This window comes from Salmo salar, chromosome ssa01, assembly GCF_905237065.1.
Source record: "Salmo salar chromosome ssa01, Ssal_v3.1, whole genome shotgun sequence".
NCBI lineage: Eukaryota > Metazoa > Chordata > Actinopteri > Salmoniformes > Salmonidae > Salmo > Salmo salar.
The window spans coordinates 81,098,434-81,170,522 of record NC_059442.1 but is presented as its reverse complement, the minus strand read 5'-3'; the positions used below and the strand labels follow the sequence as shown (position 1 = coordinate 81,170,522).

Genomic DNA, 72,089 nt, shown 5'->3' with positions numbered 1-72,089 from the left:
AGAAAAAAAAATGTATGTGGCTATGCTGTGCACAATGGAAAGAATCACCACCTTTGGGACTAGGTTAACTCAAGGTTACTCACAGGCAGGGAGGTGATATTGTTGCAGGACAGGTCCAGGACTGTGATTTTTGGGAAGGCAGCCTGAAAACACACACATAAGTGTATGACAACGTGACTATTCCATACTAGTTGCGCCTTGTGGGAGGAGCTAAAGAGGACAGGCTCATTGTAATGGCTGGAATGGAATAGATGGAATGGTATCAAACACATGGAAACCACATGTTTGACTCCATTCGATATATTCCAGCCATCATAATGAGCCTGTCCTCCTGTAGCTCATTCCACAAGCCTCCACTGTTGCATACAATATATGGCTTTATAAAGGTAATGTGTGTGTCGTTGTGGGCCTACTAGTTCTTTAACAGGAACTTCAGTGAGGTTACAGAGACTTAGATCCATCTCGTTTCCATCGATTTTGTCCTTCAGATTCAACACCTTGTTTTTACTCATCCTGAGTTTTGGCTGGGGGAGAATACACATGATTTTGTAAACAGAAACTTTCATAGCTAATAGAATTGCTTACTGACATGGTGATTATGGTTTGCTAGCTGCTGTGGCCCATCTAGCCAACAAGCTATTTAACGTAAACTACGTTGTTGCAATGTTATTATTTTACTGTCGTTGTAATCACTTCTTAGCTAAACTGACTAACATTAGTTAGCTACAAATGTACTTTATTGTGTTGGTCGCTACAGTGACAGCGCAGCAAAGTAACCTTTTCTTGGTAACGTTAGTCAAAGTACTCACCTGTTTCACTGAGATATCACAACCGTTTTCAAGCGTCTCGGACCTTCTATTCCTACTAATAAATACTACACGAATCTGTACTTTAAAGACAGTTGGCAAAATATTCGTACAGTGCGATTAAATCGCTGACAAATATCATTTGTGTAGCGTTAGTTGTTACAATGAAAATCCACGTCATTGATTGAATCGCAGTCCAGTTGGCGGTGGGGCAATGACGCGACATTTCAGAGCAGTATCGCCACCTACAGCTTTGGAGGAGCAACTGGCAAGTCTCTCACACGAACACACACAGGAAGTTTATTTTATTTGATTGTTGTTCAGCATGGTCTACAATACAATTATTTAGTTGAAAAATGACATGAAAAGCACACCGTTTATTATAACCAGGAACAAAGTTGGGTAACATAAGTACTCTTTCTATAGTGTTTGAAAGGGAGATACCTCGTCCGTGCGTTGTACAGCTGAATGCCTTCAACTGAAATGTATCTTCTGCATTTAACCCAACCCCTCGAATCAGAGAGGTGCAGGGGGCTGCCTTAATCGACATCCACATCTTTGGCCTCCAGGGAACAGTGGGTTAACTGCCTTGCACAGGCGCAGAACGACAGATTTTTACCTTGTCAGCTAGGGGATTTGATCTAGCAACCTTTCGGTTACTGGCCCAACGCTCTAACCACTAGGCAGGTACACTTTGATATTTTCTTAATTTGTATTTATTTAGCCAGGATAGTCCACTCAGTAACAATTGCCACTGTTTTCCAGGGAGTCCTGGGTTCCAAAGAATCAATTAAAACACACCATACACAGAAGCATATACAGCACAGGAGGTTGGTGCACCTTAATTGGGGAGGACGGGCTTGTGGTAATGGCTGGAGTGGGAATTAGTGGAATGATATGAAATACATACCATTTGCCATTCCATTTAATCCATTACAGCCATTATTATGAGCCGTCCTCCCCTCAACAGCCTCCACTGATCTAGATATGTGTATAGCTCTTTTGAAGGCGGACATGCTGGCTAGTTGTCATGTGGATAAGTACAGCTTGTTCCAGAGAAATGTTTCAAAGAACTGCAGACTGCCATAGTAGGTGGGGGTCCTGCAGACTGCCACTAGTAGTGCTAGTAGGTGGGGGTCCTATTGGTCATAGACTTTGGCTGCTGCTCTGGTGTGCCCCCTGGAGGATGGGTGGAGACTCCCACCTGAACAGATCTGACGTATTCAGGCAGTTTGTGCTGTGTCGCCTTGAAAACAGTCACTAGGCTGTTGTAATGGTCCCTGTCCGTCAGTGGTTGAATTACAGATTTTTGCAGAAGAACCTCTGTTAATATGTGCTCCTTCCTTGAATGCCCGGTCTTGATACGAGCAGCCCTGTTGATGATACGCTGTATCTGGTTAAAACCTGTCTTATTGCATTGATGTAGGCAGGGACGCCATACTGTGGCACAGTCACGGGAGGTTGGTGGCACCTTAATTGTGGAGAACGGGCTCGTGGTAATGACTGGACCAAAGTAGGTGCGATGGTAACAAATACAACAAACACATGGTTTCCAGGTGTTGATGCCATTCATTTGCTCCGTTCTGGACATTATTGTGAGCTGTTCTCCCCTCAGCAGCCTCCTGTGAGCACAGTAGTCCAGGTGAGTTGTTATCATGCTGTGGTAGATTGTCAGGAGGATGTCCTTGGAGATGAGCAATACACACACTGATAATACATGCAGTTATTGACATCCTAAATTAGCTGTAGGGTCACCTATCTCTAACCCCAGGTAAGAAAAGTTTGGAAGGTGATCCAGAACAAAAACAGCTCCTGTCAGCTATATAGCACAGTTCGGTTATCTACATCTATGTGATGCATTATGGGATTATTATGGGATCCCGAATGGCGCAGTGGTCTATGGCACTGCATTTCAGTGCAAGAGGAATTACTGCAGTCCCTGGTTCAAATCCAGGCTGCCTCACACCTGGCCGTGATTGGGAGGCCCATAGGGTGGCGCACAATTGGCCCGGCGTTGTCCAGGGTAGGCCGTCGTTGTCAATAAGAATTTGTTCTTAACTGACTTGCCTTGTTAAAATAAGTTAGGAGGAATAATGAAGAGTTATGAATGACCTTAACATGATCTATAGAAGTAGTAGACTCTCATCATATAGTCAGAGGCATAGGGTATGTGTGTTACTAAGTTAATCGAGGAGAGGAAAAGTGGAAACAAAACTGTGCTTGTATGAAATGAGGCTCTCCTTGTCCACAGAGGCGGTCTTACCGTTACGCAACCTAGGGAATTGCCTGCATCTTCATCAGGGGGTCTCATGAACTTGGCATAATTTTGTTAATTTTTGTTGTCTTGCCTTCCCCCTCTGCTCGAGGTCCTCCTCCGCTCATGAGTAACCTCTGATGTACGCCATTAGCGGTTGTGACAAATGGAATGGTTTCTGTTTTCTTCCTCCGAATTTATCTCTAGCTTTTGAACGATTGATGCTATTAGTTATTATGACCCCATTCCTGAAAGCTAAGACTCTCAGGAACACATACATGTCTTCTATTTCCCTCACATGGCCACAAGACACATTAGAATGGATTGTGACAAAACCGCAATTGAAAACAATGCAGATATGTTTTTATACACACACAATTATTACCTAATGACCTAAATGTTTAGCCAAACTTTTCAATACCTTTATGATGCATTTCACTCAGTTTTGACGCAAATACAAAAGAAATCCACCTTTCCCATATTCAAGTCATTTTACATATTTTCTTATTTGCCTTATGAACATATACACTGGGTTGCAGTTTGTATCTGTGCTAGAATGGTTAAAAAGGCCATAAAATGAGTATTGGCCCAGAATTTCAATATCAGTGCCTCCCTAACTTGCATCCCTAAAAAACCAGATAGAAAGAATGTAGAAATGATAATGGACCTATATATTTCAGCAATAAGGCACAAGGGGGGTGTGGTATATGACCAATAAACCACGGCTAAGGGTTGTTCTTAGGCACGACGTCCCCACAGTGACTGTACGTACATATCCCAACCAGAAGCCATGGATAACAGGCAACATCTGCATTGAGCTAAAGACTAGAGCTGCCGCTTTCAAGGAGCAGGACTAATCCAGTGACTCGAGCCTACCAGACGAGCTAAATGCCTTTTATGCTCGCTTCGAGGCAAGCAACACTGAAGCATGCACAAGAGCACCAGCTGTTCTGGATGACTGTGTGATAACGCTCTCAGTAGCCGATGTGAGCAAGACCTTTAAACAGGTCAACATTCAGAAAGCCGCGGGGCCTGATGGATTACCAGGACGTGTACTCAGAGCATGCGTGGACCAACTGGCAAGTGTCTTCACTGACATTTTCAACCTCTCCCTGACTGAGTCTGTAATATCTACATGTTTCAAGCAGACCACCGTAATCCCTGTGCCCACGGAAGCGAAGGTAACCTGCCTAAATGATTTCCGCCCCGTAGCACTCACGTTGGTAGCCATGAAGTGCTTTGAAAGGCTGGTCATGGCTCACATCAACAGCATCCTCCCGGATAACCTAGACCCACTCCAATTCGCATACCGCCCCAACAGATCCACAGATGACACAATCTTAAACGCCCTCCACACTGCCCTTTCCCACCTGAACAAAAGGAACACCTATGTGAGAATGCTGTTCATTGGCTACAACTCAGCGTTCAACACCATAGTGCCCACGAAGCTCATCACAAAGCTAAGGACCCTGAGACTAAATACCTCCCTCTGCAACTGGATCCTGAACTACCTGACGGACCGCCCCCAGCTGGTAAGGGTAGGCAACAACACGTCTGCCACGCTGATCCTCAACACTGGGGCCCCTCAGGGGTGTGTACTTAGTCCCCTCCTGTACTCCCTGTTCACCCACGACTGCAAGGCCAAACACGACTCCAACACCATCATTAAGTTTGCTGACGACACAACAGTGATCACTGACAACGATGAGACAGCCTATAGGGAGGAGGTCAGAGAACTGGCAGTGTGGTGGCAGGACAACAACCTCTCCCTCAATGTGAGCAAGACAAAGGAGCTGATCGTGGACTACAGGAAAAGGTGGGCCGAACAGGCCCCCATTAACATCAGCGGGGCTGTAGTGGAGAGAGTTTCAAGTTTCTTGGTGTCCACATCACCAACAAACGATCATGGTCCAAACACACCAAGACAGTCGTGAAGAGGGCACGACAAAACCTTTTTCCCCTCAGGAGACTGAAAAGATTTGGCATGGGTCCCCAGATCCTCAAAAATGTCTACAACTGCACCATCGAGAGCATCCTGAACGATTCCATCACCGCCTGGTATGGCAACTGCTCGGCATCTGACCGTAAGGCCCTACAGAGGGTAGTGTGTACGGCCCAGTACATCACTAGGGCCAAGCTTCCTGCCATCCAGGACCTATATAATAGGCGGTGTCAGAGGAAAGCCCATAAAATTGTCAGAGACTCCAGTCTCCCAAGTCATAAGACTGTTTTCTCTGCTACCACATGGCAAGCGGTACCGGAGCGCCAAGTCTAGGACCAAAAGGCTCCTTAACAGCTTCTACCCCCAAGCCATAAGACTGCTGAACAATTAATCAAATGGCCACCGGACTATTACATTGCCCCCCCCATTTGTTTTGTACACTGCTGCTACTCGCTGTTTATTATCTACGCATAGTCACTTCACCCCTACCTACATATATAAATTACCTAAACTAACCTGTACCCCCGCACACTGACTCAGTACTGGTTCCCCCTGTATATAGCTTTGTTATTGTAATGTTATTGTGTTACTTTTTATTATTATTTTTGTATTATTATTTATTTTTTATATAGGTTATATTTTCTTAACTCTTCTTGAACTGCATTGTTGGTTAAGGGCTTGTAAGTAAGCATTTCACGGTAAGGTCTACACTTGTTGTATTCGGCGCATGTGACAAATAAAGTTTGATTTGATGTCAAAGTGTGTCAAATAAGTTGAAAGCACCATTTGTGGGTGTACCTAACCTTGACAACAGAGAAAGAGCTGGGAATGGATCAACGGTCCACCAATCAGGGCCTTGATGGGCTTGGCAACATTAACAAAGGGTGATGTGTTCAGGTTGGAATGTTCTTGCAATGTCACATGAAAGGTGTCTAGAACATAAATATCTTTATTCTGAGGACATGGCAACCATGTTCTGTTATGTTTGGTGTGACGTTGATGGAATATTCTCCTTACTCTCAGAACACTGGACACATGAATGTTCTTGCAATGTCCCATTAAACATGTCTAGAATATTAATATTGAATGTTCTCCTAACTCCAATGACAAAACATGCTAAATGGGTTCTCAGGAGGTTTTTGCTAACATACATAGAATGTTCTCCTAACTAACAGAAAATTGGACACTCAAACATCAGGGGAACATTACAAAAACATTATCTCTCCCTAGAATTGTTAGTTGGGCCAAAACTAAAATCTTGCTTATGTTTAAGTAGTCTGTCCACGAGAGATTAGATTTCTACTAATACGACTCGGTGCTTCCAATGGCAATGTCCGCGATAGGAATAATGTCAGGAGCCGCTAGTGGATTTGACAGTTCCAACGCAGTTACACCTCCGACACCACCCTAACAAAATACATTATATACTATGAAGTTGTTGGTTTTTGCTGAACTGACTGAATCTAGGCCTTACAGTAATGAAACAACTGCCCCTGGCAAAAGTCCCCTCTAAACCATCTGAACAAGATGTGTTTGTGTTCAGTCACCAACCGGTCAACGAGACTGTGTGTATGTGTCGGTGTGTGTGTATGTGTCGGTGTGTGTGTATGTGTCGGTGTCGGTGTCTGTGCGTGTCTTTGTTGAGGGGATATTAATGTAGTAAATAATCGCTCTAATATTTAATGAATGCACACACACACACACACACACACACACACACACACACAACACTGATTTCATCCACAGAGGGTAGAATGTGATTACACAGGAGGCTTGATCATTTAAAAGCATGTTAACAACCTGCTACAGAATTACCATCTCATTAAGACCCACTCAGCAGGGCTATCAGCACACACACACACACACTCAGCAGGGCTATCAACGCGCGCACACACACACACGCACACGCACACAAAGACATTGACGTACTGTGGGAAGAAAGATGACATTTAGCATTAATTTGAAGGTGTACGTTTTCCATGAAACAGATAGTACCTCTGGTTCCACTAAAGAGTTTTGTGTGAAAGTGTATTAGAACCATGTGGAGAAATGACCGGTCAACATTCTGTCGCCACCATATAAGTCTCCATTCTGGAATGTAAGCATGGCTTTTCTGTTCTGTTCTAGAACCCTGGCCAAGCTCATTCACAATCTCAATGCATAAGACATTGCTCCCTTCACAAATCAATTGAGGGCACTATATAGGGAATAGGGTTACATTTTGGAAGCATCCCATGTTTTCTCTGGTCTACAAAAGTGAACCACGGTCCATATACCGTAGATGAGAGGGATACAGGTAGGGGTGTATGAGCTGACAGTGTGTAAACACTAGCTAACTGAGAGCTGTTGCCAGCCTGTAGTTGGGGATAAGGAAGAGGGCATCTATAGTGTGTCTTATTGACAATTTATGCATCTCAAATGGCACCCTATTCCCCATATGGCTTACTACCTTTACTTAAAGGGGAATTGGGCTCTGGTCAAATGCAGTGCACAATATGTGGAATTGGGCTCGGGTCAAAGTAATGCACTATATAGGGAATAGGGTGTCATTTGGAGAATTTGGGAAGGTCTCAACTGCATACTCCTCGCATACTCTCTCCTCATTTCCTTCTCAAACCCATTGGATGAGAAAGCCAGAGGTCCCTCCACTCTGACCTCCAATGGGTTTTGAGAAGAAGACAAGGCGAGAAGAGAGAAGATGCAAGGAGTATACAATTGTCCCATAAGGACAATACAGAAAGGTCAGAGCTGTGTACCACTGTGGGTACTCTACAGGGGTGTTGAGACTGACCTAGACTTTAATGTTTTACTCTACAATCGCCTCATGCACCACAAAGTCTGTTGCCTAGGTAACAGCTAGAAGTGCATTCAGTGTTGCACTTCAAAACCATTATTCATTTCACATACAGTACCAGTCAAAAGTTTGGACACTCCTACTCATTCAAGTGTTTTTCATTATTTTTACTATTTTCTACATTGTAGAATAATAGTGAAGACATCAAAACTATGAAATAACACATATGGAATCATGTAGTAACCAAAAAAGTGTTAAACAAATCAAATATCATATTTTATATTTGAGATTCTTCAAAGTAGCCACCCTTTGCCTTGATGAGAGCTTTGCACACTCTTGGCATTCTCTCAACCAGCTTCATGAGGTAGTCAACTGGAATGCATTTCAATTAACAGGTGTGCCTTGTTAAAAGTTAATTTGTGGAATTTATTCCAATCTTAATGCGTTTGAGCCAATCAGTTGTGTTGTGACAAGGTAGGGGTGGTATACAGAAGATAGCACTATTTGGTAAAAGACCAAGTCCATATTATGGCAGGAACAGCTCAAATAAGCAAAGAGAAATGACAGTACATAACTTTAAGACATGAAGGTCAGTCAATGCGGAACATTTCAAGAACTTTGAACGTTTCTTCAAGTGCAGTCGCAAAAACCATCAATCGCTATGATGAAACTGGCTTTCATGAGGACCGCCACAGGAAAGAAAGCCCCAGAGTTACCTCTGCTGCAGAGGATATGTTCATTAGAGCTACCAGCCTCAGAAATAGCAGCCCCAATAAAAGCTTCAGAGTTTAACAGACACATCTCAACATCAACTGTTCAGAGGAGACTGCATGAATCAGGTCTTCATGGTTAAATTGCTGCAAAGAAACTTGCTTGGGCCAAGAAACACGAGCAATGGACAATCTGTTGTTTTGGTCTTATGAGTCCAAATTTGAGATTTTTGGTTCCAACCGCCGTGTCTTTGTGAGACACAGAGTAGGTGAACAGATGTTCCCACCGTGAAGCATGGAGGACGAGGTGTGTGGGTGCTTTGCTGGTGACACTGTCTGTGATTTATTTAGAATTCAAGGCACACTTAACCAGCATGGCTACCACAGCATTCAGCAGCGATACGCCATCCCATCCTTTTTGTGCTTAGTGGGATTCCTCATTTGTTTTTCAACAGGACAATGACCCAACACACCTCCAGGCTGTGTAAGGGCTATTTGACCAAGAAGGAGAGTGATGGAGTGCTGCATCAGATGACCTGGCCTCCACAATCACCCGACCTCAACCCAATTGAGATCAAATCAAATTGTATTTGTCACGTGCCAAATACAACAGATGTAGTAGACCTTACAGTGAAATGCTTACTTACAAGCCCTTAACCAACAATGCTGTTTTAAGAAAATACCTAAAACAAGAAATAAAACAAACAAATAATTACATAACAGTAAGATAACAATAGGGAGGCTATATACAGGAGGTACTGGTACAGATGGTTTGGGATGAGTGTTCAACATATGTGGGAACTCCTTCAAGACTGTTGGAAAAGCATTCCAGGTGAAGCTGGGTGAGAGAATGCCAAGAGTGTGCAAAGCTGTCATCAAGGCAAAGGGTGGCTACTTTGAAGAATCTAAAATCTAAAATATATTTTGATTTGTTTAACATTTTTTTTTACGACCTGATTCCATATGTATTATTTCATAGTTGTGATATCTTTACTATTATTCTAAAATGTAGAAAATAGTAAAAATAAAGAAACATCCTTGTCTAGGTCTAAGTGACAACTTTTGACTGGTACTGTATAATCATCCACATAATAAACAACACATTTTTGTTTAAACAAATAAAACACAGAACATGTGACAAAATCACCAGGAGAGCTTTACACTAAAAACAACATAAATTAAACAAAATAAAGGTTTTCACAAAATGATGAGAAAAAGGTTCAGGTTTGTCTATCAAACAGCACATGTGTTTTTGTAGGGTGGTGTATGTGTTGGGAAAGGTGTGCAAGGGGTACATGGGGTAGTTCAAAGTTCAGAGGTCATTCTTCTATAGTTAATAATCCCAAAACAAATCATTACATTACATTCCCCTCTGAGTTACACATACTCCATCGGCATCGTACATTCTCCCCTCTGTCTTCTTTACAGTTCAGTATCTACCACCACTTTGGAGCAAATCAAGTCCTCCATTTTGGATCAAATCCTCCATTCACCACCACATACAGCACGTCCAGTTTCTTAGCTAACAAGGATAATCCCATTCAGACCAGGTAGTTGTGGGAGGACAGAACACTGCTGAGTACAGTAGGGCTGCTTGGAGACATCAGAGCGCTGCATGCAAAACCACGGCCAGAGATTTCAGGTTCATGGACTGGAGTACACTGACCCCTGACTGGTTGGTTGTTAGAGGCAAGGGGAGGCATCTCAAAATATGAACTAATGACACAAAACACAAGAAAGACATTATGACACATTGAGGGGTGGAGTGGTTTAACTCTAGCAGTCTCCTTCTTGGACTGTGGATTGGTTAAATCTTCTTCTTCAAGACTTCCCTGTTAGAATTAGCAACTGAGATAAACACTCCTCCTCTTCAGTCCAGAAAGAAGAGAAGTGTAGGATGGTTGAGTGAGGACACTGCCTCAGGGTGGATGAGGGACATGGGAGTTGGTTAATCAGGTGAGGAGATACAGTAAGGAAGGTCTACTGCGCAATCATGAGGTTCCCTAAAATGAATAAAATATCAGTATGTGCTGTTATAGCACTGAGGTCGAAATTGGACACGCGTGTGTGTGTGGTCAGCGGCGTGGTGTGGGACTCTGACTGTCCATAGTCTCCGCCTCCTGCTCCTCCAGGTTGATATTACTGGTGGAGGCATGGTGGGAGAAGGGCTCCAACACTGGCCTATAGCCTCCCAGATACATCAGACCTGAGAGAGAGAGAGACAGAGAGACAGAGAGAGAGACACAGAGAGACAGAGACAGACAGAGAAAGAGCGAGAAAGAAAAGGGGAAAAGAGAGAGAAAAATAAAGGATGTAAGATAAAAACAACATGCAAGGCCCTTGTGTTGAGGACTGTGCTCGCTGGTCTATCTCCACCTAGTGGGCGATAATGGTAGTCTAAATTCTGTGGCTGGCCAGTCTAACATGCTGACCAGACCGCTTGCGCGTGTGCGTCCGCGTACGCCATCGCGTGCATGTTAATTTTGTCCACCCATACCAGACGTGATCAAGACACGCAGGTTGAAATATCAAAACGAACTCTGAACTATATTAATTTGGGGACATGTCAAAAAAGCCTTAAACATTTATGTCAATTTAGCTAACTAGCTTGCTGTTGCTAGCTAATTTGTCCTGTGATAGAAAACATTGGGTTGTTATTTTACCTGTAAAGCACAAGGTCCACTATTCCGTGATTTCATCCACAGATAAAAGGGTAAACCAAGTTTGTTTCTAGTAATCTCTACTCCTTAGGTTTCTTCTTTTTCTTTGGACTTTATATGGCGGTTGGCAACCAACTTTAAGGTGCATTACTACAACCAAATTGAATGGAGTGTGGACCTCAGTTCATCTTTCAATCACCCACGTGGGTATATGCTCCTAAAAACCAATGAGGAGATAGGAGAGGCCGGACTTGCAGCGCATCAAGCGTCACAAATAGAACCATGATCTATTTTAGCGCCTGGCTAAGCAGACGCTAGTTGATGTGCGCGAGCAGTGTGGATGCAATGATTGAATAACATGTACAGTGGCAAGAAAAAGTGTGTGTACCCTTTGGAAATACCTGGATTTCTTTAGAAATTGGTCATGAAGATCAGATCACATTTTAGAGGTCACAACAATAGACAAACACAGTCTGCTTAAACTAATAACACAAACAATTATACGTTTTCATGTCTTTATTGAACACACCGTGTAAACATTCACAGTGCAGGGTGGAAAAAGTATGTGAACCCTTGGATTTAATAATAATAAGACTCCTTTGGCAGCAATAACATCAACCAAACGTTTTCTGTAGTTGCGGATCAGACCTGCACAACGGTCAGGACGAATTTTGTACCATTCCTCTTTACAAAACTGTTTCAGTTCAGCAATATTCTTGGGATGTCTGGTGTGAACTCCTCTCTTGAGGTCATGCCACAGCATATCAATCGGGTTGAGTTCAGGACTCGTATTTTCTTCTGTTGAAGCCATTCTGTTGTTGATTTACTTCTGTGTTTTGGGTCGTTGTCCTGTTACATCACACAACATCTGTTGAGCTTCAATTGGCGGTCAGATAGCCTAACATTTTCCTGCAAAATGTCTTGATAAATTGGGAATACATTTTTCCATCGACAATAGCAAGCTGTCCAGGCCCTGAGGCAGCAAAGCAGCCCCAAACCCTGACGCTCCCTCCACCATACTTTACAGTAGGGATGAGGTTTTGATGTTGGTGTGCTGTGCCTTTTTCCCTCCACACATAGTGTTGTGTGTTCCTTTCAAACAACTCAACTGCAGTTTAATCTGTCCACAGAATATTTTGCCAGTAGCGCTGGAACATCAGGTGCACTTTTGCAAACTTCAGACGTGCAACAATGTTTTTTGGATAGCAGTGGCTTCTTCCGTGGTGTCCTCCTATGAACACCATTCTTGTTTAGTGTTTTACGTATCATAGACTCGTCAACAGAGATGTTAGCGTGTTAGCGTTACCGTGGACTGATGAACATCAAGGCTTTTAGAGATACTTTTGTAACCCTTTCCAGCTTTTTGCAAGTCAACAGTTCTTAATCTTAGGTCTTCTGAGATATCTTTTGTTCGAGGCATGGTTCACATCAGACAATGCTTCTTGTGAATAGCAAACTCAAATGTTGTGAGTGTTTTTAATAGGGCAGGGTAGCTCTAACCAACATCTCCAATCTCATCTCATTGATTGGACTCCAGGTTAGCTGACTCCTGACTCCAATTAGCTTTTGTTGAAGTCATTAGCCTAGGGTTCACATAGTGTTTCCAACCTACACAGTGAATGTTTAAATGATGTATTCAATATAGACAAGAAAAATTCAATAATTTCTGTGTTATTAGTTAAGCACACTATGTTTGTCTATTGTTGTGACTTAGATGAAGATCAGATCAAATTTGATGATCAATTTATGCAGAAATCCAGGTAATTCCAAAGGGTTCACATACTTTTCTTGCCACTGTATGTGCACATTTATTTTGCAACGCACGTGACGTGATTGGTGTGGTCATCATGTAACTGGTCATAGAGATGGGGGGTTAAAGTGAAGCCTGCTGGGCTGGATGCACATTCAATAAGGGGACAATCCCAACTTCAGAAATGTGCACAAAACACTTTTACTAGACGTGTTTCTCAAGTTGGATTTGTCCCTGAAAAACAGGAGAGCTGCGGTAGCTACATGCAGGGTTTTGTACCAGCCCAACACTGACTGCACCTGATTGAACTAATCAAGGTCTTCTTGAGGATTAGTCAAAATGAGTGATTGAGTGCTGGGCTGAAACTAATATAAACTCTGCACACCATTTGGCTCTCCAGGACCAAGGTGATAGGTCACTGCTCTACATCATGCAGCTACTAGTGGTTAATAACAGGTAGTGCAGTCTACAGGGAGTCAAATAAAATAAAATATAATTTTATTGGTCACATACACATGGTTAGCAGATGTTAATGCAAGTGTAGCGAAATGCGTGTGCTTCTAGTTCCGACAGTGCAGTAAAATCTAACAAGTAATCTAACAAATTCACAACGACTACCTTATACACACAATGTAAGGGGATGGAATAACAATATGTACATATAAATATATGGATGCACTATGGCTGTGCAGCATAGGCAAGATGCAGTAGATGGTATAGAATACAGTATATACATATGAGATGAGTAATGTAGGATATGTAAACATTATTAAAGTGGCATTATTTAAAGTGACTAGTGATACCTTTATTAAATCCATTTATTAAAGTGGCCAGTGATTTGAGTCAGTATGTTGGCAGCAGCCTCTCTATGTTAGTGATGGCTGTTTAACAGTCTGATGGCCTTGAGATAGAATCTGTTTTTCAGTCTCTCGGTCCCAGCTTTGATGCACCTGTACTAACCTTACCTTCTGGATCATAGTGGGATGAACAGGCAGTGGCTCGGGTGGTTGATGTCCTTGATGAACTTTTTGTCCTTCCTGTGACATCGGGTGCTGTAAGTGTCCTGGAGGGCAGGTAGTTTGCCCCCGGTAATGCGTTGTGCAGACCGCACTACCCTCTGGAGAGCCTTGCGTTGGAGGGCGGTGCAGTTGCCGTACCAGTCGGTGATACAGCCCGACAGGATGCTCTCGAATGTGCATCTGTAAAAGTTTGTGAGGGTTTTAGGTGACAAGCCACATTTCTTCAGCCTCCTGAGGTTGAAGAGGCGCTGTTGCACCTTCTTCACCACGCTGTTTATGTGGGTGGATCATTTCAGTTTGTCCGTGATGTGTACGCCGAGGAACTTAAAACGTTCTACCTTCTCCACTACTTTCCTGTCGATGTGGATAGGGGGGTGCCCCCTCTGCTGTTTCCTGAAGTCCACGATCATCTCTTTTGCTTTGTTGACGTTAAGTGAGAGGTTATTTGCCTGACACCACACTCCAAGGGCCCTCACCTCCTCCCTGTAGGCTGTCTCGTCGTTGTTGGTAACCAGGCCTACCACTGTAGTGTCGTCTGCAAACTTGATGATTGAGTTGGAGCCGTGCATGGCCACGCAGACATGGGTGAACAGGGAGTACAGGAGAGGGCTGAGAACGCACCCTTGTGGGGACCCAGTGTTGAGGATCAGCGGGATGGAGATGTTGTTTTCTACCTTCACACCTGGGGGCGGCCCGTCAAAAAGTCCAGGACCCAGTTGCACAGGGCGGGGTCGAGACCCAGGGTCTCAAGCTTAATGATGAGTTTGGAGGGTACTATGGTGTTGAATGCTGAGCTGTAATCGATGAACAGCATTCTTACATAGGTATTCCTCTTGTCCAGGTGGGATAGGGCAGTGTGATGACGATTGCATCATCTGTGGACCTATTTGGGTGGTATGAAAATTGGAGTGGGTCTAGGGTGACAGGTAGGGTGGAGGTTATATGATCCTTGAATAGTCTCTCAGAGCACTTCATGATGACGGACGTGAGTGCTATGGGGCGATAGTCATTTAGTTCAGTTACCTTAGCTTTCTTGGGAACAGGAACAATGGTGGCCATCTTGAAGCATGTGGGGACAGCAGACTGTAAACACACCAGCCAGCTGGTCTGCGCATGCTCTGAGGACGCGGCTAGGGATGCCGTCTGGGCCGGCAGCCTTGCGAGGGTTAACACGTTTAAATGTTTTACTCACATCAGAGAATGAGAGCCCACAGTCTTTGGTAGCGGGCCAAGTCGGTGGCACTGTATTGTCCTCAAAGCGTGCAAATAAGTTGTTTAATTTGTCTGGGAGCAAGACGTCGATGTCCGTGATGGGGCTGGTTTTCTTTTTGTAATCCGTGATTGTCTGTAGACCCTGCCACATACATCTCGTGTTTGAGCCGTTGAATTGCGACTCCACTTTGTCTCTATACTGACGCTTTGCTTGTTTGATTGCCTTGCCGGAGGGAATAACTACAATGTTTGTATTCAATCATGTTTCCAGTCGCCTTGCCATGATTAAATGTGGTGCTTCACGCTTTCGGTTTTGCAGAAAGCGCGAAGTTTAGTGAACAATCTCTAACCTATCAGCTAGCCACAGCTATAGCCATACCTATTCCTCAATGTGCACAGGGCACGAGTCCGCATCTGTCCATCCGAAAGAGAGAGAGAGAGGAGGGGCATTGAAGAGGAGACAGAAAATATTAAATGATGGATAAAGGACAGAAACAAAGAGAGAGAATAGAACACATTTACAGCACAGAGAATTCATCTGACAACAACCACAAAGAGTAGAGGGAGCGAGGTGAGGGGCAGTGGGGGCAATATGTTGGGAGTTACAGGAATGGGAGGAGCTAAGGCTTCGCAATTATTATATATATATTTTTTATGCAGAATCCTTAAAGATTGACTTCCTTTTAAGACATATTTTTGAGAGTTAACGACGTGGTACCCGATCTCTTCATTGAAAGAACAGACATCCACTAAAATAGGGAATGCTCTCAAGTAGCCAGACCTCTAAATCTCTGCGTTCACTCTGCGGCCTGAGCTTTTGAATAAAAAGGCCGGAAAACAGGGACTAGTCGTTTGAGAGTTGGTGGCCACAGAAACAGTACCCATGTTAAGAGTGCTACAGACTTAGAGAAACAAAGCTAAAGGGCAGTTTTTACACCTGTTTTTGGATACTAGTTGTTCTTGCCAAAACCAGCACCTGGATCTTGACACACTGCACTGGGTTTTCTCTTGCTCTTTTGCATAGAGAAACAAAGCCTTTCACTCCCCTTCCCTCACTGTAACCTGCTTCAGTCAGCAGAGAGAGGACATCTAGCAAGCGAGGGAGAAGCAAAGGAGAGGGAGAGATGGACGGATGAGTCGCAGACAATAAGCAAAGCGGCTCGGAGCTGGCAGACACTGAACATGAACTTGGAACTCTGGGATGGAGCAGAGAGAACAACCACACACCCACACTCTCACACACACATGCTCTCACATACACGCTCTCACACACAAATGTAAAGACACACACACTTTCTCACACACAGGAGCTTTTTGCTGGGAGGAGAGGAGGAAGAGAGTGCATAACTACCCACTACTGAGAAAAACAACAAGAACAAACAACAACCATGACAGTGAAGGATGGGGGGATGATGAGAAGAAAGAAGCCTCCTGTTCTAACTGCTGAGAAAGATGCACTGTCTTGTGTTTAGTATGGATGGATCACCAATTACAGCCTCATTTATTTTCGGTCAATATTTTCTTCCTTCAATGTCACTGAATCTATTTCCTGAGCCATTTGAGATGAAACAACTCTAGTAGACCGACATTTTATGGGGTATATAATCCAATTCTCTCCCCTCTTCACTTTCTCCATTTATAGTAATTAAAATCTCAGCTAGAAACATAGGAACCTCAGTTTGACTAAAAACTCTGTCTCCCTCTCGCTCCACCCTCTCCATTGTCTCTCTACCCTGACTTCTGTTCCACTGTTTCTCCTCTCCATGATCCCTCGCTCCCTAATTTCCTTTCACTGACATGCCCCTCTCTCCCCCGCCCCATGCCCAGTCTCAGCTTTGATTGGTCCATGTTCAGTAGGTTGCCACTCACCGGCGAATCGGCTGTCGGGAACCTGCTCATTGTCCAGCCCCCGCATACAGGGTGTGTCGCAGAGGGCGTGATTGTTATTGGCCAACTCTGGACACCTGCTCCGCCCACCTGCAAGCGGGGGCAAAGGTCAAACAACAGTAGCCAGGCACAGCAGGGGGGAGGGAGAGGGGGGTGTAGATGGGGGTCAGTAGCTTTTAGATGACTATGCTAGTGTGTGTGTGTGTGTTTGTTTGTTTGTTTGTGTGTGTGTGTGTGTGTGTGTGTGTGTGTGTGTGTGTGTGTGTGTGTGTGTGTGTGTGTGTGTGTGTGTGTGTGTGTGTGTGTGTGTGTGTGTGTGTGTGTAAAAGAGGGCATGGGTGAAATCATGTGGTGATGGTTAGCATGTGGCTCAGGCTCAGAGGATGCACGCGTGCAAATGTACATCACACGCACATGAACATATATAGAGACAGGATTCCTTTGGTTTCCTTATTAACTAATTGATTCATTGTTTGTTTATTGTTCACCACTCCACACATGCCCACATCCACTACAACTGGACTGGTGAAAAATGCATATTAAGAAGATGCATGGTGACTAAGATTATGTCACAAACAAACACACACAAAAGACACACAAACATGCAGACATAGTATTTAAACACACATTCATAAATAACACACACACACACTGACACACACTCGAACTCTGGACAAACACACACATTCACACACACACACACACAAACTCTGAGGTCACACACATGCATATTCACACACACTCAAACTCTGGGCACACTGAGAGGCAGGGTTAGAGATTCAATCCCAATTTATCTGACTTTTGAATGGTGGAATAGAGGAGGGAAAGCAGAGGAGAAGGAAAGGTGGGGAGGATATGACTCCAAACATATACACACAAAGAGAGAGAGGGAGAGACACAGATATACACACACACACACACACACACACACACACACACACACACACACACACACACACACACACACACACACACACACACACACACACACACACACACACACACACACACACACACAGAGCAAACTGAACCAAATGCACATGTGCAAACGGATGATTAGTGATGGTTTCACCGATGGTCAGTGTTGTAACTTTTTTTGGATAGTCCATATGTAGATGCTCTACAAACTATCGACTCACTATGTACTCACCCTAGTTCTAACCCTAACCCTAGCCTTAGCAAGCAGTTGCTTATCAACAGGTAGTTTGTTGATAGTATGACCATTGTTCGAGCATCTACAGACGGAAATTCCGGACTAGCCAAATAAAGTGTGACCAGTATTTTAGCCCACATTATCATTTACAGTGGAGAGAATCTAGCATGGCACCCCTTAAAACACCCTGCCATCTCACTAATAATGAGCTTTATATGGTAGTTTACAGGATAGGGTGCTGTAACAAGTTAGTCAGTGACTAAAAGGCCTTGTTAGAAAGGACAAAAGTGGAAATATTGTAAGAATTGATGAGCGAGTAAACCCCGAGGCATTTTTTAGTTAAATACTTCTAGTAATTTGAATTCAAAGTCAATGAAAAGTAATTACTACTTAAAATGTATATGTGGTACTGACTCAAAACTAAATGAGAAGTCACATCAAGTTATAATAACAAATGAACTGTTTCCCCAGCATGCTCTACTGTAGGTAGATTTTTTGGAATTGTTTTTAATATCTGTGTTTTTGCATGTACATTTTGTGATGACAGCACATTGGGGTTTACAGTGCAGTGTACAGGTGATATTTGTTCCCCAATGTAGGGCTTAGGCAAGGAGTTAGTTAGGGTGAGGCTTTAAATTAGGATTAGTGGGTAACATTGTATTAGTGCTTAGACTGCCACGTACTTCTGTCTTTTCCAGCATGGCCAGATAGTGAGGAGGGTAAAGCTGAGAGTGGGGTCAGAGGTGAGAGGTATAGGTGAGAGGTCCTATTTACCCTGCTTGTGGGAAGGGGAGGGGCAGTGTTCCCCTGTGACATCATTTCCCTGTGAGAAGGAGAGAGACAGATTCATTTTGTATTGTATATTTGATATGTTTTTTTTTCATCTATAGCCATTCCTATAGTTTAGGTACTATACGGTATATGTACCTCTGAATCCTGCTCTTCTGACACAGCGAGTGAGAAGTTATGTTCTTTTGGCTCTATGGGTAGTTCCTTCACTATGAGGAAACACTAAAACAGTACAGAAATACACTAACAAATAATAAGGAACAGCATGTCAGAAAGCTCAATGTGAAGGAAGAACCCATAGAATCAAATCACTTCTGGGAAAATTGGAACTCAAACAACACAAAGAGCTACCTATCTAAAATGGAGATGTATGGATAAAACACTTCTCCAACCTTTTTGGCCATATAACAAAGAACCAAGAACAGAAATGTATACATGATAATTTACAAAACTTAGAATGAATCAGTTATTAAAAAGTACTACCAGAACCCATTGGATTCTCCAATTATATTGGATAAGCTACAGGACTAAATACAAAACTTCCAACCCAAAAAGGCCTGTATATTGATGGTATACTGAACTAAATGATAAAATCTACAGACCATGAATTCAAATGTGCTATTCTTAAACTCTTCAACATTATCCTCAGCTCTGGCATCTTCACAATATTTGGAACCAATCCACAAAAGTGGAGACAAATTTGACCCCAATGATTACCCTGAAATCTGCGTCAACAGCAAAATCTTCTACAGTATCATCAATAGCAGTGAAAACAATGTCCCGAGACAATGTCAAATTGGCTTCTTACCAAAATACAGTACGACAGACCACGTATACACCCTGAACATCCTTACAAACAAACAAAACAAAAGCACATTTTTCTCATTTTGTTTATTTAAAATGAGTTTTGACTCAATTTGGCATGAGAGTCTGCTGTACAAATTGATGGAAACTGGTGTTGGAGAAGAAAATGATGACATTATAAAATCAATGTACACAAACAACAAGTGTGCCTTAAAATTGGCAATAAACACACAGATTTCTTTCCTCAGGGCCGTGAGGTGAGACAGGGATGCAGCTTGAGCCCACCCTCTTCAACATTTATATCAATGAATTGGCTAGGGCACTAGAACAGTGTGCAGCACCCGGCCTCACCCTACTAGAATCTAAAGTCAAATGTCTACTGTTTGCTGATGATCTGGTGCTTCGGTCCCCAACCAAGGAGGGCCTACAGCAGCACCTACAGTCCTGTGAAAAAGTATATTTGAGATTCTTCAAAGTAGCCACCCTTTGCCTTGATGACAGCTTTGCACACTCTCAACCAGCTTCATAAGGTAGTCACCTGGAATGCATTTCAATTAACAGGTGTGCCTTGTTAAACGTTAATTTGTGGAATTTCTTTCCTTCTTAATGCATTTGAGCCAATCAGTTGTGTTGTGACAAGGTAGGGGTGGTATACAGAAGATAGCCCTATTTGGTAAAAGACCAAGTCCATATTAAGTCAAGAACAGCTCAAATAAGCAAATAGAAACGACAATCCATTGTTACTTTAAGACATGAAGGTCAGTCAATGCTGAAAATGTCAAGACCTTTGAAAGTGCAGTCGCAAAAACCATCAAGTGCTATGATGAAACTGACTCTCATGAGGACCGCCACAGGAAAGGAAGATCCAGAGTTACCTGCAGAGGATACATTTATTACAGTTAACTGCACCTCAAATTGCAGCCCAAATAAGAAGAGACTTACTTCGACCAAGAAACACGAGCAATGGACATTAGACCGGTGGAAATCTGTTGTTTGGTCTGATGAGTCCAAATTTGAGATTTTTTGTTCCAACCGCCATGTCTTTGTGTGTCGCAGAGAAGGAGAACGGATGATCTCTGCATGTGTGGTTCCCACCGTGAAGCATGAAGGAGGAGGTGTGGGGGTGCTTTGCTTCTGACACTGTGATTTATTTAGAATACAAGGCACACTTAACCAGCATGGCTACCACGGCATTCTGCAGCGATACGCCATCCCATCTGGTTTGCGCTTAGTGGGACTAACAAGACAATGACTCAACACACCTCCAGACTGTGTAAGGACTATTTGACCAAAAAGGAGAGTGATGGAGTGCTGCAACAGATGACCTGGCCTCCACAATCACACGACCTCAACCCATTTGAGATGGTTTGGGATGAGTTGGACTGCAGAGTGAAGGAAAAGCAGCCAACAAGTGCCCAGCATATGTGAGAACTCCTTCAAGACTGTTGACAAAGCATTCCAGGTGAAGCTGGTTGAGAGAATGCCAAGAGTGTGCAAAGCTGTCATCAAGGCAAAGGTTGGCTACTTTGAAGATTCTAAAATCTATTTTGATTTGTTTAACACCTTTTTGGTTTCTACATAATTCCATATCTGTTAATTCATAGTGTTGATGTCTTCACTATTATTCTACAATGTAGAAAATAGTAAAAATAAAGAAAAACCCTTGAATGAGTAGGTACTGTATATGCTTATTTGGATGAGATGTGTCCCATTATGTCTGGCGAAAACCAAACATTTCACCCCACAGTAAGAACCTCAACGGGCAAGCATGGTGGTGGTAATTGGTTTGGGAATGCCTTGCTAAGTAAGGACCTGGACGACTTGCCTCAATAAAAGGAACCATTCTACATGAAAACAGATAAAAAGCAACACATTTGAAGTTTTGGAATGACCTAGTCAAAGTCCAGATCTAATCCCAATAGAAATGTTGTGGCAGGACTTGAAACGAGCAGTACACGCTTGAATACCCACAAATGTTGCTGTGTTAATGCAGTTCTGCATGCAAGAGTGGGCCAAAATTCCTCCACAGCGATGTGAGAGACTGATCAACAACTACAGGAAGCATTTGGTTGCAGTCATTGCAGCTAAAGATGGCACAACCAGTTATTGAGTGTAAGGGGGCAATTACTTTAAATAAATCAAATAAGTATCCATTTTTTGTTTGTTAATTGTAAACTCAGGTTCCCTGTATTTAATATTAGGTTTTGGTTGAAGATCTGATAACATTCAGTATCAAAAATATGCAAAAGTAGAGAAAATTAGAAAGGAGTCAAATACTTTTTCACGGCACTGTAGATCTTCTGCACAGATTCTGTCAGACTTGGGTCTTGACAGTGAATCTTAGTAAGACAAAAATAATGGTGCCCCAAAAAAGGTCCAGGTGCCAGGACAACAAATACAAATTCTATCTAGACACGGTTGCCCTAGCTCACACAAAGAATTATACCTACCTCAGCCTAGACATCAATAACACAGGTAACTTCCACAATGTTGTGACTGATCTAAGAGACAAGGCAAGAAGGGCCCTCTATGACATCAAAATGAACATAAAACTAGACATCCCAATTAGAATCTGGCCCAAAAATACTTCAGTCAGTTATAGAATCCATTGCACTTTATGGTTGTGAGGTCTGGGGTCCACTCGCCAACCAAGAAATCACAAAATGGGACAAACACCCAATTGACACTCTGCATGCAGAATTCTGCAAAAATATACTTTATATACAATGCAAAACCCCAAACAATACATGCAGAGCAGAATTAGGACTATAGTTATCAAAATCTGGAAAAGAGCTGTTAAATTCTACAACCACCTAAAAGGAAGCGATGCCCACACATTCCACATCAAACCCTCATCTACCTAGAGAAGTCCCCTCAGCCAGCTGGTTCTGGGGCTCTATTCAACACACAAACAGAACCCACAGAGCCCCAGGCCAGTAACACAATTAGACCCAACCAGATTATGAGAAAGCAAAAAAATTACTACTTGACACACTGGAAAGAATCAACCAAAAAACAGAGCAAATTAGAATGCTATCTGGCCCTAAACAGAGAGTACACAGTACACACTGAGACTGACCCAAATGTAAGAAAATTCTTGACTATGTACAGACCCAGTGAGCAGAGCCTTGCTATCGAGAGGTCGCCGTAGTCAGACCTGGCTCCGAAGTGCCAACTGTCCACAAAAGGAAACTGACCTGCACTTCCTAATCTCCTGCCAAATTATGACCACATTACCTCAGATTACACAGGCCCACAAAGAATTATTTGAAAACAAATCCAACAATGATAAACTCCCACATCTGTTAGGCGAAATACCACAATGTGCCATCACAGCAGCAAGATTTGCGGCCCGTTGCCATGACAAAAGGGCAACCAGTGGAGCACAAACATTCTAAATACCACCAATATTTCTCTGTTTATTTATCTCCCCCCACTATATGTACTACAACTATTTGCACATTGCTAAAACACTGTACATGGCTGATAATATAACACTTGAAATGTCTTTATCTTTTTGAAACCTTTTTGAGTGCAATGTTTACTGTAAATTTCTAATCGTTTTTTATTTGTTTAAATGCGTTTCTTCTCACTTTTGTGTATTGTTTATTTCACTTGCTTTGGCGATGTAAACATACGGTGCATTCGAAAACTATTCAGACCCCTTGACTTTTTCCACAGTCTTATTTTACAGTCTTATTCTAAAATTGATTAATTCATTTTTTCCCTCATCAATCTACACATATCCCATAATGACAAAGAAAAACAGGTTTATAGATTTGTTTGAAAATGTATAAAAAAAAAATGGAATTTCACATTTACATAAGTATTCAGACTCTTTACTCAGTACTTTGTTGAAGCACCTTTAGCTGCGATTATAGCCTTGAGTCTTCTTGGGTATGACGCTACAAGCTTGGCACACATGTATTTGGGGAGTTTCTCCCATTCTTCTCCACAGATCCTCTCAAGCTCTGTCAGGTTGGATAGGGAGCGTTGCTGCACAGCTATTTTCAGGTCTCTCCAGAGATGTTCGATCGGGTTCAAGTCCGGGCTCTGGCTGGGCCACTCAAGGACATTCAGAGACTTGTCCCGAAGCCATTCATGCGTTGTATTGGCTGTGTGCTTAGGGTTGTTGTTCTGTTTGAAGGTGAATCTTCACCCCAGTCTGAGGTCCTGAGAGCTCTGGAGCAGGTTTTCATCAAGGATCTCTCTGTACTTTGCACCATTCAGCTTTGCCTCGATCACGCCTAGTCTCCCAGTCCCTGACGCTGAAAAACATCCCCACAGCATGATGCTGCCACCACCATGCTTCACTGTAGGGATGGTGCCAGGTTTCCTCCAGACGTGACACTTGGCATTCAGGCCAAAGTGTTCAATCTTAGTTTCATCAGACCAGAGAATCTTGTTTTTCATGGTCCGAGAGTTTTTAGGTGCCTTTTTGCAAACTCCGAGCGGGCTGTAATGTGCCTTTTAATAAGGAGTGGCTTCCGTCTGGCCACTCTACCATAAAGGCCTGATTGGTGGAGTGCTGCAGAGATGGTTGTCTTTCTGGAAGGTTCTCCCATCTCCACAGAGGAAATCTGGAGCTCTGTCAGAGTGACCATTAGGTTTTTGGTCCCCTCCCTGACCAAGGTCCTTCTCCCCCGATTGTTCAATTTGGCCAGGCAGCCAGCTCTAGGAAGAGTCTCGGTGGTTCCAAACTACTTCCATTTAAGAATGATGGAGGCCACTGTGTTCTTGGGGACCTTCAATGCTGCAGAAACGTTATGGTACCCTTCCGTAGATCTGTGCCTCGACACAATCCTGTCTCGGAGCTCTACGGACAATTCGTTCAACCTTATGGTTTAGTTTTTGCCCAGACATACACTGTCAACTGTGAAACCTTATATAGACAGGAGTGTGCCTTTCCAAATCATGTCCAATCAATTGAATTTAACACAGGTCAAGTTGTCAATCAAGTTGTAGAAACATCTCAAGGATGAGCAATGGAAACAGGAAGCATCTGAGCTCAATTTCAAGTCTCATAACAAAGGGTTGGAATACTAATGTAAATAAGGTTTTTCTGTTTTTTATTTTTAATACATTTGTAAAAATGTCTAAAAACCTGTTTTCACTTTGTCATTATAGGGTATTGTGTGTCGATTGCTGAGGAAAAACATTTATTTAATAATTTTTAGAATAAGGCTGTAACGTAACAAAATGTGGTAAAAGTTTTTGGGTCTGAATATTTTCGAAGGCACTGTATGTTTCCAATGCCAATACATCCCCATTGAATTGAATTGAGAGAGTGAGAGACAGAGAGAAAGAGAGGTGGGTATTCTCTATATCACAACAAGCCATTTTTCTAGGAGTACCCCACTCTCTCCTCTCTCATCCCCCTGTTCCCCCTCATGTTTCTCACCTCCCCGTCCTGCTGTGAGGGTCCCCGGCTCTCCATGGGTGCGTCCTGGATCTTCTCCCCCTCTATGTCTCCCCCTCTACCTCTCCCTCCGGTCCGGCCAGATAGGAACCAGACATGGAGGACAGGGTGTCAGTGCTGATCTGAGAGTGCTGGCTGTGGGAGAAAGCTATGGACATGACTGACTGGGCCAGGCTACTGTTCACTGGGTCTGTGTGGAGAGAGAGAGAGAGAGAGAGAGAGAGAGAGAGAGAGAGAGAGAGAGAGAGAGAGAGAGAGAGAGAGAGAGAGAGAGAGAGAGAGAGAGAGAGAGAGAGAGAGAGAGAGAGAGAGAGAGAGAGAGAGAGAGAGAGAGAGAGAGAGAGAGAGAGAGAGAGAGAGAGAGAGAGAGAGAGAGAGAGAGAGAGAGAGAGAGAGAGAGAGAGAGAGAGAGAGAGAGAGAGAGAGAGAGAGAGAGAGAGGGGAGGAGTCAATTAACAGTGTTTTATAATTTGACACATTGGACACATTTTCCACTGCCCTCTGCCCACCCCCTGACAGCCCCAGCAGGACTACCTTCAGGGGAGGTGATGGTGGAGGAGAAAGGTGTCCCAGTACAGGAGGACTGGTCTATGGCTCCAGACGAGGATAGAGTCAGGTTCTCACTCTCTGAAGTTACACCACTCTGGAACAGAGAGTAAGGTCAAACATACACCGGACACAGACAAACACGCATACACAAACTGTGTCAGAATGTCAGTGTACCTCAAGTTGTTGTTTCCGGCGGCAGGCCTGAACCTCTGATTCACTGTGTTGTGACTTCTTTCCCTCCTCCCCTGGCAGCACCGAAGAATTCTGGGAGAGAGACCTGACACATCCCACAATGCAACAGTCAGAATCATAAACACCACAGCAAACACTCTAACAACTCTCCCTTTATCCGGACATAAAAACACTACATGAATAGTAGCAGGTGTCCATCTGTGGACATCTCATTCCAAAATCATGGGCATTAATATGGAGTTGGTCCCCCCTTTGCTGCTATAACAGTCTCCACTCTTCTGGGAAGGCTTTCCACTAGATGTTGGAACATTGCTGCGGGGACTTGCTTCCATTCAGCCACAAGAGCATTAGTGAGGTCGGGCACTGATGTTGGGCGATTACGCCTGGCTTGCAGTCGGCGTTCCAATTCATACCAAAGTTGGTTGATGGGGATCAGATCAGGGCTCTGTGCAGGCCAGTCAAGTTATTCCACACCGATCTCGACAAACCATTTCTGTATTGACCTCGCTTTGTGCATGGGAGCATTGTCATGCTGAAACAGGAAAGGGCCTTCCCCAAACTGTTGCCACAAAGTTGGAAGCACAGAATCGTCTACAATGTAATTGTATGTTGTAGTGTTAAGATTTCCCTTCACTGGAGCTAAAGGGCCTAGCTCCAACCATGAAAAACAGCCCCAGACCATTATTCCACCTCCACCAAACCTTACAGTTGGCACTATGCATTCGGGCAGGTAGCGTTCTCCTGACATCAGCCAAACACAGATTTGTCCGTTGGACTGCCAGATGGTGAAGCGTGACTCATCACTCCAGAGAAGGCGTCCAATGGCGGCAAGCTTTACAACCACTCCAGCCGACGCTTGTCACAGCGCCTGGTGATCTTAGGCTTGTGTGTGGCTGCTCAGCCATGGAAACCCATTTCATGAAGCTCCCGACGAACAGTTATTGGGCTGACGTTGCTTCCAGAGGCAGTTTGGAACTCGGTAGTGAGTGTTGCAACTGAGGACAGAGAATTTTTTTTCAGCACTCTGCGGTCACATTCTGTGAGCTTGTGTGGTCTACCACTTCGTGTGGCCTACCACTTCATGGCTGAGCCATTGTTGCTCATAGACATTTCCACTTCACAATAACAGCACTTATAGTTGACCAGGGCAGCTCTAGCTGGGCAGAAATTTGACGAACTGACTTGTTGAAAAGGTGGCATCCTATGACAGTGCCACGTTGAAAGTCACTGAGCTCTTCAGTGAGGCCATTCTACTGCCAATGTTTGTCTATGGAGATTGCATGGTTGTGTGCTCGATTTTATACACCTGTCATTAATGGGTGTGGCTAAAATAGCCAAATCCACTAATTTGAAGGGGTGTCCACATACATTTAAATATATAGTGTATTTTCTATTAGCTAAACCTTTAAAAGTCATAGGAAATTCATTCCTATTCAAATGTACTGTATGTTTGTATGTGTGTCTGCATCCCAAATGGCACCCTACTCCCCATGTAGTGCACAACTTTTGAACAGACCTCGAGTCAAAACTAGTGCACTTTATAGGGAATATGGTGCACAACCTATGTCTCCAGGTGTTTGCTCCACTTACTTGGAGCCGCTCTTCTTCAGTTTGAGTCTCTGGCTTGAGTTGGAGTGGTCCAGGGGGGGACATGGAGTGTGCCGGGGCGGGGTGGGTCTCACTGCTGTAGGGGGGCAGGGTCCCCGAGATGTGGCCCACAGAGAGGTCCTGCAGAGGGGGGGCAGAGGGAGACACGCTCAGGGGCCCGTTCAGAGCCTCCAGGAGGGACACGATCTCATAACCTGGGGGAATGTGATCCGACACCTGGGGGAGGGTGGGGGGAAAGGAGAGAGAGGAAGGATGGGACAGGGGTAGAGAGAACATAAAAAAAGAGATGAGCTGTTATGTTGCTATACGCCAGCGGTCACCAACTGGTCGATCGCGACAAGTCGATCACCAAACGATTACATTTTTTCGTGTTGCTCTGTTGGCGGGAAGGTGCACTTCATTCAGAAGCCCTGCACACTGCATAGGCAAAGTGTTCCCATTTTGAACCATTTCATCTGTATGAAAAAACAAACTCCACCTACCCGGTGGACCGAGAGATCTGTGGCTAAATCGAGTGCGCCTACTGCCCTGGCCAATCGGATAGCTCAAATCACCATGCCTACAGCTGTATATACAGTTGAAGTTGGAAGTTTACATACACTTAGGTTGGAGTGCTAACCATGTCTTGCTCCCAGACAAACTAAACAACTTCTTTGCACGCTTTGAGGACAATACAGTGCCACCGACATGGCCCGCTACCAAAACCTGCAGGCTCTCCTTCACCGCAGCCAATGTGAGAAAAACATTTAAACGTGTTAACCCTCGCAAGGCTGCCGGCCCAGACAGCATACATAGCCGCATCCTCAGAGCATGCGCAGACCAGCTGGCTGGTGTGTTTACAGACATATTCAATCAATCCCTATCCCAGTCTGCTGTTTCCACATGCTCCAAGAGGGCCACCATTGTTCCTGTTCCCAAGAAAGCCAAGGTAGCTGAGCTAAACAACTATCGCCCCGTAGCACTCACTTCCGTCATCATGAAGTGCTTTGAGTGACTAGTCAAGGATCATATCACCTCCACCCTACCTGACACCCTAGACCCACTCCAATTTGTTTACCGCCCCAATAGGTCCACAGACGATGCAATCGCAATCGCAATCACACTGCACACTGCCCTAACCCATCTGGACAACAGGAATACCTACGTAAGAATAATGTTCATCGACTACAGCTCAGCATTTAACACCATAGTACCCTCCAAACTCGTCATTAAGCTTGAGACCCTGGGTCTCGACCCCGCCCTGTGCAACTGGGTCCTGGACTTTCTGACGGGACGCCCCCTGGTGGTGAGGGTAGGAAACAACATCTCCACCCCGCTGATCCTCAACACTGGGGCCCCACAAGGGTGCGTTCTCAGCCCTCTCCTGTACTCCCTGTTCACCCATAACTGCGTGGCCATGCACGCCTCCAACTGAATCGTCATGTTTGCAGACAACACTACAGTGGTAGGCTTGATTACCAACAACGATGAGACGGCCTACAGGGAGGAGGTGAGGGCCCTCGGAGTGTGGTGTCAGGAAAATAACCTCTCACTTAACGTCAACAAAACAAAGGAGATGATCGTGGACTTCAGGAAACAGCAGAGGGGCACCCCACTATCCACATCGACGGGACAGTAGTGGAGAAGGTGGAAAGTTTTAAGTTCTTCGGTGTACACATCACGGACAAACTGAAATGGTCCACCCACAAAGACAGCATGGTGAAGAAAGCGCAACAGCGCCTCTACAACCTCAGGAGGCGGAAGAAATTTGGCTTGTCACCAAAAACACTCACAAACTTTTACAGATGCACAATTGAGAGCATCCTGTCGGGCTGTATCACCGACTGGTACGGCAACTGCTCCGCCCACAACCGTAAGGATCTCCAGAGGGTAGTGAGATCTACACAACGCATCACTGGGGGCAAACTACCTGCCCTCAGGACACCTACACCACCCGATGTCACAGGAAGGCCAAAAATATCATCAAGGACAACAACCACCCGAGCCACTGCCTGTTCACCCCGCTACCATCCAGAAGGCGAGGTCAGTACAGGTGCATCAAAGCAGGGACCGAGAGACTGAAAAACAGCTTCTATCTCAAGGCCATCTGACTGTTAAACAGCCATCACTAACATTGAGTGGCTGCTGCCAACTTACTGACTCAAATCTCTAGCCACTTTAATAATTACAAATTGGATGTAATAAATGTATCACTAGTCACTTTAAACAATGCCACTTTATTTAATGGTTACATACCCTACATTACTCATCCCATATGTATATACTGTACTCTATACCATCTACTGCATCTTGCCTATGCCGTTCGGCCATCGCTCATCAATATATTTATATGTACATATTCTTATTCATTCCTTTACACTCGTGTGTAAAGGGTAGTTGTTGTGAAATTGTTAGATTACTTGTTAGATATTACTGCATGGGTGAACTAGAAGCAGAAGCATTTTGCTACACTCGCATTAACATCTGCTAACCATGTGTATGTGACCAATAAAATTTAATTTGATTTGAGTCATTAAACCTTGTTTTTCAACCACTCCACAAATTTCTTGTTAACAAACTATAGTTTTGGCAAGTTGGTTAGAACATCTACTTTGTGCATGACACAAGTAATATTTCCAACAATTGTTTACAGACAGATAATTTCACTTATACTTCACTGTATCACAATTCCAGTGGGTCAGAGATTTACATACACTAAGTTGACTGTGCCTTTAAACAGCTTGGAAAATTCCAGAAAATTATGTCATGGCTTTAGAAGCTTCTGATAGGATAATTAACATAATTTTGGTCAATTGGAGGTGTACCTGTGGATGTATTTCAAGGCCTACCTTCAAACTCGTGCCTCTTTGACATCATGGGAAAATCAAAAGAAATCAACTAAGACCTCAGAAAAAAATGTGTAGACCTCCACAAGTCTGGTTCATCCTTGGGAGCAATATCCAAATGCCTGAAGGTACCACGCAGCCGCCATACCGCTCAGGAAGGAGACACGTTCTGTCTCCTACAGATGAATAGACTTTGGTGCGAAAAGTGCAAATCAATCCTAGAACAACAGCAAAGGACCTTGTGAAGATGCTGGAGGAAACAGGTACAAAAGTATCTATATCCACAGTAAAACGAGTCCTATATCAACATAACCTGAAAGGCCACTCAGCAAGGAAGAAGCCACTGCTCCAAAACCGGCATAAAAAAGCCAAACTACAGTTTGCAACTGCACATGGGACAAAGATTGTACTTTTTGGGGAAATGTCCTCTGGTCTGATGAAACAAAAATAGAACTGTTTGGCCATAATGACCATCGTTATGTTTGGAGGAAAAAGGGGGAGGCTTGCAAGCTGAAGAACCCCATCCCATCAGTGAAGCACGGGGGTGGCAGCATCATGTTGTGGGGCTGCTTTGCTGCAGGAGGGACTGGTGCACTTCACAAAATAGATGGCATCATGAGGGAGGAAAACTATGTGGATATATTGAAGCAACATCTCAAGACATCAGTCAGGAAATTAAAGCTTGGTCGCAAATGGGTCTTCCAAATGGACAATGACCCCAAGCATACTTCCAAAGTTGTGGCAAAATGGCTTAAGGACAACAAAGTCAAGGTACTGAAGTGGCCATCACAACGCCCTGACCTCAATCCCATAGAAAACTTGTGGGCAGAACTGAAAAAGTGCGTGCGAGCAAGGAGGCCTACAAACCTGACTCAGTTACACCAGCTCTATTAGGAGGAATGGGCCAAAATTCACCCAACTTATTGTGGAAAGCTTGTGGAAGGCTACCCGACACGTTTGACCCAAGTTAAACAATTTAAAGGCAATGCTACCAAATACTAATTGAGTGTATGTAAACTTCTGACCCACTGGGAATTTGATGAAATAAATAAAAGCTGAAGTAAATCATTCTCTCTACTATTATTCTGACATTTCACATTCTTAAAATAAAGTGATGACCCTAACTGACCTAAAACAGGGAATCTTTACTAGGATTAAATGTCAGGAATTGTGAAAAACTGAGTTTAAATGTATTTGGCTAAGGTGTATGTAAACTTCCGACTTCAACTGTATACAGTACCAGTCAAAAATTTAGACACACCTACTCATTCAAGGGTTTTTCTTTATTTTGACTATTTTCTACAATGTAGAATAATAGCGAAGACATCAAAACTATGAAATAACACATATGGAATCATGTAGTAACCAAAAAAGTATTAAACAAATCAAAATATATTTTAGATTTTGTAGCCACCCTTTGCCTTGATGACAGCTTTACACACTCTTGGCCTTCTCTCAACCAGCTTCATGAGGTAGTCACCTGGAATGCATTTCAATTAACAGGTGTGCCTTGTTAAACGTTAATTTGTGGAATTTCTTTCCTTCTTAATGCATTTGAGCCAATCAGTTGTGCTGTGACAAGGCAGGGGTGGTATACAGAAGATATCACTATTTGGTAAAAGACCAAGTCCATATTATGTCAAGAACAGCTCAAATAAGCAAAGAGAAACTTTAAGACATGAAGGTCAGTCAAGGCTGAAAATGTCAAGACCATTGAAAGTGCAGTCGCAAATACCATCAAGCGCTATGACGAAACTGACTCTCATGAGGACCGCCACAGGAAAGGAAGACCCCGGGTTACCTCTGCTGCAGAGGATAAATTTATTAGCGTTAACTGCACCTCAGATTGCAGCCCAAATAAATGCTTCACAGAGTTCAAGTAACAGACACATCTCAACATCAACTGTTCAGAGGAGCCTGCGTGAATCAGGCCTTCATGGTCGAATTGCAGCAAAGAAACCACACCAATAAGAAGAAGAGACTTGCTTGGGCCAAGAAACACGAGCAATGGACATTAGACTGGTGGAAATTTGACCTTTGGTATGATGAGTACACATTTTTGATTTTTGATTCTGACACTGTCAGTGATTTATTTAGAATACAAGGCACACTTAACCAGCATGGCTGGTTTGTGCTTAATGGGACTATCATTTGTTTCTCAAAAGGACAATGACCCAACACACCTCCAGGCTGTGTAAGGGCTATTTGACCAAGAAGGAGAGTGATGGAGTGCTGCATCAGATGACCTGGCCTCCACAATCACCCGACCTCAACCTGTCATGCCTGCTCCTGCTCCCCCTCTCTGGCGCTCAAGGGCACCAGGCTGCCCATCATTACGCACACCTGTCACCATCATTACGCGCATCAGCACTTCATTGGACTCACCTGGACTCCTTCACTTTGTTGGTTGCCTCTTCTATATCTGTCTGCTTCTCAGTTTGTTCCCCGTGTCAGCATTAATGTTGTTTTGTTTTCCCTGTCCAGACGCTGTCTGTGTGCTGTTTCATGTCCGTTATTCATTAAATGTTAACTCCCTTTACTTGCTTTTGTCTCCCAGCATCTGTCCTTCCAAAATGCTGACACCAATGTTGGAAGCATCAGGGAGTTTGTTTTGTTTTTTTGTTTTGGTTGGTGACGTCGGGTCCGGGTGCCGCTGCCGAAGGAACCGGGGGGTGCAGCCGACTCGTCAGGCTCCCACCCCTCAGCCACCTCGTCAGGCTTCCACGCCTCAGCGGGCTCGGCAGGCTCCCATCCCGCATCATGCCTCAGCCAGCTCGTCAGGCTCCCACGCCTCAGCCGGCTCGTCGGGCTTTCACGCCGCAGCTGGCTCGTCGGGCTCCCACGCCTCAGTCGGCTCGTCAGGCTTCCACGCCTCCGCCAGCTCGTCGGGCTTCCACGCCTCTGCCGGATCGTCTGGTTCCCACGCCTCGGCCGGGCCGTCAGGCTCGCCCAGGTGGGACGCCGGGTGGCGCCCCTGGGTACTGTCATGCCTGCTCCCGCTCCCCCTCTCTGGCGCTCAAGGGCGCCAGGCTGCCCATCAGTACGCACACCTGTCATCATCATTATGCGCATCATCGCTTCATTGGACTCACCTGGTGTCATGGATCCCTCCGTAACTTTCATTACGCACACCTGTCCCCTATTCCCACTGATTAGTACTTATATAAGTGTGCCCTTTGGTTTCCATTGGGCTATCGTTTATTGTTACTATGTCCGTTGGTGCGTGTGAGTACCTGTGCTGTGTGTTTTGGCTTTTTTGCTTTTTTTTGTGGATTGTGCAGATGATTACGGGTCTCGTCCCGTGTGTTAATCATTGTGCGCATGTGTTATTTATTTGAGGTACTCCTCGCTCTTTTGTTTTTGGTTTCTACCCTGTGTTTTGTTACGTGTTTGTATGGTCTTCGTCCCCGTGCCTTTACACAGCACACCGTAATAAGGGCTCAATTTAAATAAATTATTACGCATTCCTGCGCCTGTCTCCCGAATCTCTTCATACCAATGTGACACCTGGACTTCTTCACTTTGTTGATTGCCCCCTCTATATCGGTCTGCTCCTCAGTTTGTTCCCCGTGTCAGCATTAATGTAATTTTGTTTTCCCTGTCCGTGTTTGTTTCATGTTCGTTATTTATTAAATGTTCACTCCCTGTACTTGCTTCTCCTCTCCCAGCGTCTGTCCTTACACAACCCAATTGAGATGGTTTGGCATGAGTTGGACTGCAGAGTGAAGAAAAAGCAGCCAACAAGTGCTCAGCATATGTGGGAACTCCTTCAAGACTGTTGGAAAAGCATTCCAGGTGAAGCTGGTTGAGAGAATGCCAAGAGTGTGCAAAGCTGTCATCAAGGCAAAGGGTGGCTACTTTGAAGAATCTCAAATCTAAAATATATTTTGATTTGTTTAACACTTTTTTGGTTACTACATGATTCCATATGTGTTATTTCATAGTTGTGATGTCTTCACTATTATTCTACAATGTAGAAAATAGTAAAAATAAAGAAAAACACTTGAATGAGTAGTTGTGTCCAAACTTTTGGATGTTACTATATGTAAATATATTTTTTTAAGTGTATGTGTACATATTACCGAGTGTTCCTCTGAGTCAGAGGTCTGGGAGGTGATGACGGGGTTAAACCTGGCAGGAGAGAGAGGACTCAGCTTCTTCCTCATGGCTCGGATCTGCAGCAGCGCCCGGAACGCTGAAGATGCATTATAACATGCTTAAGTATTGATGTGAAGGTCTTATGCAGCATTATAGACTCACACAGTCTGCAGATAGGGCAGCAGTTAGCCTGATAACTGAGCATGTATTACTGTAGGTATTGCTATGAAGGTCCTGAGCATCTATTAAGTATTGCTATGAGGTATTAGGAATGTCAACATATGGCTTACAAAGGTCTTATGTAGCATCATAGACATAGACTCACGCAGTCTGCAGATGGGGCAGCAGTTGGCCTGGTAGCGGAGTGTGTCGGCGCAGGCATTGCAGAGACACAGGTGTCTGCAGGGCAGGATGAGTGTGTCGCGGACATCCGACAGACACACCACACACTCCGCACTGTTATCACTGATCTCATCATCTGCAACCTGGGGCCAACATAATCAATCAATCAATTAATCAATACATAAATCAATCAATACATCAATACATCATTTACATTCACAGAGCAGTATGGTAGCTTGAGCAAGCAATACTGTAAAAATAATTAAATTCCTTTGCATATTCATAGGAAACAACTTTGCCAGCATTATCATGTCATCAAATAGCCAGATGGAAATGTCATTAGCTAGCAAAGTTTGTCAAAAATAGCTAGCAATGCTAACGTTAGCTAGCTAAAATCCAGTGGCCTCAGCTCAATCTTAGCTAGCTAGCTAATGTTATACTGCATATAAAGTCAATCTGGAGACATCAAAATGATGACAAAAGGTTTTCCTACTAGTTATTTGCCTTCTTTTGAATGTCATTGTATTTCCAAGCCACTGTAATGCACTTTTGATGAAATGTTCTTCAGTGCTCATTGACAATGCATTGAGTAGAATGCTCAGTCAGGCATCAGTTCAAAACGAATGTTCAAAACAATATTGTGATGAAACATGCAACTCATGAATACTCTAACCAATTCTACAGAGAGTGATTTGGAAAGTTTTTTAACAAAAAGTATTGTGGTCACTACACTGTAACGGAAAACTGTAAATTATACGGTAATTTTGGGAATAATCAACAGTAAAATACTCTGAAACGTTTTAGTGCAGCATACTGTAAATTATGGTGCATTGTGGGAAAATGTTGTGGGCGGGGCAAAGAGTTGCTGTATTTCGATTGGTACTCTAAATCTACCCCACAGAAGACAGTACTGTACCATATATTTGGAATGACAAAATTATTTTGACCACTAGTGGATACATGATATAGTTTCTGGCTCATTAACATATTTTGATGGGCACCTTGTAAGAGGCTATATTTGTTGCACCCGTGAGAGAGAATGCAGTATGAATTGAACTCCTATGTGGTTATAGTGCCCCATCTAATTGTATAGGGGAAAGAGTTACAGGGTTTGTTGAGTGGTGGTGTCCAGTCCTCCCAGGCTGTTGGTCTGGTGTAGGACCAGATATAATTAAATTAGGGGGGCAGGATGGTGGGTTTTTAATGAGGGTAGTTTTAGATGGTAGGGTATGTTTTTTCCTTATTTTGTGTCACAAAGTATAATGAATTTATACACCAGTCCTGTTGGTGGTGGTAATGAGAAGAAGAAGAAGAAGAAGAAGAAGAATGTATAGGGCAGGGCATGGGTTCCCAAACTTTTTCACTCAGGCCCTCCTTCCAGCACTGGGGAACATACCGCCCCCCTGTGCTGGTGTGTGCTAAGTCTATTTCTATGGGCACAAGCACTGTTCATGACTCAAGCTGTTCACATCCCTCTTGTTGGCGGGAAGAAAGGGTTAAAGCTAAAAAACGTTAGCTGACATGGGCTAGTTGATCGGACCATTTCTGACAAGTTATAAATAGCTCTCTAAAATATGCAATGACTGACATGATAAGAGGAAAACTGATGTTGTACTACTCGTGAGTATGATGCACCCCCAAATCCCCCTGCCGCCCCCTCCTAGGGGGCGCGCCCCACAGTTTGGGAACCACTGGTATAGGGGAAAAATTGGAGTGGCAACAAGTCTTATACCTTAAATGGTTAAGCATTTTGCCATGTTCTTTTGGTCTGTTTTGCCCTGTAGTCACTACCAGTTTGGAAGCCTTTGTGAAGCCCTCTAGAAGTGCAAGTGATATAAACACCAAATATTCATGAATAAACCTGCTGTAATGTGTAAACACTTCACCTAGCAGCCAACCTGCTTGCACCAATCCCTTGTAATTACAGTAAAATACTGTGAAAAGCAAACTCCTCCCCTCCATTCATTCATTCATTTATCCCAATGTATTTTTTTTTTACAGCAAGATAAGGTCAATTTTACAGTATTTTACTGTGCTTTGATACCCTATTTATATTACAGTAGGTGAACTGTAATATGACATACATCATTTTACTTGCCACTGAGCTGCCTGTAAGCTACTGTCAAATTCACAGTAACCCCTTTACAGTGTAGTCCCTAAACAACCAAATTCTCAGCTGTGTACCTTTGATTCTTGACTGTTGTACTTGTTCTCGATGCCGTAGATCTCCTGAAGAAGGTAACTCACTCCATCTACCTGGAGAGGACAGGAAACATGTTGGGGATGAGAGAGAAGGTTTCAGTATAAAACATACCAGGAATGATAGTGAAAGGGGGAGCGTGAGAGGGGAAAGAGAGGTAAGCAAGGCAGGAAAAAGGGATTGTAAGGTACAGTTCAGAGTGAGATGAGAGCAGGAGGAGAGAGAGAGAAGAGGAGGACTTGGTAGAAACAAACTCACCACTTGCTTCTGCTTCAGAGGTTTGACACAGTAGCTTCCGTCCATGTGCTGTGAAACAAACAGTAGATACTTAGCCAATGCCTATACCAATCCAGTCCCACTGGACAAAGACATCAGTTCAACGTCTAGTTTTGATTTATATTTTATTGGGTTGTCAACTAACATGAATTCAATGTGAAATCAACAAAAAACTTAACCACGTCACTGGGTTTTAAAAGTTGAATGAAAAAAAGACAAACATTCCCCAAATTCCTTTACATTGATGACTCCAATCAGTTTATCTATGTGTTGAAATGATGTGGAAACAACGTTCATTCAACCAGTTTGTGCCCAGTGGGATGCTTTTAAATCCAGAGTCAACTGCATCTCAAAACATTATAGAAAAACTTTAAATTAATTGAACACTTGACTTACAATACTACAGCACATCCAACTCCAAGCTCCTTACCTTTTCAAAGGTGGCCAGGAGGACATGGGAGTGACCCATGTGATCTTCCCCCTCGTCTACTGTCGCTTGAATGACCATGGGAAACACATCCTTGTCCATGTCAAAAAGCAACTAGTAAGACGGAGGGACAGAGAGAGGGAGAGAGGGTGGAGGAAGAGAGAGAAAAGAGGGAGATAAAGATAGGTTATACACTGAAACACACACACACATACTTCCTACTAATATGAATAAACACACACTCACACGCTCACACACACACAGCCCATACCTCCTCATCGGCCCACTCTGACAGGTTGACGGAGTGCGAGGGCAGACAGAACTGCTGACAGACTCCTCTCTTAAAGTGCACCATTTCTGACTGGAGAGAGCTGTCCTGGGGAAGGTAACTATAGGAGAGATACACACTCTTAGAAAAAGAAGATGATATCTAGAATCTTAAAGTGTTCTTCAGCTGTCCCCATCAAAGAACCCTTTGAAGAACCCTTTTTGGATGCAGGTAGAACGCTTATGGTTCCAGATAGAACACTATTGGGTTCCAAGTATAAGCCGTTCTACATGTTACCCAAAAGGGTTCTACCTGGAACCAAAAAGGGTTCTCCTATGGGGACAGAGGAAGAACCCCTTTGGAAGCCTTTTTCCTAAGAGTACAGAAAGATAAACACACAAGCATGCACACACACACACACAGACTTACATTGGCACTCCGTTGTGGAACTCCTCTATAGCTTGATAGTAGATGGTGATGGCCACCTGTGTGTCAGCATCGAAGGTGAACTCTATGTTGTAACAGGCTTTGCTTTTCCCTGCCACTTCCTCCCCTGGCAGCTTCTGGCCGTCACTACACCTGCCATACCACACCGAAACACAGCTAGCATCATCTACACACCGTTACAATTAGCATAGTAAGAGTACAGGGAGTAATCCCAGGACCCAGAACCAAAGCTTGCGAAAGCCTGCGGCCAGCTACTTGACTTGGTTCTGGGGGGATAAGTGGAGATGTTGGACTAGTTCAATAAAACACAGACTAAGCATAAGGGAAATAATAATAATAAAAGGGATATAAACTACAAATCAATTGTGTGTTTTGTGAGAGATACTCACCGTACAAGCCTCAGCGTATCCTTCCGGATGTTTATAAGGCTTCGTAGCGTCTTCACTGGCTCCTGAGGTGGCGGGGAAGCATAGGGGAACTGTAAAGGAACCAAACACAAAAGGTCACATCAACAATGATATCAACAACAACAAAAGGGTCACATGATCTGATTTACTAATCACCAAGCCCTTGATCAGTTGAATCAGGTGTGTTAGTGCTAGAACAAAAGCTTGCACACTCTATCTGCATACCCACTTAAAACATTAGATATATTTTCTTTACACAATTGTTTTACTGTACTTTGCACAATCTAAGCACAAACCGTGTTTTTGTTGCTGACTCTGTGTAAGAAGAAAGTTGAGTGGGTCTAAAAATGTTTTTTATGTCAGACGCTTAACTATTTCATTGACATTATTCTTTATTCTTACTGGTACTGATCTTCCTGATACCGGGCTATTTAAAAAAAAGGTTTAAAGTGTAGTGATCTGGATCTGTGGTTGTTATACTGTACCTGTTTTAGAATAATACACTTACTGTGCACTTACGTCATTTTGGATAAGAGTCTGCTAAATGACTGAATGCACTGTAAAAATGTGTATAGAAGAACCTTTGAAACCCTATTGAACATGCCGTCTAGTAGGAAGGCAGGATGTGGTTAGATACCTCTACACCCCTCTTCTGGGACTAAGGGGAGGTGTGTGTGTGTGTGTGTGTGTGTGTGTGTGTGTGTGTGTGTGTGTGTGTGTGTGTGTGTGTGTGTGTGTGTGTGTGTGTGTGTGTGTGTGTGTGTGTGTGTGTGTGTGTGTGTGTGTGTGTGGTTTACAGGAAAGGCTCCTGCTGGGCCCAGATGTGTTATTATACTGAATACTGTGCCATTCATTAAAACACACACACACCAGGAATATTCTGCTATGGGATCTGTAGAGTAGGAATGACAAGGCTGTTTTTCAGTACAGGGAAGACACACGCATTCATGCACACACACATAAACACTCCCTTCCCTCTCTCTTTGCAGTCTGAATATTACTTTATTACAGCAGTAAACTGCTGTTTAAATCCCCAATATATGAGTGTTTACATCTGTCGAGGTCCAGCCACACACACACATAATATAGACTATACATATCTAGTGCAGGGGGACTAGACCTATGCTGCAGATCACAGTTAACTCAGGGAGAGATGAGAGAAATGTACTGAGTGGGGTAGGGAGATGTGGTTCTGCATTGTCATCTGCTTAGAAAGGGCAGTATGACTTATATAGCAGGATATGACAGAGAGAGAGAGAGAGAGAGAGCGAGCATTTGAACCGCTTTGGCTGTAAGCTATTATGACCCCACTCCTGAAAGCTAAGATCCTCTGGAGCATGGATGTGCTTTCTGTTCCCCTCATAAGAATATAGTTGAATGGCCCTGTCATAGCCCTTCTATGGATAGCCTTTCCACTCCCTATTTAATCTTGCGACTGACTGGGTTCGAACCAGGTCTTCTGCATGTCACAAGACTGTCAGCCCACTATGTTAGCCCATATGGATTAGTTCAGGAAGCTAACAGAAGTCTTCAAATCTCCAGCAAGATCCATCGAACCACCTCAGTTACATTTCACGCCCCTTTGACCTCCTACTCAGTGATTACGGCACCAATATAACTGACTGGGCTCTAAATCAGGCCTACTGCACAACAACACTTACAGTGGCAGACAGAAGCAGAAGGATCTGTGCACCCCATTTAATGAGAGTGCAACAGAGGTGGTTTGGTGATCCGTCCATGTGATGAGTAGCCTCGTAATTACCAGACTGATTATCGCGTGTAGTGAACCATTCATGTAAGCTCGTGGGATCAGGCCGCTCGCGAGGCTATGAGATGAGCAACCTAGGCTGAGACATGAAGACGTGTTAGTTTGGCTAATGAGGGTCTAACCCAGGTCTCCTGTGCACCAGATAATGCAACTTTTCAGGTCTCAGACAAGTCACTCATCACATGAATGTGGTTACCGAACTACCTGTGTTACACTTCTCCCCCCTTTTACCTCCTCCTTGAAGAAACCAAACCTAACAAGCCGAGACCCAAATGCAGACACAGGAGGCAGATGGTTGGAGTCTTACAATGTTTATTAATCCAAAGGGGTATGCAAGAGAATGGTCGTGGACAGGCAAAAACCAGATCAGAGTCCAGGAGGTACAGAGTGGCAGACTGGCTTGTGGTCAAGGCAGGCAGAATGGTCAGGCAGGTGGGTACAAAGTCCAGAATCAGGTGTAACCGATGTGAAATGGCTAGTTAGTTAGCGGTGCTGCGCGCTAATAGCATTTCAATCAGTGACGTCACTCGCTCTGAGACTTGAAGTAGGGTTTCCCCTTGCGTTGCAAGGGCCGCGGCTTTTGTGGCGCGATGGGTAACGATGCTTCGTGGGGTGTCAGTTGTTGATGTGTGCAAGGGTCCCTGGTTCGAGCCCGGGTTGGGGCGAAGAGAGGGATGGAACCTACACTGTTACATTGATGCTGTTGACCCGGATCATTGGTTGCTGCGGAAAAAGGAGGAGGTCAAAGGGGGGGTGAGTGTAACCGATGTGAAATGGCTAGTTAGTTAGCGGTGGTGCGTGCTAATAGCGTTTCAATCAGTGACGTCACTCGCTCTGAGACTTGAAGTAGGGTTTCCCCTTGCGTTGCAAGGGCCACGGCTTTTGTGGCGCGATGGGTAACGATGCTTCGTGGGGTGTCAGTTGTTGATGTGTGCAAGGGTCCCTGGTTCGAGCCCGGGTTGGGGCGAAGAGAGGGACGGAACCTACACTGTTACATAGGCAAGGGCCAAAACCGGGAGGACTAGAAAAAGGAGAATGCAAAAAGCAGGAGAATGGGAAAACCGCTGGTTGACTTAGAAACATACAAGACGAACTGGCACAGAGGAACAGGAAACACAGGGATAAATACAGTGGGGAAAATAAGCGACACCTGGAGGGGGTGGAGACAATCATAAGGACAGGTGAAACAGATCAGGGCGTGCCAAAACCAAGTCAAAGGACCAATTTTTAGGGTTTTAGCTCAACAGGCTAACACATTCTTAACCCAGTCAGTCACATGTTAACCTTAAAATATCTACAATAAATCAGCCCCCCCCCCATTATTTTCCTCCAGGCCCCCACACTGGCCCATTCTTTTCCTTGAGGCCCCAGATAATTTACATTTTGCGCAAAAAACAATAAGTTAGACAGGCCCACTGGGCTAAAACTGGACCAGCCTACATGTCCATGTCCTCCCTTGCTTAAAACTAGACTGTGTAACACAAACTAACACGTTTTCAGGTCTCAGGCAAGGTTCTCATCACATAGGCATGGATCACATGATCACATTCTTTTGATGAGATCTTGAAGACTTGCATTAGCAAGTCATTAGTTCGAGTCTATATATGAGCTGAATAAGGGGGAAGCGGTACTTGTTAAGCAAGCAGCATGCCGTCCTTTACATTAACTTCCTGAACGTGTCCCTCCCTATAGGCTTTAGCTAAGTGTGCTAACACAATCTTGTGACATACAGGAGACCTGTTTGAACCCAGTCAGTCACAAGATCAAAATTAAATAGGGAGTGGAAAGGCTATCATTAGAAGGGCTATGACAGGGCATTTAAACTATATTCTAATGGGGGTCAAATTTAGTTTTTGTGTGAAACTCCCTTCTAACGCATCCTGCCATCATCAGAGAGGGAAACAGAAGGCATGTCCATGTTCCGGAGAGTCTTCGCTTTCAGGAATGGGGTCATAGTAGTTCATAGCCAAAACATTTCAAATGCTAGAGTCAAATTCATTGGAAGAGCATTTATTCAACATGCCACATTGGCTTCAGAAACCGCCATCAGTTTCTGTTTACCAAAGGAAGCGTTTGATTCTATCGGCTGTCCTCTACCTTTCCTGACTGGCAAAGTACCAGGTGTTGTCTTTGGTTTTGAATCTGAATTTAAAGAACTGAATTTGAAAACTGAATCTGAATGCATCTGAGAAGTTGAATGAATGAAACTTTGATAAACTTGAAATTATAGTTTGTAAACTTAATACACAGACAATTAATGCAATATCTACCATAATGAAATTGAACAGGCCTATATAAATATATATAAATGAATTTGAATATTCAATTGAATTTAAATATAATTTTTAAATGAATGCAATATTCATTCAATTCCACTTCAATTCATGAAATACAAGTTCAATTTACATATTCAATGATTAAATTTGTACATTACAAATTTAAAAACATGACATTTAAATTCAATTTCCTAATACAAATTCAAAATGATGAAATTGAAATACAGTTCCTGTTGTCACTGAAATTGCTCCATACCACACCCCCAGTCACAGGATTCTATGGTATTCCCCTTGTCCATACAGCAGAGATTATGAGAATTGCGATCGGAGGTATTTGGAACAAAACCTTCCGCCCAAATGGTACCCTATTCTCTATATTGTGCAATACTTTTAAACAGGGCCCATAGGGCTCTGGTCAAAAGTAGTGCACTACAGTGAACGAGGTACCATTTGGGACCCATTACAACTATTCCCTTATGAGTGTTTGACACACAGTGGAGTGAGTTTATATAGAAAATGGATGTTTCCCTTCTAGTATGTGCTGTGCTCTCTAGAACTGGAACTCAAGACTGTTCTGAGCATCATAGCCAGGTCATAATGTAGACTCCCCCCCTGGAGGACATAAAGCTGAGCTGCCCTCATCATCATCATCATCATCATTATCATAGTCATCGTCATCATCAACAAGCTTGAATTAGACAGATGGTATTGTAGCTGGAGACTTAGAAGGTAGTGTAGTGTAGTGTAGTGTAGTGTAGAGTACTGCAGTGTACTGTGTAGTGTAGTGTACTGTATTGTACTGTACTGTACTGTGTACTGTAGTGTACTGTTGTGTACTGTAGTGTACTGTGACAATCCGTACCACCACTGGTCTGGTTCCCAGAAAGTTGAGGTCGGTGTTCTCTCCGAACAGGTATCCCTCGGGGTGGGTGGAGTCAAACTTCTCCCCGCCCATGATGAAGTGGCTGGCAAAGTAACTTCCTGTGGGGAACAGGAAAAGAAATTGAGCAAACCTGATTTCAAAGATTCCACCTCCTCATATACACAGAAGCCCAATTATGTTTCTCCCCTTTAACATGAACAGAGGACAGTTACAGGAGCTCATTGAGCTAGGTCAAGGTGTTCCAACCCTGGTTCCGGGGAATAGGTTGAGTAGACATTGCCTCTAACCACTGATCTTAGATCAGAAATGTCTTAACCACATATTGGTTAAGATTACAGTTTGAGGTAAGGTTATCTGATCCTAGATCTGTGTTTAGGGGGCGTCTCGAGCGTCTCTCTATACAGTAAAGTCATCTGTCGGGTAGCATGCATATTAGGGTCGTCTGATCTGAATCAACATGACTGTTCTGGCTGTTCTCCAACCCCCCTTTGCTGTTCTCTCCCCCCAACTCCCCTCTGGTCTTATCACAGGGACAATAGTTTTTAAACTCAAAGAAAAAAATGAATATATGGTGCTGATCAGGAAATGCCTTTTATGAGACTGCCTGGTGGGGAATTCTATAATCCTGAATTAATTACTTGTCGGTATGGTTCATGAAATGTGTGAAAAGAAACATTTATATCCAACTTTTCCAGAGTTTACCGAATTAACTCTATATCTCCCTAAAGGTGCACTGCTGTCTGGGATCACAAGATAATCTGGTGTGGAAACTACTACAGAGTACTAGGGAGTGAGCTTCAGAAAAACTGGGATTTAAATGTTCCCATGGTTTTAAAATAACGGTTTTGTTCCGGAACAGTATAGATCTCTTTCGTTCCGGGTTCTGATTCTCTTCTTCTAAATGTTTTGTTATTTTCCAGTTTTCGGTTCTGTTTACTGAACCGGTTCCAACCCCTGGTACTGATAGATGTAGCCTATTGAATATAATTTTTAAATATGCATATAATACATCCTCCAAATGCAACGTCTGCCTACGCCCACACATATTGTCTCAATTATTTATTTTCTATTTTTTATTCCCTCAAACACCAAATTAGATTTAGCTAATTTCAAAAGGACATCTGTCAATAGCGAATAATAATTATTCATATTCTAAAACCGGTGAAATGTCCAAACTGCATCTGCATACCAATCATTTGATCTCCATCAGTTTCGTGGGAATATGCATTTAGATCTTCTTGAATGATCTCAGCCAGTGGCGGGCGCTGATTGTCTGAATACCCATGGCGCGGGTGGTGGTGGATGGAGTTGTCAATATGTCAACAAAGCAGCAGGACAGAAATATGATGCCAAGTTTTCGAACGACCAGTAGTTTCTTTTAGAAGATATATAAAGCAATCTGTGCATTTGAACAGCAGCATAAATACTCATGTTTCACTTTTGGATGTCATAAACCGAATGACCATTTCTGCACATGCTGCCACTGTTTAGAACAGATTAGAACATACTATTTACCATTTAGAAAGAGCAGCCAGCTCATGAACGCATGCAGATGTAATACATGAAAACACATGATCTTACTGGGAATAGCTAACATAATGTCACAAAGCATGATGCGCTCGCTAGTTCACTTTCATTCTGAAATAACTTCATATTTCCGAGTTAGAACGATATTAGTTTAGATAGACTTGAAATTGCTGCTTATCAAAGGTAGATAACTAGTTAATTTCTCCCTAAAAATGTACCAAACAATCTCTCAATGTTTCTCAAAATTACTGCAGCTCGCTAATTAATTTGATCATGCTTTGTGATACACCCGGTTTTATGCTGTTTTAATCCACACAACACGTCGCCCTGTCACCTACAATAGAATATGATGAACAATCAAATTGGCCAGCCAGTCATGCTTTTTTGTCCTACCAGATCAGCGATGAGAAGGTTCTACCTAGTGTATTCATCTGTCCTTCGACACTTGGATGTAGATGTCCAGTTTATCAGGTCCCACACTCCCATAACTGTTATGATGATTTATTTACAAGTTAATTACAATTAGCTTTTTGATTTAGCGCCATCTGCAGCTGAAAGAGCAGATCTAGTTTCATGTGCGGAAGAAAATCCGTCTGGAACGAAAGACTCATTGGGAGACACAATTGAGCGCCCCAGTACAGTCAGTCCATTTACCTTGTGCTGTTAAAATGTATGCTATGAAATCCTGCGATTTCATCGAGGCAATTCCCCCTCTTAGCAAGTCACTGAGGGGCACAATAGTACGTTTGTTTTTAATCAACTGAGTATACAAAACATTAAGAACACCTTCTTCATATTGAGTTGCACCCCCGTCCGTCCCCTTCTGAACGATTGTACCATCTAAACCGCTGTGAAATATCTTTTACATAACCACAAATATTGTATTTTCAGCTGTTTGAAGCTGGTGTACAAAACTAAAAGTAAAAGATGCAAAAACGTAAGAACGGGAAGTATAAAAATAGTGCACATGAAACAGATCTACCGCTTCTTAGATTTGCTTCAATGACATGTCTATAATACAATCTATAACACAATCTAATGTGAATTTGGTCGGGTCACTCAAAAAGTTACATTTTGCAGCTTTACATTTTGGCGCATATTTTTCTTTTCACTCAGCTAATCAACCTAAATCTCATAAGAAATTGGGTGGTGTTTTTGGTTCAACAGTAACCTTATACTATGCTATTCTATTCGGTTATGTTATGTAGAATACAAATAAAACATGTCACTTTGCAGACATTGATTCAGCTTTGATCTAGACCTAAATGGGGCACCATTGTGAGAAGTGTCTGAGCTCACCCCTGCACACTGCAATCTTCAGTTTGCTCCTTTTTCCTATTTTAATTGGAATTGTAAAAAATGAATGTGGTATAATGCTTTTCAGCGTTATTCTGCTGGGAGGCTGGTGGTCAGGCTGATACTGACCCGACCAACATCACATAGACCTCATGTTTTTCCATGTGTGTTTCAAACATGACAATTTTATGATTTGCACTCGATGTCTGGTAGACCAGTTTTTTCATGAACGCTCTATTGCTGAGGTTTTCTATCCACATTTAGCCACCCTAGCACTGAGGCCTTTAGGTTCCGGACAGGATGTTGGGCATACGGGGTATCTGACACCTTGTCCTCTGATGTAATGATTGTGATTCATCATTATATTTAAATAATAGATTTTACAAATAAGTCATAGGCCTATAATTATCCGAATATTAATAAATAGGCCTTATAATATCCTAATAATATATCCCTACGTCTTTTTTCCCAAACCGAGAAGGCAGATATAGGCTGTCCTGGAATATGCTTTGGGTTGAATGGGTTCGCTCCTGTTAGGCTACTGTCGTCTATTGGGAACAGGCACCTACCAGATTTTGGTGGATAGCGGTACACCGAGGTGGACGGTATATCGACCTCTTCCACTCCTGCGTTCTGTCTGCTGGTCAAAGCTCCCATTTCCACAGAAAATAAAAGCTCAAATTAACGAACATAACAAGAAAACATTCGCTATTCTCTAAAAACCATCTACCCCCTTTCATTTAATCCAGTTCGTGCTGCCATTTCCATGTTTTATCTCGGTTTATGTCCTTGGTTCCCTGCCGGTGGCAGCTATAGCCTAGTTGTGCTCGTTCTGGGATTAGTTGTTGTTCTTGTCTGCTTTATACAAAGCCCAGTGGGGTTGGTGCTGTCGCCAAAACTGATCGATGGTTTGTTTTCCGACAGAAAAGCAGTACTATGCATCCCTTTAATAGCAAAGCAATTCATCCATTCACTTCGTGATGCATTCTTCGCTCTAATTCAGCGCGTTTCGGGGGAGAACGAGGTCTCTCACTATGTATCACTGTCAGGGGCGGCCCTAGCATTTTGGAGGCCCTAGGGTCCCTCACATCGCAGGCAAAACATTTTAGTGGCCCCCCTCTTGACAGAGGAGAGAAATAATTGAAGATTCCTGATATCCCCCCCCCCCCCCAAAAAAAATAAAAAATTCTAATTAGGCGTAGAGAAATTTAGGCAGTTTTTAAGCTAATTTATTTTACAGTACAGCTACTGTAGGGAAGAGCCAGGACGAAAGTACCACGCCCATTTTTTCAAATTACAAGAAACTCGAATTTTGTAATGACGCATGCAAGTGCCTAATACAGAAGATGACCTCCCTGCAAGATATCAGCACACTGCGTCAACATTTGAAGGTTGTTTTAAGCGAGGTAAAGTAAAAAGAATGACCCGGAAGTGTTTTTCAGTTGTAGAGTTGTGTTTCTTTTTTTACGTTTCCAAACATATGTTATTTTCTTAACCCATCTAGTGACTTAATGACAGCATAGGTTTGAGGTATTGTGCTAGCTAGTCTTGGATGCTTGCAAGCAGAAGTTACAGGAGAGAGGGGTGGGACGGAAGTAACAGAATGTTACTTTTGCCCCTCAATAACTTAGAATGTGTTTTCATTTGTGTTTCACTTGTTTATTGACAGAATATTGACAGGACATGCCCAGAAATAGGGTCAAAACAACAGACAGAGCGAGGTTTCATCCAGAGACCTACGAAAGAGCTTCCCAGAAGAGCTGGTAGGAGTCCAGTCAGTCAGGGGTGCAGCAAAGGCACATGGTGTGTGCCATGTTACACTCTAAAGATACTGTAGGAGGTTGAAGGATAGTCGTAATACCTGAATGCCACCCTACAGAGACCACAACAAAGTATTTATTGAGGAGCAGGAGAGGAGTCTGAAGGAGTATCTGTTAAGGGCTGCAGATATGTACTTAACGAGGTAGTCTTACACAATAGAAATGGCCCAAAAGTGAAAACTCACAATTACATTTTTTTTATTATTATATATTTTTTTTAAGGAAATGTTGTGTTTGTTATTTAGGTAAGGAAATGTGCATATCAGCTTGCCCAACGCTATCGCTTCAAGTATCCTGAGACCTGAGACACCAAGGAGATGTCCGGGAAGGATTGGTTCACCTCTTTCCGCCAAAGGCACCCCAGCTTCTTCATCCGCCAGCCTCAAGCCACAAGTCTGTCAAGGGCGACAACTTTCAACCCAACAAACCACTCCCAGTTCTTGGAACTGGACGACACCGTCTATGACTGTAGCCTATTGCCGCTTTGATGACTTATGATTGGGCAACAACAAGCAACACGCTCCACTCTCATGAAAAGCAAGAGAAGCAGCATAAAATATAAAATGTCTCTTTCTCTGCAGCAGTCGCATTTCGATCTGTGCGGGCCCTTCCAGTCAAGTCAGTTAAAATTACACATACCCAAAACTTGTGACAATCATATCAGATTCGACCCAGACCCGTGACATTATTTAGAATTCAGGATCCAGGCCCACTCGGGTCCCGGATCGGGTCTAGGGTATTCGGGTACAGGTGGATCCATGAAGACCTCTAGCAGCAGGTCCAAGTCCAATCCACCTCTGAGGATCACTTGCTCCACACTGTCCCAGGTCCATCGATGTTGAACTTCAGCTCTGCGTCTGTCCGACCTTTTCCCAAGGATGGGTCCAGGAATTATGTGATAAAGGGCAGAAGGAGAAGATCAGGGCAGAAGGAGAAGATTGACTGCCATCCTCACTAATACACCTGTTACAGTAAGTGTGCCCTGGAAGTGGAGAAAATAAATTAAGTGAGACCAAAGGCCAAACCAAAGGCCAAGCGCAGCTTGAATGAGTGTGGCAAGGGCGCTCAGAAGAGAGCTAACCAGAAACGTACCACTAACCAATGTCACATGTCTTGTCTGTGAGGAGTTTTTTGGCTCCTCCAAGCCAGGGAGGTCTGGGTGCAGTGCCTGTTCTGCCATGGGAGGTCACACGAAGACTGCACTAAAAAAGAGCAGCCCATATATCTGTGACACTTGTAAGGAGGTGTAGAACAAACACACATGCAAGGGTTAGCTAAGGGTTTTTGTTCTACAGTGCTTCTATAATAATTATTTTGAAATGGTTATTGTTCATGCACCTCTTATTGCCCTTTCGTTACAGCTGTTTAACCTGGCAGTACTTTTCCATTTAGGTCTTAACTAATTAGGCCTACCTTGAATAATTCTGACAAGAATAGCTTGAGCGGAACTGATTGGTAAGGCAATGATGGATTCAGGTAGAATAGTAATTGAAAATGGTGGAAAACATCTCCTACTCCATTGCCATGAAAGTGAATTGGGAAATAATGAAATAATCTCAGTAAACATTACTGAAAATGTTGTTTAAGTTAAGGATACACTGGTCTTCAAAATAATTTGAAGGTATGCGTCGCAATCGCTGAGCAGTGTACTTCAAAGCCGTGTGCCGATGCCTGTATCACTTTATGAGAAGCATGTGATTAAGAATGTCTGAAGCTTTGTTTCGTCTAACAACCACCTGATTGGTTTGGTATTGGTTTCGGTAGAAGGCAAAAAAGCTACGCTGTGCATGCACTATGGAGTGTGGGACATCGTCTATAATAATTTGGCTGCTCTGAATTCTTTTGACCTGCAGGTGCCACTCGTGTAAACTTTGTTGATCAAAGCCTCAAATAAATAACCTATTTTTGACACAAATGTCTGGAAAGCCTCAATGCTTCAAGAAGCTTTGTTTCCCCACCACTAATGAATACTAGGTGCTTTATATCACTTGCACTTCTATAGGCCTAAACAAAGGCTTTGAAATTGGCAAAACAGATCAAATGGTCATGGTTAAATATTCAACCATTAAACGTTTAAGACCTGCTGCCACTTGGATCAGTCCCCTATATAAATGTAATTGTTAGGGAACTATTACACATATCACTTAAATTCGTACAGGACTCTCAACAAATATGGCCACTTACAAAGCATGCCTTAAAATATGTTAACGAATCAAAAAATGTTTAGACTACATGGGCTAATTGAGTGACTGCAGTGACTGATATAACAAGAGAAAACTGCTGATACACAACCACATTTCAAAATTGCACCTTGTGTATTCTAGTATTCTAACGCTCAACAGTACGTTGAGACTGCCAATTGAGTTCCTAAATATATATTTTGTTTACTTTGTTGAGGCCCCCTATTGGCCATGGGGCCCTAAGCGGTCGACTTGACTAGGGCCGGCCCTGAGCACCATATAATGATCCACATATTTTCTGTTCCTTCTCTCCCATTTGTATGGCTGTGCTGGGATGCTGATGGCTAGGTTGAAGATGACATATATTTTCGACCTAGGCTGATGGCTATCTGTGCTGAGTGTGCTCATGCTCTCCATGCTCTTCTTGCCCCAAAGAACAAATCTAATGGCTGCCCATGACGTCATGCACAAATCCGGACAATAGGGTCTGCTATGGGTTTTGCTCAGTACAATTCAGCAGGCAAGCAGTTCCCACTGGTTTGCTATAACTTGACCTTCCCCAAACATGGGAATTAATCACTGCCATGCTACAGCAGATGATAGCTTAATAATGCAATGCAAAGTTGCGTAATTATATTTATCTATCAAGTCAAATGTATCTTTTACATTTAGAAAGAAATAGATAAACAATCAACTTAGGCTACACATAAATATTGATATGCAATTCTACAATAAATGTATAGGCCTGTTTTGTGTTAGAACATGATACACACTGGTAGCATCCCACATCGCTAGTCTAGTGTAGCCAAACCTCCAAAATCTACTTTTTCGTCTCCTCATACAGTAGTAATAAAGGCCCAGTGCACTAACTCTGTTGAAAACAATATTTTCAAAAAAACTCAAACTAATTTGTATTCTGATTTATCAGGGGGTGCTTCAGCACCCGTACTTCTCACAGCTATGGTTGTTGGGGAAGCCTAGATCACAAAGTGCCTATGTAACCGATGTGAAATGGCTAGCTAGTTAGCGGGGTGCGCACTAATAGCGTTTCAATCGGTGACGTCACTCGCCCTGAGACCTTGAAGTAGTTGTTCCCCTTACTCTGCAAGGGCCGTGGCTTTTCTGGAGCGATGGGGTAACGATGCTTCGAGGATGGCTGTTGTCGATGTGTGCAAGAGGGTCCCTGGTTCGGGGCGAGGAGAGGGACGGAAGCAATTTTATTTATTTAACCTTTATTTAACCAGGTAGGCAAGTTGAGAACAAGTTCTCATTTACAATTGCGACCTGGCCAAGATAAAGCAAGCAGTTTGACACATACAACAACACAGAGTTACACATGGAGTAAAACAAACATACAGTCAATAATATAGTAGAAAAAACATGTAAATGTAAAAATAAGTCTATATACAAAGTGAGCAAATGAGGTGAGATGAGGGAGGTAAAAGGCAAAAAAGGCCATGGTGGCGAAGTAAATACAATATAGCAAGTAAAACACTGGAATGGTAGATTTGCAGTGGAATAAAGTGCAAAGTAGAAATAGAAATAATGGGGTGCAAAGGATCAAAATAAATAAATAAATACAGTAGGGGAAGAGGTACTTGTTTGGGCTAAATTATAGATGGGCTATGTACAGGTGCAGTAATCTGTGAGCTGCAATACTGTTACTCCTTTCCAATAAATATCGAGGGTCTTATTCTTTATGCGGATTTTAGAATATTCGCATGAAAATCTCTTGCCAATTGGAAAAACACCTACTGTAGCTAGAGTTACACGAACCAGACAGTTTTCACAATTATATGCAGCAACATATCATAGTGAGACTCCAAGTTTACTTCGATATGATGGTTATTATATAAGTATTTGCGCATAAGGCGTTCCACCACCATTTCTCGAATCATTCATTTTACTGACACAAAAAGATCCCACCATGTCTAACGAGCAAATCATCTGTCAGCATTTATAACATTGTAACGAAATTTACTGTTTCCATCACAGCTGCCGTGATTTTTTAAAATATGGTATGCCTTACTGGCATAAAAACAGAATGGAAACGTGGTTTCTGTTGTTATTTTCATCTTGACACGGTCAGTAAGCATTCTAACTGTTCTGCCACTCCAATCCGCTACGGCGCGCTGTAGTTCCAAGAGGGAGTAGTTATTAACTCGCCTACCAGCCAACACAAAAAGGAAGCTCCTGAGCCGCCATTTCATGTGCGAGCAGCTGAGAGGACGGGGTGAGTTGGGTATACAAATCAGAAAAACAAATTTAGTTTACAATAACGATTTTAATCTTCGTCTGGCTATCTCATTTTGAGGAGCAAAGATGAGCTACGGAAGGCCTCCGCCCGATGTCGAGGGTATGTCCTCGCTCAAAGTGGACAATCTCACGTACCGGACCTCGCCTGAGACCCTACGCCGAGTTTTCGAGAAGTATGGCCGGGTGGGAGACGTGTACATCCCCCGCGATCGATACACCAAGGAGAGCCGCGGTTTCGCCTTTGTGCGGTTCCACGATAAGCGCGACGCTGAAGACGCGATGGACGCCATGGACGGGGCCTTGCTCGACGGGCGGGAACTGCGAGTGCAGATGGCGCGATATGGCCGTCCACCAGACTCCCACTTCGGGCGCCGAGGCGGCAGTGGACCCCCAAGGAGGCATGGAGGCTACGGGCGCAGGAGCAGGAGGTAAGCTCTGATTCCAGTTTTAGTAAACAAATATTGTAGTTAGCCAAGTGTACCTAGCAATTGTAATATTGGTGTAACAACAATATACTGGCCAATTTCAGCTAAATGTGCAATGGTTTTTACTTTAGCTAACGTTAGCTAGTTTGACTTTCTATAGTTAACGTAGCTAGTTAGTAGCCCAAAGGCCGGCAGATGGCGATAATGAGGTATTTCATCTTACCAATCCAAAGGCAATGTATTCAGCGGTTATACCCATCCCCGTGGACCGATTTTGTACATAAAATGTTCTCCATTCAGGCTGCAAAGGTGTTGATTTCCTAAACTCTATTTAATGGCGAGAAGGCGGTTAAAGAGGAACTATAACCTTTGTAGCCTGAATGGAAATTGTTCTGTAAAAACCAGTCCACGGGGATATAGCTAGCTACATAAATTCCCATTGGATGGTAAGATGAAGCAACTTGATATCGCCATTTGCCGGCCTTTGGGCTACTACGTTATCAGTTGAGTTTGCAAGCTGCAATCGCGAATCTCTAATTAGTCAATAAAAAAACAGACTTGTATAAACCAGGTTGCAGTTAATTTATCTAGCTAAACATTATTACATTTTCTTCTGATCCTCCCCAGTCGTTCGGCCAGCCCCCGCCGGCGAAGACGCAGTCGTTCCCGAAGCAGGAACCGCAGTCGTGGCCGTGACTACAGCCGCTCACGGTCTCGTTCCTACTCTAGATCCCGTTCCAAGTCCCGCACACCCCGCAAGAGCAAGTCCCCATCCCGATCAAGGTCCCGCAGCCGCTCCCCGGCTTCTAACAGAGGCTCAAGGTCGAGGTCCAAGAGCATGCCCAAATCCCCCGATGACAACGGAACCGAGTCTTAGTAACAACAGTTCCAACCCAGACCAAGTAAGATGGTACGCAGGGCATGGGAGAATGGGGTGACCATCAGACAGCCACATGTTTGAGTAATAGAGGTAGTTATAGGATGCCGCATTGCATCTGTCCTGTTATGGCGTCTGTGAGAGCATGTGCAGCGCCATTGAGGCCATTTCCATACATTTTATTCTACTGTGAGTTGGTAAACAAACTGGATGGTTGGTGATTTACTGTCACCTGCAGTTATGGAATGTTTGCTCACTAGTATAATTCATTTGCTGTTGACCTGGATGGAATTATGTGATCCTTAAACCATAGGAAGTCCCACCCAGTTGACTACAAAGTGATACAATTCCTCAATGGTGTTGCCCATGCTAAAACTGGCTTCTGGGCACTAGTCTGTCTATGGTTTGAGTATAGTTTGCTGAATGTAGGGCACATCATTACGTAAGGAACAATTATAGGAACTCTATGGTAGGACACTACAGGACAGGTTAAATTCAAATGCAGTTGGACAGTATTCTGCAACCTTAATAGTCCTTTGAATATTCGTGTTTAGTCACCAGAGTTGCAGGGTACCAGTCAATACTGCAGAATCCTGACCCTGGCATTTTACTTGGTGTTGTGGAGGAAATTGGAAATATAAGTAGTGTACAAAACAAACGTTAAGTTGTGTGTGTAGATTGTGCAAGCTACACAAAGTAAAGTCAGGAAATAGAGATGGATACCTGCAGTGCACACTGAATGTGCCCACAGATCTAATCAACAGTGTGTGGGTGTCTGCCGATGTTTTAACCCCAACCAAACTGTCACATCAGCTAACATTGGTTTGGGATGGGTGTTATCTGCAGGTCAGGGGTATAGTTGGCCAAAATTGTTTACAACATTTATAAAATGCGCCAGGGCTTATATCATTTTTTTTGAGATGGGGTATATTTATTGCGGAGTGCTAAAATCAAACATTCGTTTACCTAAATATGGAATTCTCTCCTCCAAGCTGCGGTGTCCTGTTGTCAAACCGAGAGGGTGTGGCAGATGGCAGTGTAAGAGCAGTTAGTGTGTTGTGACGCGACCTGCCTGAGGCTGTTGGTGGGGGGCGATGGCGGTTGCTATGGAGCAGGTCGTCACTGGCGGTGCGGTGGTCCGTGCTGTCAGTTGGTGAGGTACTGTATGTTCACAGGACCACAGACAGAATGCTGCTGGCTGTACCACTGTGTGTCTGGTCTCACTGGTGCAGGAGGGAGGACCCCAAGGTTTGTTGTCCAAGAAGTGCCTGAGTAAAAAATAAGAGCATGTTGAGTGGTAGCTGTGGGTGGGGGGCCCTTGTAGTGTGAAGACATCCTACGTTGTTAGGAACTCTGTTCTATGCCAGTAACGTGGACAACTGACGAGCCCTCAATGGAATGGTTAAAAGGGGGTGTTTTCTATCTGATTTTTAGATTGAGAACAGTTGATTGTCTAGTTGTGTCAAACTAGCAACCTACCCTTTGACCTCCACCAATGCAGCTTGTCTTGTTTTCTTTCCAGATGTCAGACGATTGAGACTTCTTCTCTGTGGACGTCGACCAGAGCTTAAGTCTGCCAGTGGACACCTCTCTACGCCTAACGGAATACTGACCAAAAGGTTGTGACTTGGTCTAAAATGTTTTAAATGATTAATTTTGGTTTGTTGCCCAGAAATAGACTGTACTACATATTTACCAATGCGTGTAATGCCATTGACTATAGAGTGAAGGACATGTTTTGAGGTGAACTGTATTTTGTCTCATTGTTAGTGCAGGTTTGTTGCATATTAATTTGATTTAAACTTTTATGAAGTAGCCCCTCCCTCCCTTTTTTATTAATTGAAGCCCTTATTTAGTGGTCTAATTCTCTACAGAAGGATTCCCGTATTGAGTTACTGTTCTTCTTTTGGAGAGTTGAATTTAGCAGTTAACCTAAAGAAAATGTTTTCTGTTATTTTCTAAGCAAAACCAGCAACATGTAGAGGGAAGCCATATAAGCCAAGATTGTATCAAAAATATTTAACATGTTATGTAATTCGCTATCTTAACTAGGAGTGCAGATATTTTTTTATTTTTATGTATGTACACTGAGTACACCAAACATTAGGAACACCTAAGTTGCACCTCCCCCTTTGCCCTCAGAACAGCCTCATTTCGTTGGTGAATGGACTCTACAAGGTGTCGAAAGCGTTCCACAGGGATGCTGGCCCATGTTGACTCAAATGCTTGTCACAGTTGTCAAGTTGGCTGGATCTCCTCTGGGTGATGAACCATTCTTGATACACACGGGGAGCTGTTGAGCATTAAAACCCCAGCAGCTTTGCAGTTCTTGACACAAACCCGTGTGCCTGGCACCGACTATCATACCCTGTTCAAGGGCACTTAAGTCTTTTGTCTTGTCCGTTCACCCTCTGAATGGCACACATACACAGTCCATGTCTCAATGCTTAAAAATCCTTCTTTAACCTGTCTCCTCCCCTTCATCTACACTGATTGAAGTTTATTTAGCAAGTGACACCAATGAGGGATCATACTTTTACCTGGTCAGTTTGTCATGGAAAGAGCAGGTGTTCTTAATGTTTCTATACTCGGTGTATATTGTTGATACATTTTTTTTATCTCTGGTATGCATTTACTTTCCTGTGAATTCTAATCCCCTCTTGTGTCATCTTTTGTGCACTAGGCGCAGTTGTGTAGCAGTTGAGTATTGCTGGTTAGCTGTTAAGGTGCGATGCAGTGCTGATGGTGAGGTGACAGTGCAGTGGCTGGCGGGGGTGTTGCGGTGCCCGGTGACTGCCCGGTGCAGTTGCCGCCCTGCTATCGACTTGGTGCTGCTGCCGTTTGCCTGGTTCTGGTCTGTAAGAATAAATCAATCACAGCTGTGGTGGCAGATCTGATCATCCCATCTCTCTCCCTCTGTTGTCATATGGTCTCTTACCATTGTTGATGTACCAATACTATTCTCTTCCTCCCCTGTTTCTCCATCCCTAGCCTGGTGGAACCAGTCTGATCGCAGTGTTTAACATTGTGTTATCGATCAGGCTTGTTCCACCAGGTTATCCTACCCCCCCAACTGTGGTATAGTCCTCTGTTGTGAGCTGGTTGTACCCAGTGTTGTTGGAAGTCTTATTGCTCGATAGAGGGTTGGATAAAGGGCATCCCACCAGCTTGATAAATTAGTCAGTGCATTCTTTTGCGAACCCTTGCAAGATCTCTTGTAAATGCTCCAGGTGAAGGCTAATAAAAATGTGTTACATTTGTTTTGTTATGGACTGTTATTCGAACAGATCTTGCGAGAGCCTGTCTAATGGCAGCTTTGCACCTTCAGAGCTAGCCAAGACACAAATTCATTGTTATTGAGCCAATACATTTTTTGGTAACCACAATCCTTGAGTTAATAAAGCCGACTACAAACATGGTCTCTTGAGTAAGGTGAGAGCGCCAACCTGAACATCTGTGGTGGGAAAAGTACCCAATTGACTAAAAGTGGCAGACCACGTGTAACAACACCTGCACAGGATCGGTACATCCGAACATTACACCAGGTACAGGATGGCAACAACAACTGCCCGAGTTACACCAGGAACACACAATCCCTCCATCAGTGATCAGACTGTCTGCAATAGGCTGAGAGGGAGGCTGGACTGAGGGCTTGTAGGCCTGTTGTAAGGCAGGTCCTCACCAGACATAACAGGCAACAACGTTGCCTATGGGCACAAACCCACCATCGCTGGACCAGACAGGACTGGCAAAAAGTGCTCTTCACTGACGAGTCACGGTTTTGTCTCACCGGGGGTGATGGTCAGATTCACGTTTATCATCGACGGAATGAGCGTTACACCGAGGCCTGTACTCTGGAACGGGATCAATGTGGAGGGTCCGTCGTGGTCTGGGGCGGTGTGTCACAGCATCATCGGACTGAGCTTGTCATTGCAGGCCATCTCAACACTGCGTTACAGGGAAGACATCCTGACATGACCCCAGCCATGCTGCTCGTTCTGTGCGTGATTTCCTGGAAGACAGGAATGTCGGTGTTCTGCCATGGCCAGCGAAGAGTCTGGATCTCAATCCCATTGAGCACATCTGGGACCTGTTGGATTGGAGGCTGAGGGCTAGGGCCATTCCCCCCAGAAATGTCTGGGAATTTGCAGGTGCCTTGGTGGAAGAGTGGGGTAACATCTCACAGCAAGAACTGGCAAATCTGGTGCAGTCCATGAGGAGATGCACTGCAGTGGCCACACCAGATACTGTTACTTTTGATTTTGACCCCCCCCCCCCCCCCGTTCAGGGACATTATTCAATTTCTGTTAGTCACATGTCTGTGGAACTTGTTCAGTTTATGTCTCAGTTGTTGAATCTTATGTTCATACAAATATTTACACATGTAAAGTTTGAAAATAAACAGTTGACAGAGGACGTTTCTTTTTTTGCTGAGTTTTAAAAGTAAAATCAATCAAATTAAGTTACCCAGTAGAAAGTACTACTTGAGTAAAAGCCTAAAAGTATTTGGATTTAATACACTTAAGTATCAAAATTAAATGTAATTGCTAAAATATACTTAAGTATCAAGTGAACGTATAAATCATTTAAAATACCGTTTATATTACGCAAACCAGACGGCACCATTTTCTTGTTTATTTTTAAGTTACAGATTGTCAGGGGCACACTCCAACACTCAGACATAATTTACAAATGAAGCATTTGTGTTTAGTGAGTCCGCCAGATCCGAGGGAATAAGGATGTTCTCTTGATAAGTGTGTGAATTGAACCATTGTTCTGTCCTGCTAAGCCTTCACAATGTAATGACTACTTTTGGGTTTCAGGGAAAATGTATGGAGTAAAAAGTACATTGTTTTCTTAAGGAATGTAGTGAAGTAAAAGTTGTCAAATATAAGCAGTAAAGTTTCAGATACCCCAAATAAACTACAGTAGGGTACTATTAAAGTATTTTTACTTAAGGACTTTACATCACTGCTGAAGGTCACTGACACGATTCAACCTAGTTTTTTTCCCCTGAGTTCCCCGTTGTCTTGAAAACACCATAAATCCAGAGACTGACAGACTTTGACAACATTTGTCACAAAGAAGGACCAACCTTCCTGTTCAAGTGAGCGCAGCACAACAGTGAGTCCAAAAATGTCTTGTATGCTGTTACATAAAGGATGTAATATGCCAGAATATATATACACACTAACTAAGAAAGTAATACTAAGTGTATGTTAGTGTAAGCTGTTAATAGCCCATGTCTCAGCCTAAGCATTTGGTCCCTCTCCCCCTCAGAATTTAGCCTACTGTTCTGACTTGGTGGTGCACATGTAGCCTATAGCCTATTTTAGAGAATTGTCACCGACTATTGTGAGAGCTTTCATTGTCTGCTTATATGCCCCTGTTATTTATCCTACGGTTCTGACTTGGTGTACAGGGAGAATACTGTAAGAACAGCCCATGTTCTGAATTCTCTCGTCCATTTCAAAAGTGTTGAACAAATGGGCATATCGATTACGTCCGTCTTAGCTCGCTCGTTAATGTCTTAATCGACAATACGGCTTGCCTCTTATCTGCCCCACTCATCGTTCCCTTATGCCATAGTTTGAAGCTGATTAAACAGCCTGATCATTACACAGGTGCACCTTGTGCTGGGGACAAAAGACCACTCTAAAATGTGCAGTTTTGTCTCACAACACAATGCAACAGATGTCTCAAGTTTTAAGGGAGCATGCAACTGACATGCACAAAAGTACCATTATGAGATCCTGAGACCCATTTTTTTTTTAAAATTTTTTTAAGGTATCTGTGACCAACATATGCCTATCTGTATTCCCAGTAATGTGAATTTCATAGATTAGAGCATCATTTATTTCAATTGACTGATTTCCTCATACGTTATGAACTGTAACTCAATCAAATCAACAAAATTGTTGCATGTTGTGTTTATATTTTAGTTCAGTGTATATATGTCTTTGGGTCTGTAACCATGTTTGCTAAGTTCAGTAATAGACCCATGTAATTCCAGTTGATATTGCGAGGGTTGGTTTGTTTGCGCAATGCACTGCCTGTGCGTCAGTATAGGCCTATTGTCTGGTAAAGTGGATCTTCGTGATTGTATTTTCCTTCCCTTTTAGACCAAATAGGAAGTGCTGAGCAAAGTCCTACCTTGTCACAGCTCATTTGCTTGCACTTATACTTAGAGCTATGTGTTAATGATAAGAACAAACATTAATTTACTGAGCATGAATGTAATAATGTTTGTGTGTGGTTCAAAAGTCAACACATGTCAGTATTCGTTATCATTCAAGGAGAATGCGGTTCTTATCGAGTTACACAAATCCACAAGGAGTCATAGAAACCATACAGTGTATCCGGAAAGTATTCAGACCCCTTTACTTTTCCCACATTTTTCAGCAGCAGGGACTGGGAGACTAGTCAGGATCAAGGGAAAGAAGAACGGAGCAAAGTACAGAGAGATCCTTGATGAAAACCTGCTCCAGAGCAGGTGAAGGAAGCTTCGCCTTCCAACAGGACAACGACCCTAAGCACACTGCCAAGACAACACAGGAGTGGCTTCCGGACAAGTCTCAATGTCCTTGAGTGGCCCAGCCAGAGCCTCTGGAGAGACCTGAAAATAGCTGTGCAGCGACCCTCCCCATCCAACCTGACAGAGCTTGAGAGGATCTGCAGAGAACATTGGGAGAAACTCCCCATATACATGTGTGCCAAGCTTGTAGCGTCATACCCATGAAGACTCAAGGCTGTAATTAACTGTTTCACTACCAGAGGTTCAACTGATAGCCAGATGTAGCGGGGCAATAATTCAGTAAGGTGTTGGGGCAGCTTTATGTAGGCCTTAACAGTTTGTGGGCACCGTTTGGCACCATTATAGTGCAATTCATGTATTCGTGTTGTGTAGTGGCTTTGCTGGCATGCGATATTTACATGCTAAAATCGCCACGGGTCACAAGTATTCTCACTGATAGGATTACCTGTAAAGCACCTACTAAGTGAGAAGCTTGCAACGTGTTGGTCACCCCATCTATCATGTCCTGTGTGTTTTGGTGCTGCTTGGGTGAAGCTTTCCTAAAGCATTAGCTATGGAGGCGTGGCTTTAGGAAATTACGTTTCGTTTCGAGGCGTGTCAAGGCGATCAAAGTAGAGTACATTTTTTTCTCCCACTACTGTCTCGGAGCTATAGTGGGCACGGTTGTCGTTAGGCTAATATTACAGCAACAAAGCCAACGGGATGCAGGGTAGGCAAACCGACTGACAATCGCATGAGTGAGGATACCAGGGAGAGGCTTTTTTTAACGGTATTTCTCTGGTATAGGCTGTAGAGTCTACATGTTTTATAACAGACAAAAATAGAAGACAAAAGGACAAACGGGTCATATTTTGCCGGCTCGAAAAGTCGACTCGCTTTCAGTCTGCAACAATGGAATTAAGTTTTATATTGCCTGCTATTCTTTTCACGCTGTTCGCTATTATTCTGGTGACAACATTGTTCAGTACCAACGATACTTCTACTGTCTCGTCCTCTGGCTCTGCTGCATCCAAAGCGGATCACTCAGGGGAGGGATCTTTGTCGCAGTCCGGGAGAGAGGAGGTGAAAACGGGATTAGCTAAATCAGGACCGTCGGTAAATCTTACAGAGAAACAGGGGACAGCAGCAGGGCTAACAACGGACAAATCGGAGGAGGACAGTGAATGTCGATCTGTCGGAAAAATAATGGATCCGGTGGCAGCGGACAGAAGGACAGTTGAGGGGCTGCCCGCTGCAGAAGTTAGGACCCATGCTGCTCACGAGAAAAAGGTGAAATCTGGCATTACCCTCTCCCTGGTAGGCTAATATAATGTGCAGTATGAGTAGTGTATATGCCTAATATTTTTCATCAGGTTTGGGAAGTGGTGGATTGCAAAAAAAACTAGATGTAATCCGTTACATTACATAAATTTAATCAGATTACATATTTTGGAAAACATTACTTCTAGGATTGCTTTTCAATTCAGAAGGGATGTTTGCGGAAAAAATATTTGACACTTATTTTTTCTGAATAGCTAGGTTTCTATCAAAATGGTGACAGATTTGAATGGAAATACTCTAGAATCCACATAAGAAAATATGTGCATTTTCCAACCAGTGGTGTTTTCACCAAATATACTTTTTGCTGATAAAAATCTTTGTACACATTGTACTTTTCCAGCTTAAGTTTTCATGTATCGAATAAAAATCTAAAATTCAATGTTTCCAACCCATTTCCAATTTGTCACAAAAACGGTTTCTTAAAAAAAATTGTGTTTACTGTGCAGGCTAGGGTGTGCAGGTATAGTCTACACATGATGAGATTACTATGGACAAGAGCGAGATTATTTTTATTTGTCAAACGGCAGCCAAACATCGATGATCATGTCACCAGAATAAGATCCTCGATATTTATTCCATTCAATTGGCAACAGATTTTCGTGCAAGTATAAAAAAAAAATCTGCATAAAAACTATATGCTAATTTTCTCACCAGAGATGTGTTTCCATCAAATTGACTTGTTGTGGATAAAAGTCTGCGTGATGACGTAGTGTACCTAATAAAAAAAAAAAAAACAATTTAAATGGGTATCCATCGCATTTTCAACATTACTGATGGTTTTCTCAACAACAACAAAAAATGTGTTATAGCGAGTGTCTACTCTGGTATTGGCAGGTGTGCTCTAGCCAACAGCTCACACAAATAGTGCGGATAGGCTACCAACATGGGGTTATTATGGACAAATTAGCAAGATTCTTTTTATTTGTCAAAAGGCAGTCAAGCATAGATGATCATGTCACCAGAATAAGACCCGTTGATATTTATTGGAAAGGAGCATCAACCTCATCACCTTGCACTTTCACCACACCTTGAAGTTATTTAATCTGTAGCCTAATAAACTATGCTTTCCCGAGTTGTAGTGGACATTTCTAGAATAATTAATTTTACCGACACAAAAAGAACCCACCATGTCTAACATATTTATTTTGTCGACATTTGGAACGTTTACCTACAATTTTCTGTTTCTTTCAGGCCTGTCATTAAATGTTTTATCCGAAAACGACTTTACTCTCAAAAGGTTGGATGGAGACCTGATTAGTGATACCAAATTAATTTGATGGATCGTGGGAAAAGAGCAGGTATGGGTTTTTGTAGGCTACAGTCTGTCTTCCAATGGTGCGATTGCTGTCGGCATCCAAAGATGATCAAATTTGAATTAAACACTTGGAGGTGAAGACGACAGCAGTGGTGTAGACTACGGGCGATACGGATATAATTATTATTGATATCTACATAGCACATTGATGGGAATCACACTGCTGCTCTCATTTAGCTATTTGCGCCTTACCGATTGTGGATGGCTGTTCACAAATGTATATGTGTATTTTAACCCAATAATGGTAGATTTGAAGAAGATTAAGCTACCTATCAATCATTGTTTTTGCGACCAGTGGACAGGCAGTGGAACAATGCCCTCTTGCAACAGCCGCAGTACGGATCCCAAACTATGGAATAAAAGTTTAAGGGAGTTCCTCTCTTCTGAACTGAACCGTGTTGTAGTGCTCCAAAAACTTGTTTAATTTAAGAAGTCCACGAGTAGGGCTTTTATTGCTCAATCTAATTCGTACTGATTCCCCACCCCCCACAAAGTCCATAGGCCTAACTGCATATGCTCAAACTCGCGCAAATTTGATAGGCTTCCACAGCTGCAAATTATCGAGATATCAAAGTGTCACAAACAAAAAAGTTAACAATAGGCCTGTAGCAAATGCTGCACATGGCATTAATTGTTCATATGCAAATAGCACTTTTCGGTAGTGCTCAATGCATGCCATTCTAAAAGCAGCATTTATTTTCCAACTCGACGAAATGAGCTCAATCAGTCCTCCATGACAACAAAATAATAAAACCATCTGATTTTGTGGCTGTGCCAGCTACTGGCCACTCTGCAGAACTGCCTCCAGAAAAAGATTCATGACGAAAATCGCTAGCCTGCGCCTCATAAGGGAACATTAATCAAAGTAATCAGATTATGTTACTGAGTATGGGGTAATCCAAAAATGACGTTACCTGTCCAAAATTATAATCAGTAACGGATTACATTTAAAAGTAATTTACCCAACCGTATATTCAAATACACTATCATTTATATATACTGCTCAAAAAAATAAAGGGAACACTTAAACAACACATCCTAGATCTGAATGAAATAAATCATCTTATTAAATACTTTTTTCTTTACATAGTTGAATGTGCTGACAACAAAATCACACAAAAATAATCAATGGAAATCCAATTTATCAACCCATGGAGGACTGGATTTGGAGTCACACTCAAAATTAAAGTGGAAAACCACACTACAGGCTGATCCAACTTTGATGTAATGTCCTTAAAACAAGTCAAAATGAGGCTCAGTAATGTGTGTGGCCTCCACGTGCCTGTATGACCTCCCTACAACGCCTGGGCATGCTCCTGATGAGGTGGCGGATGGTCTCCTGAGGGATCGCCTCCCAGACCTGGACTAAAGCATCCGCCAACTCCTGGACAGTCTGTGGTGCAACGTGGCGTTGGTGGATGGAGCGAGACATGATGTCCCAGATGTGCTCAATTGGATTCAGGTCTGGGGAACGGGCGGGCCAGTCCATTGCATCAATGCCTTCCTCTTGCAGGAACTGCTGACACACTCCAGCCACATGAGGTCTAGCATTGTCTTGCATTAGGAGGAACCCAGGGCCAACCGCACCAGCATATGGTCTCACAAGGGGTCTGAGGATCTCATCTCGGTACCTAATGGCAGTCAGGCTACCTCTGGCGAGCACATGGAGGGCTGTGCGGCCCCCCAAAGAAATGCCACCCCACACCATGACTGACCCACTGCCAAACCGGTCATGCTGGAGGATGTTGCAGGCAGCAGAACGTTCTCCACGGCGTCTCCAGACTCTGTCACGTCTGTCACGTGCTCTGTGTGAACCTGCTTTCATCTGTGAAGAGCACAGGGCGCCAGTGGTGAATTTGCCAATCTTGGTGTTCTCTGGCAAATGCCAAACGTCCTGCACGGTGTTGGGCTGTAAGCACAACCCCCACCTGTGGACGTCGGGCCCTCATACCATCCTCATGGAGTCTGTTTCTGACCGTTTGAGCAGACACATGCACATTTGTGGCCTGCTGGAGGTCATTTTGCAGGGCTCTGGCAGTGCTTCTCCTGCTCCTCCTTGCACAAAGGCGGAGGTAGCGGTCCTGCTGCTGGGTTGTTGCCCTCCTACGGCCTCCTCCACGTCTCCTGATGTACTGGCCTGTCTCCTGGCCACTTGTGTGGGTTGTAGACTCCGTCTCATGCTACCACTACAGTGAAAGCACCGGCAGCATTCAAAAGTGACCAAAACATCAGCCAGGAAGCATAGGAACTGAGAAGTGGTCTATGGTCCCCACCTGCAGAACCACTCCTTTATTGGGGGTGTCTTGCTAATTGCCTATAATTTCCACCTGTTGTCTATTCCATTTGCACAACAGCATGTGAAATTTATTGTCAATCAGTGTTGCTTCCTAAGGGGACAGTTTGATTTCACAGAAGTGTGATTGACTTGGAGTTACATTGTGTTGTTTAAGTGTTCCCTTTATTTTTTTGAGCAGTGTATTATATTAGTCCAGGGGCGAAAATCTGATATCAACTTTGGAGGGGACAATTACATGAAATTTTCTCAAGAGCAATTCCTGAGGGGGACACCAAAAGTAGTGCTGTAACACAGCCTACATTGTAATATGGTAAATGTATATTGAGGAACCAAAGAAATAAGGTGTTTGCCGTACTCCTAACTACCGGTACCCAAAACTACACAACTAATCACAACAGCAATACCATTGCCTTTAACAAATCTTAGTTCAGTCACCAGTTTAAGTTGAGAGTGGGGGTATCCATGGAATTTTCCAATTATGTTCCTATTTTACAAGTAAAAAAAATTGAAAACCTTTCATAATGTTGCCAAACAAAGACCACAAACTTACCTGAGACTCCCTGTCTCATATCTGTCCTCAACTCTGCTGTCTGTGTGCCATCTGTTGCCTGCTCTGCCTAATGACATCATTGTGAAACATTTCCATTAGAATTTCATTTCTTTCTTATGAACATTTTATCAACTAGTCTTTGAGATATTAGGCTACTAGGGTTCTTACTTTGCGTTTTGGTGTACTGAAAAATACTCTTATGTCCGTCTTTTATTTTTCTGCCATTTTTCTACCTGGCTGGCTGGCTACACACACACACACACAGTGTGTAGGTTATTTACAGTAGGAGATGGGCTTCTATCATCTTATCTTTTATCATTCTATTTGGGCTTCGATCTAAAAGGTAGCTAGCAAATGTGAAACGGATTAAAACGACAAGAGTTGACAGCTGTATGAGTTCACCATTTACACAACATATGCTGCAACCTTTTGTAATTTTAATAGTTTGTTTCATATTGGCTGGCTTCCAACAATAGCTGAATTTGCAAAGCTAGCGAGCACCAATTCCGTTTCAGTGGTGTTTGCTATAATCTTTGCTACCCGGGTTAAATAAAGGTGAAATTAAATAAATAAATAAAAGTTCCCTTGCGACAATTTCGCTTTTGTACCGAGACCATTAAATATATTTAAGACAATGGTAGAAGAGAGTGTAGTTCTGTTCAGTTTGGACTTCAGTTTATCGCTAACCTTATCACAGGGACTTTGAAGCACTAATTTACATAATCTGCATGCTGATCTTGGAATAAATTGACGATAGCAAAGATTCCATCTTTGACGAGGCCACATAAATGGAATAGGTACTAGCTAGCTTAATAGTTAATATTTGCGCGCTAGCTCTGCATATTCAGCTAGTGTGTGTGCGCGATTGACTGGATTAACCTCACGTCAGTTACGTTCATTGAGTGCCTTTCAGACAGTAGACACGACCCCTCTGTTACCTTGCCAACTAAGGAACTGGCAGTGGATCAAACCATTGTGAGGCAAAGGGTGGGGGGGTCGCAATCTTTTGAAACTTAAAAACGCGCTATTAAGTGTCTATAATCAGCACAAGTGCTTTCATTGCGTATTATTAATATTATTTAAATTACATAGTTATGTTTCAGTGATATATTGGGGGGGACAAATCATATTTTTCCCCCCGGGATTTCCGCCCCTGTATTAGTCACAGAATACATTTTAAATGACTTTTTAGTTATTTAGCAGATGTTCTTATCCAGAGTGAGTTACATTTAGTGCATTAATCTTAAAATGGCTAGATGAGACAACAACACATTACAATCGTATAAAGTACAGTTTCCCTCAACAGAATACACCACTTCTCTCCTTGGTCAGGTAGGTAGTGCAGGTAATGCCCATTATATGCAGCTTTCTGGACCAATAAGTTGACACTGTTTGCTACACAGCCAACTCAATGGGGTTGTTCGCAATTGCAGCTGACAGTGCAGTCGACTGACTGATCTACAAAGAACGTTGGATCATAAATAACTCATTATTATTTGTAGATCAGTCATTCACAATTTACCCATGATACCTCACGGCTATTGACAATGGGCGCGTTCGAGAGGATCACTATTGTCAAGTCGGTGACCACCGGTTGGTCAACACCTTCAAAATTGTGTTGCATTATGTTAAAAATAGTACGACTTGTGCCCACATGTTGACTGCATGAACTTTACATAAATCGTGATCAAAGGTCATGATGTTTTGACTGCAGTTGACTGTAAGTTTCTGCAGTTGCTCTTCACCAACTTCATACTGCAGCCATCGCCTGCATTGTGGGAGGCTCTACTGTCAACCAATCATTAGGGTGTTTTTGTTTGACCCACATGGATGTGACCAAAGACATGACTGAAACAGGAACCAACTTCATGTAGGCTTTACAGTGGATAGCCTATATGCAAATGAACATGATATTTGAGTCTCTCAGATTGTACAATTTCAGTGTGTGATATGGGGGTTGGTGCCATGTTTAATTTGGCATTATAAAGAATACCACATTAGTGTCTGACTTTTGGCTGTTGCAGATGCACCTCCACTGACTTCACCCCTCAACTTTTATCTACAGTCATTTGCCTTCAGCTTACCACTCAAACGCACACATTCTCACGCGGATAGGCTACAAGAGCCTTGGCCAATACATCACAAATGTCACATTTCTATGGTAGAGTAAATCACCTCTAACTGAATCATGTCCATGCCGCAAGTAACCTAGCCTACAAGCATGCCTCAATTATTTGCTGAAGTGCACAGTGGGTGGCAGTCCATTATGGCTGACTGGATGAACCATCACCATAGATACTGAGAAGAAACCATAAAGGTGTGAAACACTGGGGTGTCAGCACCTTGGAGAGAGGTAAGATGTGTGACATACTGCACCCCAGCACAGTGGGAGGGAGACTAACTAAGCCTGTGTGATTGTAAAGGTGACACATGGGGAGAGTCAAGTGCCAGGTCAGCAGCCTGCCGAGAGAGAGGTATCGAAATGGGGGAGGGGAGTGAGGAGTAGATGACACTAGGGCAGTCATGACATTTTGTCAAGCCGATTGTTGTCATGCAAATAGCTGCCGGTCTTGTGGTAATTGACCATTCATTTTAGTCATTTAGCAGATGTTCTTATCCAGAGTGCACACATTTTCATATTGGTCATATAAGCTAGATCCTTGCAATGTCTCATTGAAGATCTAGATAACTTTTCTGGACTCTGGACTAAAACCAGTTATAAGTGTACAATATTACGTATTGGATCTTTATAAAATACAACTTTTACATTAGCCTGCAGTTTACCTAAAGAATAGGCTGACGGTGAAATAAACACACAATACATTTCAATAGAAAACTACTATTAATAGACAAGATCCTGCAACCATGGAGAGGTAAATACGTCTCTGTTTATGGAAAAATGAGTCATATCTCAGTTTACTCATTTAGCCTTCTCCTGATGACCTGTTTTTCAAATTATACAAGCAAAAAATATTTTGTTCTATCTGGGATGCTAAACTAGATAAAGCGGGTTGAGATGATTAAATATAAAAGCACTATACCACTCTAGAAAAGCTTCACTTACACAAAACTTTTACTTGAAACCTAAATGGTTCTCAAGTAGATTACTAAGAAAAGCTCATCCATTGTTTAAAAATGGCCTTTTTGACTTTGTGCAGATTGCTATGTCTCATTTTCAATTAATTGAAGATTAAACGTTTTTCAAAGTATCTCTCTTTTTCGAACAAGCATTGCAGAGCTGTTTACAATTTCAATTTCATCCCCCTGAAAAGATAGAACAAATATTATAACAAATATTATGGTTGATCTCAAATGTGCTGGTTGATAAAATACCTGTATTTATGGAAAAGATGTTTGAAAAGGGTATTTTGTTTTAAAATTATGATGTAAATTGGAATGGTAGAGTTATGTCTTTCATGGAGTTATCAGAATTGTATGGGAAGGTTTGCTCAATCCAAGATTACAACCAATTGATTACAGAATTACCACAAAAATGGAGGACTCAGGTGGCAGTGGGAGGAGGTAGGGAATTGGTCTATCTGCCAAATATAAACAATCAAAACTTGCTGAGGAATAAAAATAGATTTTTGATGTACCGATTCCATGGTACAGGGTGTATGAGTTGATATATAAAATTACGCAAGATTCAAGACTTCGTGCCTTTCAGCCAAAATTATTGTACAGAATTCTTGCCACCAACAAAATGTTGAATATTTGGTGCATACAATCATCAGAGCTCTGCAGATTTAGACCATTTGTTTTGGTATTGCCCTGAGGTAGCCTGTTTCTGGTCTCAAATTCAGGAATGGCTGAAAAGCACTACAATAATCTAAAATTGACCCTAGAAAATAATTGTTGGGAGATCTGGAGAGAGACCGGGTTAGTCAATTACTAATATACTAATCTACTTAGCAAAATTATTTATCTTCAACTCACAATCTATGGATTCAATTCGATTAGATAGATTCAAATTGTATGTTAAACATCACAGTGTAGTTGGAAGATATATGGCGCATAGAAATCCGAAGAGGGTGGCCAGCAGAGATATGTGGGATGGGTTGAGGGAAGCTGAGGGTTGGGAAGTGGAATTGGAGACAAGTGGGAGTGGAGTTGCTAAGTGGGGGATAGAATGACTGTCAAAGATAAAAGTAAAGTCAAATAAAAAAAGTATGTTTGAATGACACTGAGGGGCAACGTTGCAGGTGTTTGTACGCGTGTACACATGCATATACACACACTCGCATTCAAATGTGCACACACACACATGTAAATAGTGCCATACCTGCACTGAAGCGTATTCAGTTGGCCTTGCTGTTATGATTTTTTGTTGTCCTTGATGTCTTTTCTTGATGTTTTTGCATTGTTGATTTCTGTTTTCCTTTGTTTTTCTCCTTTTTCTTTTTTGTTAATTATGTTGGTTGTTGGTGCATTGGGGTACGGTGGCTGGGGGGGGGTCTTGGGCCGATGGCTGATAGGTTGCTGGTTCGGTCCCTATTTTGACCTTGTGGGAGATCTGTCGACGTGCCCTTGGGCAAGGCGTTGACCCTGGTTGCTTCTGTGGGTCGCTCTGGATGGGAGTCTGTTAGATGACTGAATGTAATGTAAATGTTGAGCGGCTTCACTGCAAGTAAATTGTATGTTTTAATATTCAATAATAAAAAATACTAATTGAACATCAGTGGCGACCCATCATTCGGGGCAGGTTGGGCCGAGCCCCACCTGTTTTGAGCCATACCTGTTTAGCAAAAATACTGTACATATATATTTATATACTGTACATATTCACCCCTTGGGTGCTGCCATAGATTTACATTAGAAGTGCCCGCCCAAGAAGGCACAAGGTCATTGACCACAGATAAAATGACATCAAATCGCGTTATATCTACTGTAGCTTTGATTAGACTGATCATGTCAACATCATACTTAAAAAATCTTAGCAAGCAGTCATCATCACGTTGACAATCTACTGGCAAATACTTTTCAATCCTTGTCATATAAAGATAAATTATATACTGATAAAAATATATAAACGCAACATGCAACAATTTCAATGATTTTACTAAGTTACAGTTCATATAAGGAAATCAGTAAATTAAAATAAATTCATTAGGCCCTAATCTATGGATTTCACATGACTGGGTAGCCAGGCCCAGCCAATCAGAATGAGCTTTTCCCCACAAAAGGGCTTTAATACTCCTTAGTTTCATCAGCTGTCCGGGTGGCTGGTCTCAGACCATCCCGTAGGTGAAGAAGCCGGATGTGGAGGTCCTGGGCTCGCGTGGTTACACGTGGTCTGTGGTTGTGAAATAAACATTAAATTATCTGGCAACAGCTCTGTTGGACATTCCTGCAGTCACTATGCCAATTGCAAACCTTGAGACATCTGTGGCATTGTGTTATGTGACAAAACTGTACATTTTAGAGTGGCCTTTTTATTGTCCCCAGGACAAGGTGCACCTGTGTAATGATCATGCTATTTAATCAGCTTCTTGATATGCCACACCTGTGAGGTGGATGGATTATCTTGGCCAATGAGAAATGCTCACTAACAGGGATGTAAACAAATTTGTGCACAAAATTTGAGAGAAATAAGCTTTTTGTGCATATGGAAAATTTCTGGGATCTTTTATTTTAGCTTATGAAACATGGGACCAACACTTTACATGTTGCGTTTATATTTTTGTTCTGTATAGATAAAACGTATCGGTCATCGGCCATTGTTACAAAACAAGTCAGAAATCACAAATTCAACAAGTGGTTTGGAAGGAAGCAGTGGCTAACCGATGCAAAGCAATCACTATTTGGTGGAGAGGGTGTATGGTCCAAGTCTGGGTTTAAGGATTTAAAACATCTGTCTGAAAGGGTGTCTTTTCCAACCTTAAAACGATAAACATTCACACGTAACACCATGGCCAGATTGAATACAT

The 72,089-nt window shown here is 43.0% G+C and overlaps 4 protein-coding genes across 10 annotated transcripts in view; 2 read left to right on the top strand and 2 right to left on the bottom strand.

Annotated features, from left to right (window-relative positions):
• The window catches only part of LOC106612247 (leucine-rich repeat-containing protein 59), a 5,205-nt gene extending 4,164 nt beyond the window's left edge, over positions 1 to 1,041 (bottom strand). The window contains exons 1-3 of the mRNA XM_014213242.2: positions 810 to 1,041; positions 414 to 524; positions 84 to 143 (exon numbers count right to left, since the gene is read on the bottom strand). Coding sequence (XP_014068717.1) covers positions 84 to 143; positions 414 to 512 — 159 coding nt within the window. The 5' untranslated portion in view covers positions 513 to 524; positions 810 to 1,041. The remainder of the gene's footprint in view (positions 1 to 83; positions 144 to 413; positions 525 to 809) is intronic.
• Positions 1,042 to 15,299: 14,258 nt separating this feature from the next.
• LOC106612253 (E3 ubiquitin ligase RNF157-like) lies at positions 15,300 to 47,637 on the bottom strand. The gene is given in 18 exon segments (XM_045723290.1): positions 15,300 to 15,561; positions 17,017 to 17,124; positions 18,962 to 19,010; positions 25,182 to 25,389; positions 25,734 to 25,842; positions 25,923 to 26,025; positions 27,531 to 27,586; positions 27,588 to 27,764; positions 34,456 to 34,568; positions 34,797 to 34,956; positions 36,998 to 37,069; positions 37,272 to 37,319; positions 37,720 to 37,830; positions 37,988 to 38,105; positions 38,414 to 38,563; positions 38,821 to 38,909; positions 43,745 to 43,863; positions 47,158 to 47,637. Coding segments are annotated over 15 exon segments (1,659 nt in total). The 5' UTR covers positions 47,246 to 47,637; the 3' UTR covers positions 15,300 to 15,561; positions 17,017 to 17,124; positions 18,962 to 19,010; positions 25,182 to 25,243.
• A 5,141-nt stretch (positions 47,638 to 52,778) lies between these two features.
• LOC106612293 (serine/arginine-rich splicing factor 2-like) lies at positions 52,779 to 57,406 on the top strand. Of its 4 annotated transcripts, none has more exons than XR_006770907.1 (4): positions 52,779 to 53,272; positions 53,897 to 54,171; positions 55,669 to 55,765; positions 56,830 to 57,406. XR_006770907.1 is itself a non-coding variant. In XM_045723287.1 (3 exons), exons 1-2 carry the CDS (start codon positions 52,911 to 52,913, stop codon positions 54,144 to 54,146), a joined length of 612 nt encoding a protein of 203 aa, XP_045579243.1. In that variant the 5' UTR covers positions 52,779 to 52,910; the 3' UTR covers positions 54,147 to 54,171; positions 55,669 to 57,406. The 4 variants fall into 4 exon arrangements, 2 of the variants coding, with proteins under 2 accessions (XP_045579243.1, XP_045579240.1); XR_006770908.1 differs by having other exon boundaries at positions 53,897 to 54,179; XM_045723287.1 differs by having other exon boundaries at positions 55,669 to 57,406.
• Positions 57,407 to 60,723: 3,317 nt separating this feature from the next.
• LOC106612307 (uncharacterized) overlaps positions 60,724 to 72,089 on the top strand; it is a 25,444-nt gene continuing 14,078 nt past the window's right edge. The window contains exon 1 of one of the 4 annotated variants that reach the window (XR_001330275.2): positions 60,724 to 61,977. Coding sequence is in view for 2 of the 4 variants with exons in the window: in XM_045723279.1 (XP_045579235.1) it covers positions 61,573 to 61,977 (405 nt within the window). In the remaining 2 variants the exon portion in view is untranslated. The remainder of the gene's footprint in view (positions 61,978 to 72,089) is intronic. The other 3 variants (XM_045723279.1, XR_006770906.1, XM_045723280.1) reach the window with 3 other exon arrangements.

Excerpts from the sequence above, each read along its gene's own strand:
- LOC106612293 (XM_045723287.1), top strand. The coding sequence starts at position 52,911 with ATGAGCTACGGAAGGCCTCCGCCCGATGTCGAGGGTATGTCCTCGCTC. Across the intron at positions 53,273-53,896 it reads TACGGGCGCAGGAGCAGGAG|TCGTTCGGCCAGCCCCCGCC; the intron begins GTAAGCTCTGAT and ends GATCCTCCCCAG.